The following is a 72,089-nucleotide window of genomic DNA, read 5'->3' on the forward strand; positions in this document are numbered from 1 at the left end:
TCATAACCCAATTCAAACTTAATTATCCACCAAAGGTACCATCTCCAAATATCATAGTATTGGGAATTTGGGCTTTAACATATGAATATGGGGACATACAAACATTTAATCCAAGCAAATACATGTCTGAAGGCGAGTTGCAGGATAAAAACTTCTGCTGCATTGTCTCTTCAAGGACTATACCAATTTACATGCCACTCAAGTGACTGAAACTACCCACTGTCCTACACGATTACTATCACTGAATTTGTGATTTCTTTTCTTTTCTCTTTTTTTACTGTTCCTAAATTTTTGTGGAAACCTTGCTATCTCATTGATTAATTTGTATCTTTCTGTTATTACTGAGGTTTAAAATGAAGCTTAATAGTTATTGGCCATTTTTACTTTTTCTTTCTAGAATTACCTGCTCATCTCCTTTCCTTATTTTCCAATCTGGATTGTTGTTGTTGTTGTTGAACTTGGAGTTCTCCACTGTAAACTCTGCGAAGGCAGAGATTTTTATGTTTTGTTCACTTCCAGGTCTCCAAGGCCTAAAATGTATGTGGCCCATACTATGTATCCAGTTAATGCTTACTGAAGAATGAATAAGCTGAAGAATGAATAAAGCAGTTGAAACACTTCCTAGCATACTTCATGCCTTAACTTATAGTGTTCAATTTAAACGAAAGTTTTAATTTTTGATATGATGACATTTATCAATATTCTCTACTAACTATTCTCAAAATGGGTTATAAACAGTCTCCTTTTTTATTTTATTTATTCATTTTCCCACATTTTTATTGGTGAATTATAGTTGTACATAACATGCACACAATATAATAATACAATTTTACCAATATCACTCCCCAGCATTTCACCCCTCCCTTCCACCCTCCCACCACTTTACTCTTTTCCTCTACTGATTTCCCATTCATTTTTTAGGAGATCCACTCCAGCTTTCTTTTCCTTTTTCCTCTCTAGTTTCCATGTATGGGAGAAAGCATATGAGTCTCAACCTTCTGGGTTTGACTTATTTCACTTAACATGATGGTCTCTAGTTCCAACCATTTTCCTGTAAATACCATAGTTTCATTTCTCTTTATAGCTGAATAAAATTCCATTATATATATATATATATATATATATATATATATATATATATATATATCACATTTTCTTTACCCATTCAGAGAGTCACCTTTATTCTCCTCTAACTGTATGCTCTTTTTTCTGTTTTATTCATTTTTACTCAATTTAATCCATTATCTTTGCTTCTGATGCTTACAGTCTGAACAAACAGTAATTTTATCAATATACCAATTAAAAATTTGGCCCATCTGCAACATCATAGGATAAATTTTATAAAATATCACATCCCAGGCACACTGACAAATTTTTTTAATTGTGGAAGGACTTAAACTGCAACGTAGCTGCCTTCTATCTTGAGTCACTGCTCTTCAGAAGCACATTTGAACATGGTGGTAATACACAAGGTTATTTTCCTGTAACTGTGTCCTCTCAGGATCTCAAAGAAATGGCTCTAGGAAGTACGATTTGGAAAGCCGCACCCTATTTACATTTGCATTCAATTTATCATTTCAGGCTAGCTTACAGAGTACACTGGGCCCTGGATAAAATAATCTAAGTAAGATATAGAATATCAACACCACTATTTCTTTGCAAAACTCACAGAAGCAAAACCCTAAGATATGATGTCAAGTAAAGCCTTCAGAAGCTTAGCAACAGTATATGTTTGGAAACAAAGTGTAAGATGTACTCACCAATGTAACCTTGGGAGCTAAAGCAGAAATGGTCTCTGAATGTTTCTTATTACAGCAATATTCTCTGGAAAGGATAAATGGTCATATCTGTCTTTCTGACCACATTCTACTCCTGAGTAGTGGTACTGTCAACATACAATATGAAAGCCATCAATACCTGCCAGCAGTGTTTGCACTCCAGGTGGTGAGAAACCCTACAGCTAAAAAAGAAAAAAAAAGTCAGGGGGCAATATCTTGGACTGAGATGAGAAGTATCACAAACCATGCAGGGAGGAGTTGAAAAAAAAAGTGGTCTAAATAAAGTAGAAGAGAATTGACAATTTAAAGATCGGAGACAATAAGCCTATATTCATTTAAATCAAAGCAAAAGCACCTATTTTTTTTATTATTGAACTTCTTATACAAAAACAATTGTTGCAGATTATGTTACCCATGCAGCCACCGAAAGGACCAGCCCTAAAAACTTTCCCCATGGCTGAATTATTTATATGTGCTTTTCTTCCATGAGCACATATTGTTAATCAAATATCGTGTGCTTAATTCTGAGCTGTTACTGTGGAGCAGTTAGCAGATGAAGTCCCTTCATAGAGAAGTAATTCTCTATGAATTTTATATCCCTGTGGGGATATAAAATAAATTTTCCAAGATGTTCTACCTGTACATTGTACATAGATCTACTTATTTAATGCAGTTTACGCTTTGTTAGACATCTAAATATGGCTCTAGCAAGCCTATGTTGCAGATTCAAAAATTAAAATTTAGCCCTTGAGAGATTTTACACTTGTTAATGACCCATAATTCACTCATAGAGGCAGACACATACACCAAGTCCAACAAAGTCAGTGTGCACCTAATAGAGTAATTTAAGTAGAAAAGCATTATTTCTACCAGTTTAAAAATCAAGTCTGCTTCTGCTTTAGCTTTATAAATGGAGAGCATGTGAATTGGAATAAGCTCAAATTATTACAAAAATTTACATGCACATAATATTATTTAGGAAAAAGAAGAAATTAGATTCAGCAAATATTTATTGAACACTGCAGTGTGCTAGGAGCAAGAAATATAAAAGTAAGTCGAAAATGGTCCCCATTGTTAAGGACTTCTCAGTCTAATGATGTCTACTTGGGAGGGATTTATAGAATTCAAGACACAGTGGTCACAGAAGAGAGTCATTAAATTCTATTGGATCTACAGAGTTATCTGAAGGAAGAACTTTTTAACAGGAGGGGCATTATGCCCAAAAACACAACCTTTAAGTAATAGTTTTTAAATGGCAATGTCACCTATAGTAGGAACAGGAGATTAAAACTGAGCAATTAGTCAAGAGCGGTATGTGTCATATATAAAAATTCAGAGTATATTTAATAGTCCCTCCTTTCTCTGTAAATCAAGTGAAAGGAGCTCCTTCAAAATTTCACCCTACCCCCAAACACAGTCATGTCACCCTCCTCTCCTACCTTCGTTGTACTGGATAATTAATCCCTTTGAGCTCCTGATCATATTGGCTATTATTTACCTCACAAGCCCTCACTCACCTCTCCTTTTCTGGCCTTACCTCTATTGGCATCTTCCTCAAAAACTATATATATTTTTTCCCAGTTCTTAAGATACCCACACATACAACACATCCATGGAGCTATCTCTCTTCTCTCCTTCTCATAACCAATCACATAAGTCTCCTCACACCATCTTTTTTCAAGACTCTCACACAGCTTCTGTTCTTCTTTCTCCACTAACATCCTTCTGACAATGGTCCACATCCTACTGGATTTCTCTTATGCATGCAGCATTCCAAATCACTCTCCTGGCCGTGACATCTGTGCCCATTCAACAGTTTCCTCTTGCTTTTTCCTCTTCTTCGGCTGTTCCTTTTTATTCTCCTCTGCTAACTGTGGTCGCTGAAACTGATAATATATCCCCCTTTTTATACTAAGAGAAACCCCTCATTAATGATTCTTCCTCCTTAGTTATAATGTTTCCTCTTAAATTTTTTCCCTGTTATCTCTGAACGTTATTTTGTCAGACTAATCTATTACTTGTTCCTATTTATTTTTCTCCAATCTCCCTTTACTTCACCCACCATTTTGAAACTCCACAATGGACTGAATTTGTGTGCTCAGTTGTCACAGATGATCACCTAGACCAGGAAGTGTGACAAGTTCTTCTCAGCTTTTGTCTTGCTAACCACTCTAGAGCAGTCAACAGGTTGCTCTTCCTGAAATCTTTCCATTATTTGGTTTCATGACACAGAGTATCTTTTGGTTTCCCCCTCACCTCTCATCTTATTCTTTTTCCCCATCCTCTATCTAAAAGTTAAATATGAAATTTTTCCCATGTTCAAATCTCTTGCCTATTTCTCATAATAGTTAAGCCTAATACATGGAGAACATTTTCCTCGACCAAGATAAGAACCTATAGAGAAAATGCTGTAGACGTTTAATATTTGAAGACTATTTACTTGACTTAGCTCTCAATCATGTCTATTAATTGACCTGTGCCGGTCACAACTATGTTTCATTCTTTGCAAAGGGAGACAAGTAGTATGCATGAGAAACCATACATAATGTATCATTGTATAACAAAGTTTAAATGCTTGGCAAAGCATGGAAGTCTTATACTCTAGGCCCCTCCTATTTCTAAGTCCTGCTATAGCTCCTTGCCATCTTCTCACCACACAGACTGATTATAATCAATCTAATTACATAAGAAATGAACAGTGAAGAAGAAAATGAATAAAGTTGGCCTAAGTAAAAATGTAGTCTCTATCATCTTTAGCAAGTTCATTAACTTACCTAAGTCTATATTTGCTTATTTGTAAGATTGTAAGAATAGCTAATTCCTCATCTCCTAATAAAATTAGAATTATCCTTTTAGAATGATTGGCATAAAATATAAATGTATGTATCTAACATTCATTCCCATAATAACAGTAATAGTTATTATTGTGGTCAGGTTCCTAGTGTAGGAACCCAGTGACTCACCTCTCCAGCCATACCCCACCTGCCTATGGTTACCACTGAGTCCATTCAAACTAGAGTGTACTGATTGGGTCACAGCTCTCATAATCCCATCATTTCATCTCCAAACATTCCTGTATTAATACAGGAGCTTTGGGGGAACACCAAACATCCAAACCATAACATAGTTCATTTAATGGCCTCTGAAGCCCTTTGAATGGATGGATGGACTCCCATTTACAGATGAGGAAACAAAAGCACAGAGAGATTAAATAGCATGCCCCAGAACACAGAATTAGAAAGTGGTATACACTTAGATTTCAGAGTACTTACCAGAGAGCTTAGATTTTATTAATGCTTGAATAAATCATTAAATCCTAACACAACGCCATTCTGTACACACACTCTGCTCATACACTTCCCTTGTTGGGAATTCTATCTTGTCTCTTCCCACTGTTCACATTCAACTGAATATCCCCTTCTTTCACAGCTCATCTTTGTTATGGTTTGGATGTGACGCGTTCCCCCAAAACTCCTGTATTAATACAGGAATGTTTGGAGATGAAATGATGGGATTATGAGAGCTGTGACCCAATCAGTACACTCTAGTTTGAATGGACTCAGTGGTAACCATAGGCAGGTGGGGTGTGGCTGGAGAGATGAGTCACTGGGTTCCTACACTGGAAGGGTACATCTGCCCTGTGGCCCTTCCCCCTTTCTCTGCTTCCTGGCTGCCAGGAATCCAGCAGCACTCTTCTACCATATCATACCACCATAATGTTCTGCCTCATCTTGGGCCCAGAGCAATGCATTCAGCCAACCATGGACTAAACCTCGGGAACTGTGAGACAAAATAAACTGTCCCTCCTCTAAGTTGTTCTCATCAGGTATTTGGGTCACAGTGATGCAAAGCTAACACAATCTCAAACCTTTTTGACACCCTTTCCTTATTCCAATAATATTATTCTGGTAGTTTTTATAACACTTACCAAACTAACTTATATCTCACATATTTATATATGTATTTTTTTTTGCAATTAGTTTGAGAGACCCGAAGAAATGGAGATCATGTGTAAGTTTTCTATTTTTAATCTTTGAACCCTCCATAGCAATTTGGCACAATGCATTGTCTTACATAAGTGTTCAATATATTTTTATTGAATTCATTTTTAAATTACCAGAATAGGAGCTGGGGCTGTAGCTCAGTGGCAGAGCACTTGCCTAGCATGTGTGAGGCACTAGGTTTGATCATCAGCACAACATGAAAATAAAACAAATAAAATAAAGGCATTCTGTCCCTCTACAACTACAAAAAAAAATCTTTTAAAAAATTACCAGAACCCAGGCTTTTATCAGAATAAAATATTTTTCTTTAAAAAAATCACAATATCTCCCTCCCAAAGTCCTGTGATATTTATGTATTCTCAGACCATTCTGTATTTTTCAAGCACATGCAACTTGAAGAATGGTCCTGGAGCTTTCCTTTTTAAATGTGATTTTGGTAGTTAGCCTCTTCCCTAGTCAAAAAGAGTACTCCATCAGATTTTATTGTCCATGTGAATGCATTAATTGAAAAGCAGACCTCCAAAAGGACTGGCTGAACCTGCTGGGGTTCAATCATGCACAGATAAGTGAGTACTTACTGCAAGGCATCTACTTAGTTTCCTAGTACATATGAGCCTTTCCAGTGTGCACAATGAACTAAAAGCTGCCGAGGACAGACATGTTACTTATCTGAGTAACACCAGTGCCATCTGCAGGAAAAGCTCAAGCAGCAGTTGTATCTTTATTCATGTATCTCTCTTCAGTCCCATCAAAAGACTTTGCCATGCTGAAAAATACTATACAGTTCCCCTCCTATCCAAGGTTTCCAACCTTAGTGGATAAAGCAGGTATTGTTAAATATGAGAAACCATAACACAGCTGAACTAGAGAAATCTAAAGTCCAAAAAGTCACTGGAGTATAGTTTCACAAATAAAAGTTCAAAGTAGATAGAAGCCCTCCATATGTTGCATGAAGAATAAACATGAGGTTGGCCATACGAACTGAAACTTCCTCAAAAGCTTTATTGTAGCTTTATTAGACTGAAATACACAAAAGCCAGGATTTGAGAAAATGCCATTTGTTTCATAATATTTTTTAGAAAAACCTTTTTTATTGTATAAACTGCTTCCTCCTCCTCCTCCTCCTCCTTTTTCTTCTTCTTTTTAGGTATACATAACAGTAGAATGTGTTTTGACAAATTATACCTTCATGGAGAATAACTTCTTCTATAGGATCCCATTCTTGCAGTTGGAGTTTCACTAGTTGTGTATTCATATCTGGTATGTAAAGCAGTCTTTTTACCTTCTTTTTGCCTCTATTTTTTCTTCACCTTTCCAAACTTTAGCTCCACAAAATCAGATACACAAACTTTGTGTTTTATCCACATTTACCAAAAAATTCCATTTACACTTACTTCTGGGCAGGACTATTTTTAACCCTAAGCAGTTTTCATAACAGATCACCTCTTGATCTGCCTATAAGCCACAATAAATTTCACATCTAGTACAACCAGGCTTCAGTTTCTCTCTAGGAATATAACATTCTTCTCCCTCCAAAACAAAGAGTTAGTATCTCAAGTCTATAACCACAATTAATAAGTAAAACCCCTTTTGTTCATTTAATTCTCCAAAGAGCTCCTGGAATAAACAAATATTTTCAAACAGAGTTTTAAAACAAAATACCAATAAATTGAAATGAAGAGAGTTAACATCCTATGCTTTTGAACATTAACATTAGAATTATCCCAACAAGGTAGAAAACAGATTCACAGAGAAGAAAAAATCTTTTGAGATAACACCTACTCCTAAAGATAAACTAAGTCATGATCTTCAAAAGCATGAATTCGAACACTGAACCAATGATTTGTCATGTTAACTAAAATTATTTCACTTGTTCAAATAAATTGGGTTTTTATACTCCCTTTATATTAATTGTCATCTGTACTCAGGGGCCATTCTAGTAGAATGATTAAACAAAAGCAATTGTGTATTACCATCCAGAAATTATCAAATAATACATTTCATTTCTTTTATTCTTCAGTTCTCTTCAAATATATTCAGTATGGTTTCCGTTTGGAGATCATGTTTGGTTTTCTTGTTCGTTTTTTAATTTTTAATCTTCAAACACTCCATAACAAGCTGACAAAATGCATTGTCTCATTGTCTGAATCGGTGTTCAATATATCTTTATTGAAGTCACTTTAAAATTACCAGAATAAGCCAGCCTCAGCAACTTATTGAGGTTCTAAGAAACTTAGCAAGACCCTGTCTCAAAATAAAATATAGCAAGGGCTGGGAATGTGGCTCAGTGGTTGAGTGCTCCTGAGTTCAATTTCCAATACCAAGGAAAAAAATTACTAGAATAAATATCTGCTACAATTTTTTTAGAATTTTCTTTTATTGTTGGTCGTTCAAAACATTACAAAGTTCTTAATATATCAAATTTCACAATTTGATTCAAGTGGGTTATGAACTCCCATTTTTACCCCGTATACAGATTGCTGTATCACATCAGTTACACTTCCATTGATTTACATATTGCCATTCTAGTGACTGATGTATTCTGCTGTTTATCCTATTCTTTACTATCCCCCTTCCCCTCCCCTCCCCTCCCCTCCCCTTTTCTCTCTCTACGCCCTCTACTGTAAATCATTTCTTCACTTGTATTATTTTTCTCTTACCCCTCCTTTCCTCTTATATGTAATTGTGTATGACCCTGAGGATCACCTTCCAATTCCATGCGATTTCCCTTCTCTCTCCCTTTCCCTCCCACCTATCATCCCTGTTTAATGTTAATCTTCTTCTCAAGCTCTCCGTCCCTACCCGGTCCTTGGTTACTCCCCTTATATCAAAGAAGTCATTTGGCATTTGTTTTTTAAGGATTGGCTAGCTTCGCTTAGCATAATCTGCTCTAATGTCATCCATTTCCCTCCAAATTCTATGATTTTGTCGTTTCTTAATGCAGAGTAATACTCCATTGTGTATAAATGCCACATTTTTTTTATCCATTCATCTATTGAAGGGCATCTAGGTTGGTTCCACAATCTTGCTATCGTGAATTGTGCTGCTATGAACATCGATGTAGCAGTGTCCCTGTAGCATGCTCTTATTAGGTCTTTAGGGAATAGACCCAGAAGGGGAATAGCTGGGTCAAATGGTGGTTCCATTCCAAGCTTTCCAAGAAATCTCCATACTGCTTTCCAAATTGGCTGCACCAATTTGCAGTCCCACCAACAATGAACAAGTGTACCCTTTTCCCTGCATCCTCGCCAGCACTTATTGTTGTTGGACTTCATAATGGCTGCCAATCTTACTGGAGTGAGATGGTATCTTAGGGTGGTTTTGATTTGCATTTCTCTGACTGCTAGCGATGGTGAGCATTTTTTCATGTACTTGTTAATTGATTGTATGACCTCCTCTGAGAAGTGTCTGTTCAGGTCCTTGGCCCATTTGTTGATTGGGTTATTTGTTATCTTATTGTCTAATTTTTTGAGTTCTTTGTATACTCTGGATATTAGGACTCTATCTGAAGTGTGTGGGGTAAAGATTTGTTCCCAGGAGGTAGGCTCCCTGTTTACCTCTCTTATTGTTTCTTTTGCTGAGAAAAAACTTTTTAGTTTGAGCAAGTCCCATTTGTTGATTCTAGATATTAATTCTTGTGCTATGGGTGTCCTATTGAGGAATTTGGAGCCCGACCCCACAGTATGTAGGTCATAGCCAACTTTTTCTTCTATCAGATGCCTTGTCTCTGGTTTGATATCAAGCTCCTTAATCCATTTTGAGTTAACTTTTGTGCATGGCGAGAGAAAGGGATTCAGTTTCATTTTGATGCAAATGGATTTCCAGTTTTCCCAGCACCATTTGTTGAAGAAGCTATCCTTCCTCCATTACATGCTTTTAGCCCCTTTATCAAATATAAGATAGTTGTAGTTTTGTGGATTGGTTACTGTGTCCTCTATTCTGTACCATTGGTCCACCCGCCTGTTTTGGTACCAGTACCATGCTGTTTTTGTTACTATTGCTCTGTAGTATAGTTTGAAGTCTGGTATCGCTATACCGCCTGATTCACATTTCCTGCTTAGCATTGTTTTTGCTATTCTGGGTCTTTTATTATTCCATATGAATTTCATGATTGTTTTATCTATTTCTACAAGAAATGCTGTTGGGATTTTGACTGGGATAGCATTGAACTTATAGAGAACTTTTGGTAATATCGCCATTTTGATGATGTTGGTTCTGCCTATCCATGAACAGGGAATATTTTTCCATCTTCTGAGGTCTTCTTCTATATCTCTCTTTAGGGTTCTTTAGTTTTCATTGTATAGGTCTTTCACCTCTTTTGTTAGGTTAATTCCCAAGTATTTTATTTTTTGGGGGGGGGGATATTGTGAATGGAGTAGTTGTCCTCATTTCCGTTTCAGAGGATTTGTCGCTGATATACAAGAATGCATTTGATTTATGCGTGTTGATTTTATATCCTGCCACTTTGCTGAATTCATTTATTAGCTCTAATAGTTTCTTTGTAGACCCTTTTGTGTCTGTTAGGTATAGAATCATATCATCTGCAAATAGTGATAATTTAAGTTCTTCTTTTCCTATTTTTATGCCTTTAATTTCTTTCGTCTGTCTAATTGCTCTGGCCAGTGTTTCGAGGACTATGTTGAACAGAAGTGGTGAGAGAGGGCATCCCTGTCTTATACCAGATCTTAGAGGGAATGCCTTCAATTTTTCTCCATTCAGAATGATGCTGGCCTGTGGCTTATCATAGATTGCTTTTACAATGTTGAGGTATGATCCTGTTATCCCTAATTTTTCTAGAGTTTTGAACATAAAGGGATGCTGTACTTTGTCGAATGCTTTTTCTGCATCTATCGAGATGATCATATGGTTCTTATTTTTAAGTCTATTGATGTGGTGAATAACATTTATTGATTTCCGTATATTGAACCAGCCTTGCATCCCAGGGATGAATCCTACTTGATCATGGTGTATAATTTTTTTGATATGATTTTGAATCCGATTCGCCAGAATTTTATTGAAGATTTTTGCATCTAGGTTCATTACAGATATTGGTCTGTAGCTTTCTTTCTTTGAAGTGTCTCTGTCTGGTTTAGGCATTAGGGTGATGTTGGCCTCGTAGAATGTATTTGGAAGTTCTCCCTCTTTTTCTATTTCCTGAAATAGCTTGAAAAGTATTGGTGTTAGTTCCTCTTTAAAGGTTTTGTAAAACTCTGCTGTGTACCCATCCGGTCCTGGGCTTTTCTTAGTTGGTAGTCTTTTGATGGTTTCTTCTATTTCCTCTATTGTTATTGGTCTGTTTAGGTCATCTATATCTTCCTGACTCAATCTGGGCAGATCATGACTTAAGAAATTTATCGATGCCTTCACTATCTTCTATTTTATTGGAGTATAAGGATTCAAAATAATTTCTGATTATCTTCTGTATTTCTGAAGTGTCTGTTGTGATATTGCCTTTTTCATCCCGTATGCTAGTAATTTGGGTTCTCTCTCTTCTTCTCTTCGTTAGCATGGCTAAGGGTCTGTCGATTTTATTTATTTTTTCAAAGAACCAACTTTTGGTTTTGTCAATTTTTTCAATTGTTTCTTTTGTTTCGATTTCATTAATTTCAGCTCTGATTTTAATTATTTCTTGCCTTCTACTTCTTTTGCTGTTGTTTTGCTCTTCTTTTTCTAGGATTTTGAGATGAAATATGAGATCATTTATTTGTTGGTTTTTTCTTTTTTTAAGGAATGAGCTCCAAGCAATGAATTTTCCTCTAAGAACTGCTTTCAATGTGTCCCATAGATTCCGATATGTTGTGTCTGTGTTTTCATTTATCTCTAAGAATTTTTTAATTTCCTCCTTAATGTCTTCTATAACCCATTGATCATTCAGTAACCTATTGTTCATTCTCCAAGTGATGCATGATTTTTCCTTCCTTCTTTTATCGTTGATTTTCAGTTTCATTCCATTATGATCAGATAAGATGCATGGTATTATCTCTACTCCTTTATATTGTCTAAGACTTGCCCTGTGACATAATATAAGATCTATTTTTGAGAAGGATCCATGTGCTGCTGAGAAAAAAAGTGTAACTACTTGATGTTGGGTGGTATATTCTATATATGTCAATTAAGTCTAGGTTGTTAATTATGTTATTGAGTTCTATAGTTTCCTTATTTAACTTTTGTTTGGAAGATCTGTCCAGTGGTGAGAGAGCTGTGTTGAAGTCTCCCATGATTATTGTATGGTGGTGTATTAGACTCTTGAACTTGAGAAGAGTTTGCTTGACGAACATAGCTGCACCATTGTTTGGGGCATATATATTTATGATTGTTATGTCTTGTTGGTGTATGGTTCCCTTGAGCAGTATGTAGTGTCTCTCTTTATCCCTTTTGATTAACTTTGGCTTGAAATCTATTTTGTTTGATATGAGTATGGACACTCCTGCTTGTTTCCGCAGTCCATATGAGTGGAATGATTTTTCCCAGCCTTTCACCTTCAGTCTATGTATATCTTTTCCTATCAAATGCGTCTCCTGTAGACAACATATTGTTGGGTCTTGTTTTGTGATCCATTCAACTAGCCTGTGTCTCTTAATTGGTGAGTTTAAGCCATTAACATTTAGGGTTATTATTGAGATATGGTTTGTTCTTCCAGCCATATTTGTTTATTAATGTTACTAAACCTGATTTGTTTTCCTCTTTGATTACTTTCCCCCCTTTACTGTCCTACCTCCCACTGATGGTTTTCAATGTTGTTTTCGATTTCCTCTTCCTGTAATGTTTTGCCAAGGATTTTTTGAAGAGATGGTTTTCTAGCTGCGAATTCTTTTAACTTTTGTTTATCGTGGAAGGTTTTAATTTCATCTTCCATCCTGAAGCTTAATTTCGCCGGATACACGATTCTTGGTTGGAACCCATTTTCTTTCAGTGTTTGAAATATGTTATTCCAGGATCTTCTAGCTTTCAGAGTCTATGTTGAGAGATCAGCTGTTATCCTGATTGGTTTACCCCTAAATATAATCTGCTTTCTTTCTCTTGTAGCTTTTAAAATTCTCTCCTTATTCTGTATGTCGGGCATCTTCATTATAATGTGTCTAGGTGTGGATCTCTTATGATTTTGCACTTTCGGCGTCCTGTAGGCTTCTAGGATTTGGGATTCTGTTTCATTCTTCAACTCTGGGAAGTTTTCTCGTATTATTTCATTGAATAGATTGTTTATTCCTTTGGTTTGTAGCTCTGTGCCTTCCTGTATCCCAATGACTCTTAAGTTTGGTCTTTTAATATTATCCCATATTTCTTGGATGTTCTGTTCATGGTTTCTTAGCAGACTTGCTGAGCTGTCTATGTTCTTTTCAAGTTGAAATACTTTGTCTTCATTGTCTGATGTTCTATCTTCTAAGTGATCTACTCTGCTGGTAGTATTGTCAATTGAGGTTTTAAGTTGGTTTATTGCTTCCTGCATTTCTAGGATTTCTATTTGTTTGTTTTTTATTACCTCTATCTCCCTGTGAAATTGGTCTTTTACTTCCTGGATTTGTTTATGTAGTTCCTTGTCAAAGTGATCTTTCATTGTCTGGTTTTGCTGTCTCATGTCTTCCTTGAGACTCCAGATCATCTGAAGCATGTATATCCTGAACTCTTTATCAGACATTCCATCTGTTGCAGCTATTACCTCTTCTAGAGTTGAGTTGACCTGCATTGCTTGTGGTCCTTTCTTTCCTTGTCGTTTCATACTGCTCTCGTTTCTTTCTGCTTGGTGAAACTGTTGTTTTTTTGAAATTTTCCCCCTATTTATTTATATTGCTCTTGTATAGTTGGGAGATCTCTCTTGCAGGGCGGGTAGTGGCTGTGCTCCTCCTCTAATTAGGGTGATCTATCTACCACGCTGGTTGGTCGCAGGTCTGCCCACCCTGCGGGCGCGGGTGGCGGCTCTACTCTGCCCCCACTCCAATTGTGGTGACGTAACTACCACGCCCTCGGGTCATTGGACCTGATCCGGATGTGGGCAGCAGCTCTGCTCCGCCCCTACTCCAATTGGTGTGACGTGTCTACAACGCTGGTCGGCCTCTAAGCCTGTTCCACCGGTGGGTCGCAGATCTGCCTACCTTGCGGGCTCAGGCGGCAGTTCTGCTCAACCCCCACTCCCAGTGGGGATACCTAACTGCCTCTCCAAGGGGTCACTGGGCCTTTTCCGGACACGGGCGGCGGCTCTGCTCAACTCCCACTCCAACCAGTGTGACGTGACTGCCTCGATGCTACTTGTCCACCACACTGGCAGGCTGCCGGGCCTGTCCTGCCAGTGGGTCGCAGGTCTGCTTACCTTGCAGGCTCAGACAGAGGCTCTTCACAGCCCCCACTCCAAATGGGGTGACTTGGCTACTGCGCAGTCCGGTCGCTGGTCCTGTTCCAGGCGTGGGCGGCTACTCTCGTCGGCCCCAGCTGCAGTTGGGGTGTCGTGATACCACGCCGGTGGGTCACTTGGCCTGCTCTGGGCGCAGGTGGCAGTTCCACTCTGCCCCCCAGGCCCCCACAGCACCCAGGAGGACCCAGACCGAGAAACAGTCCCTTTTGGTTCCCCTGCCCTGGGCCAAAGCAGCTTCGGGAGCCAGAACCCGGCCTCTCCGATCCCAGCCACGCTCTGCTAGGAGCAGGCTCCACAGAGCGACCCCCGTGGGTTCCCCAGCCCCAGGCCAAAGCAGCCCCGGGAGCCCGAGCCCGGCCGCTCCAAACTCTCCCAGCTCGGTGCATGCTCCGCTAGGAGCAGGGTCAAAGACGCAGTCCCCGCGGGCTCCCCAGCCCCGGGCCAAAACTGTTCCGGGAGTCAGAGCCCCGCCGCCCCTCAGCGCACGTTCCACTTGGAGCTGGCGTCGGCACGCAGTCCCCACAGGTTCCCCCGCCCTGGGCCAAAGCAGCCCGGGGAACCAGAATCCGGCCGCTCAAAGTCCGGCGCACGCCTTGCCAGGAGCGAGCCCCGAAGAGTATTCTCCTCAGGTTCTCCTGTCCCGAGCCTGAGCGATCTGTCTGCGAGACGCAGGCAAATACCAGCCTGGAATCACCTGTTCCGTAGTTGAGTGAGCTGAGATCAGTAGAAAACAGGGATCATTACATCATCTCTCCAAGATGGCGACTGCTGTCCTCCTCCGTGGTCCGACCGGTGTCGAAAATCGAACTGGACCGCTTCTCTCCTCTGTCTCAAAGCCGGAACTCAACACTAAGCACGGCCAGTGCACCGCTGGCAGGAGCCCCCAGAATCCGCATCGCTGTACTCCCGCTCTGGTACCTCGGTACCTCGCCGCTACTCAGCGTGCGCCCCAGACTCCATCCGCGGGGCGGTCCGCCGAGCAGGTTCTGCTACCCTCCGTGCGGAGAAATCGCCCGCGACCGAGCCCCCGCAGTCGAATCCTGCACACTGGAAATCCATCCTTTAGATTCTGGAGCACCTCGATTTCACTGGAAATTCCCAACAAGGTAGCCTTCAGCCGTTTCACCTCGTCTTTCTCCCACACAGTGACGCGGCGCACTGGGGTGATGCACTCCCATCGCCGCCATCTTCTCGCCTAGAATTTTTTTTAATTATGTAGTTATGTAGAACCTTTCTTGGTAATTACGAAAATAAAGTCAATCTACTAAATGTTGAACTAACAATTGTTCTAAATTTTCTATGCTACTGGGCATACCCTGTATTAGCAATAAAGAAAACTATGCCAAAAATGTATTAATACTATTTTGCATGAGATGAATTCCAGAGATAAATAATAGGTGGGAAAAATGCATAAAAGTTAAGAAAAGCAATGAAAGATTGCTAAAGCATAAAAAGTATTCATCTTTGCTTTATTATAACTAAGTCATAGATCATAAAGTAACTAAGAATATATAAGGAAGATACAATATTGCTAACTGAGTAAACATCTAACCATCCAGCACAGTCAAATTAAGAGAGAAAAGAATGGGAGGAGTAAAATGATTAACTAAATAGAGAGGAAAACGATAAAGGCTGAAAAGTCTGTAAATATAATGTAGTAATGAGTTGATTAAATAAACTTAGTACATTATTTAGATAAATGTATTAATCAAGAAAATAATTTCAGTAGGCATAAATTGATTTTCTCTAAACATATGTGACCAGCTATGCAGTACACAGTGACTAAGCTGGGGCATGGAAGCACAAATGAGTGAAAGAGCGTGATCCAGTCCTATCACCAGCCTCCCTGACTCCAACATGCACACTGCCCCTCACTCTTCATCCACAAGATATTTGTTTTCCTTTAATGAAAAAAATAAGGGGGTAGAGATCAGTGTCTGTCAGGGTAGAGTCAGAACTGGGAGGAATCTTCAACTACTCAGAGCATCCCCACTTTCTGCTGAATACATTTTACAAATATCTCTGTCTTAGAAATATGGAAATATTATTTTGTGTGTGGTTAATTATAAAACAAAAAAATAGAGAGAGTCTATAAATTCAACTCAATAAGTTTTCTAAGATAACAGTAATAAAAACAGATACACTGAAAATCATAAGCTAGACAATAAAAATATTCTAAAATTCCCAGACTGAATCAGAATAGTGTGGCCAGTCATCCCTGCTTCCAAATTCCAGGTAGAGAAATCAGAAGGTATAAGCCAAATTGCTGTTGCTTTTCATCGCCTCAGAGTAAAGACAGACAGACATCTCAGGCCTAGTCAAAAAGAAGCTGTCAACAGCTCCAGAAACAGTCTTTCAGGGCTAGATGCTACTGAAATCCCATAAATCCCCACACATTAGCATCACGGTCGCAACATTTGGGTTCACAGGAACTCTAATTAGCCCTTCAAAAAGCTTATCAGCGTGTTAGGGGCAATGATTTTCAAAGTATGGTTCCTGAACCAATAACAGCAGAATCATCCAGAAACTATTTGAAAATGAAAACCCTCAGATATCACCCTAAATATGCTGAATCGGAACTCTGCATGTAGAGTCCCAAATATCTGTTTACCAATCCCCACAGGGGATTCTGATGCATGCCCAAGTTTGAGAACCACTCTGCTAGAGTTACTAGTCTTAATAACACACACACACACATCATAATCATCATCATATCATCATCATCATCATCATCATGATGTAAAAATTAGTCCTTTTTCACAAACCTTTAGTCCTTTGTGTTGGGTCTGCCTGATCAGGATTCTGTCTTTCCTCAAGGTAATTTTATTGCTTGATTTCTTATTTCCTGGCTGCTACAGTTTGAATCTGGAATATTCCCTGAAGATTCATGTGCCCCCATCTGGTTATGTTATTAGGAGGGGATGAAGCCTAATGGGAGGTCTTCAGATCATTGGGAGCATACCCTGAAGGGGACTGTGAGGCCCTGATCTCTTCTCTTTTGCTTGTGGGACAAGAGAGGAGCAGTTTTACACTGTCTCACATTCCCGCATGATGTGTGGCTTCATCATAGGACCAAAACCAACAAAAGCCAACATATCATGAACTGAAACCTCCAAAGTAGACCAAAATAAAACTCTTCTCTTTGTAAATTGAAGGTATTATTACAATGATGGAAAGCTGATCAACACCATGGACTGTGACTGAGGCTATCAGTACAGCCTGTAGTTTCAAATCCTAAAAGCAATGATAAAAGCTCTTTATACAAAATTGATCCATTTTCTCTTCTGGAAACATTGTCCCCAAAACTGGTATTTCAGGGGAGAGCAATCTAAGTCTCCCCATCCCAAAATCTGTTGTTATCTAATTCTAGAAAAGAGGCTACAAATAAATATACTATATATTTGCATTATAATGAAAGCAGTCTTTCTTAAAATAGATTGATATGGATATGCATAGGGAGATATATATATATATGTGTGTGTGTGTGTGTGTGTGTGTGTGTGTGTGTATCTGAGGGTGTATGTGTCTATATATGTGTGTGTGTGTGTGCATGTATATGTGTGCATGTATATGTGTGTGTGTGTGTATCCAAGCAAAATTAAACTCTCAAGCAAACTTTTCTATTGGAAGTGTGTGATTATTGCTTACTCCTCAACTTTCAGAAATCTCTGGTGCTGGGTGAAAATGGGCAAGCCCAAGAATCTGAGATTATAGATAAATTCATATATTCTCCTACATGTTTAACAACGAATTCCACCAACATCAAGTTATTGATAACAGGATTATTTAATTTTTGTCAAAGACTTTGTAAATAATTAGATACTTTATCTTTTCTTTATATCTTTCCAAAGAAACAAACATTCCATACACATTGGGTAATTAACTAATTGTTTATAATTTCCTAAGTCAGTAACTTTTAGTCAATATGCAACCCACAATGAAAACTGAAAAATACTCTATTTGAATATGAAGAGAATAACTCCATGCTATGGTCTGACTGTGTCCCTCAAAAGTACATGTGTTGAAAGCCTAATCCCAATATTCATGTGTTAATGGTATTTGGAGGTGAAACTTTTAGAAGGTAATTCAGATCAGGTAAGGTCATGAAGGTCAGGCCCCCATGATGGTATTAATGGCTTCCTAAGAAGAGGAAGAGAGCTCCAAGCTAGCACACTTTCTCTGTCTCATCATGTGATGGCGTGTGATATAGCAGCAAGAAGCCCCTGACCAGAAGCAGAGCAGATGCTGATATCACACTCTTGGACTTCCCAGACTTCAAAAGAGTGAACCAAATAAATTACCTAGTCTGTGGTATTTTGTTATAGCAACAGAAAATGGACTAAGACACTCAAGAATTTGATTACTACTTTCTCTAGACTTCATTAGCTAGAAAGACATACTAAATAGAAATCAAATACCAGAGTTATTGTGTGATTCAAAATTTCCAGGGGACAATCAATGATACATTTCATAGCTATCAGAATAGTCCATGTTGCTTTGACTTCCTGTAAAATTTATCAAATGACAATTTCTTTCAAGAAGAATGCTTAGAGTACAAAGCATTACGTAGGTTACTGCTCATGGTGACAGAACTTCATGGCTACTGCTAAGGATTCTAAACATCAACTGTATTCACAACTGAGTTCATCTATCAAATATATCAAATGAACTTCTATTGGGATTCTATGACACTGAACTCTCCCAGAACCAACAATGCTGTTTTGTAGCAGTTGGCCCTCTTCCTAGTAACAAATGAAGTCCATTGTTGTAAAGATTTACTTTATTTCTTTGTGTGACCATTAAGGAAATTATAAGCCATTGTGAACAACTATAATTTATTTTTTTTTGTAAAAACAATACTGTATTCACTTGCTACAAGAAAGCAATTTAGAGTTTGTTTTGTTTTGTTTTTATTTTAACTAAAGTCAATTCAAGAAATCATGGCAATGAAGAATGGTAATGTGCCATTAAATGAAATTGAAAAATAATAAGTAGTTCATTTTAATAACCAATTCTCATTTCCTCCTCACTGAAATTTTTGTCAAAGCAGTTAACAATGGATAAAATCAATTAACTATATGCTTTATTCTAGCATCCATGAAATGGTCAAAGGGTGGCAGCAGGAAAGAGAAGGATATGATGTTTGAATATTCCAAACTAGACCATAATTGGTGATCAGAGTTGTTTTTATGAGGCACTTGAATTTTCAATATCCTTAAAGTTCTATAAAGCAGACCTCCGTTTAAATACCCCAAAGCACTGGACACGTTTTGTCACAGAATTATAAAACTGAAATAGCAGATACTTTGGAGACTGTGTGACCTTTGGCAATTTACTCAATATCTTGAGTATTGTCATATTTACCAATCATGCTCTATCTACCTCACATGGGCTTGTGCATGGATTGAATTACATGAGAAACAAAAAGTATTTTCAGTGGCCTCTGGCACTTAGTAGGCATTCAGTAAATGGTAAATATGCATGTAATTTTGAATAGAATACTTAAACAACCCTTTCCATTCATATTTACCCTCACATTTTTCACTCCAATCAGATCAATAAAAGACTTGATGTTCTTTCATCTTTGTTATCTGGGTTAATTGTAAAACAAAAACATCTATATGAACTAATGGACAAAATGGTTTCTTTAGTAGGGACATTTGGATAATCCCTTTACTAGTCCTATATTCTTATTTTCTTCAAAAATTTTGCTGATGGACTCTGAATAGTTATTAGACATTTCAAAAGATAGATTTTTAAAATGAGGCTGTCTCTGCGGAAATGGACCTAACTACCCAGAATAATTAATTCTTTATAACAGTCTAATAACAGCAAGAAGGTTCTGCCAAGCTACTTGAAAACTAGCCAGAAAGTTAGCAGGTAAGAGAGTTCCTTTTAGGTTACCAGTTAATACAGGTGTTTTGAGTCTCTGGAACCTTTGTTCTCAGAGGAAAAACATTTCAGTGAATCTGAGAAAGCATCAGGCCAACCATAATGAGTCTGAGACCAGATGCCAGTCATAATTTTAGGCCAGCTGCTACTTCCTTTCGATTCTGAACAAAGACCTACCCTCTGAGAGCATAGCTCTACCCCTGCAGAGGGACTGCTATCATAGAGAAATGTATGAAGCAGGTTCTGGCAGATTTAAATGTCATGCTGGTCTGCAGCTGAACCACAAAGAAATGAGGTCTTAGGTGGGATTGGGATTTGTCAAAACTGTGAGAGAGAAGACAGGCCTGAGAAGCACACCTGGTCAATGATAAAGTATTAGGTTTAGGAAAACAATAGTTTCAAATAAGCCTCTCAAAACCTCAATTAAATTTCATCCCCACCTAACAACATACTAGAATAAATAATACCCAAGCTCTAAAATCAGACAAGAATAAATAATACCCAAGCTCTAAATAAATAAATAATTAATTAATAAATAAATAAATAATAAATAATAAATAATACCCTGCCGCAGTCTTGGCTGGGCACAGAATCACGAGCCACTCAAGCAGGAACAAAACTTTATTTTGAAAAAGCCGCCAATACTTCGTAGGCGCCGGCAAGCCAAACCCGGTCCTCCCACGCGGGCGTCTGCCGGAACCGCGCGTTCTGGGGGGGCCCCCCGGACCTCCCCCGGAATTTCCTCCTATTATCCTTCCCCAACCAATGGGAACTCTCCAGGAGTCCCGTAACTTGAGTCCGGTAGCAGGCCAAGGTGAACAGCAGGAGCCCAATTTGCATATGAATGTAAATCTTAACATAATCATATCATCTCAGTGGCTAGCTGGTGTCACTTTACAAGCAAAGGTGCCATGCATCATTTATTTGCTTGTGGCTCCTAGCAATACCCAAGCTCTAAAATCATCTCTGCTACACAACTAGTTATGTGAGGTTCAGGTTTCATTTTCACCCTCCTTAATTTAAAATAATAATAGCAACTATGTCATAGAAATAGCTGCAATGACTAATTGAGCTAATAATATAAATTCTCAGCATGGGTCTGAAATATAATATGATTCAAGGAAATAGTAGCTGCAATTACCACATAGTAGTCATGTTAGCATAGACAGAAAAACTAAATTCTTTGCTGTGACAAAGAAAATACAAATGTATGTTTCTTTCATATCTATTTTTTCATTCCCTCATTCTAGCAATTATAGTCCATTCACAAGGGCATATAATGGCCCAAAATAACTACACAAATCTCCGGCCATCATAGTATATCCATGTTCCTGGGGGAAGGGAAAGAAAAAAAAAAGTACTCATTCTAACTCTGTGATCACTTTTCAGACCCTTTCCCATTCTCCAACAACTTCCAACATTTTCTACCTACACCTCCTTAGCCAGGACTGAGTCAAGTCTTGCTGCAAAGGAGGATAGAAAATAGAGGATTGTAGCTGTCTGATAAAAATTAGATTTCTGTAAATATGAAGTTGCCACAATGTACCACATTGATTCTCATCTATGATTCATTCTCACATTGCCTTTACTAAATTGATTGTCTCTTCCTTCCATCTGGAATAATTCCTAAAGTATGGACTTTTTCTCTGTTTCCCTCGATTATTCATCATCTCCATGAGGGGTGGTTAAATTAAGTCAGAAGTCAGCTGGAGATTTCAAGACTCTTCCAGTCTAGATAGAGTTTGTTCAAATCCCAGCTTCAATTTTCAAAGCCTTCTCTGAGACTTGCGCCAATTTCCATGGCTTCTACTTAATTGTGTTTCATTTCAAGCTTCTATTATGTGAGTACCCTTTTTTCTGTACTATGCCAAACTCTTTCTTGATTAAAAAAAAAAAAAAAAGATGAGATAGATTGATGAATGGGTAGATTAATCTTTAATAATATCAATCTATGTACCTGGCCATAACTCCCATAATACAATTGTGAGTAAAATAGGCTTAAATTAAAATAGAAACAGGACAATATTTGACTACCTTCTGGAAATGCCTGTTATCTAGCCCACAAGAGGAAACCTTCAATAACCATGTCTCCATCACAGCCCCTTTCCTTAGATCTTCTCTTTTCCTTAGACCTACTCTTCCACCTCTTGTATCTTCCCTTTTCATCTTAAAGAAAAAGTAATTCCTCACATATTTTCACCTAGATTATTGTAATAGCCTCCTAAGTGGTCTCTGTTCTTCCCCTTTGCCCTCCTGTTGTTCATTTTGTACACAGAAATCAGGGGGATTCTTTGAAGACATGTCCATTTATGCCACCCCTCTGCTCAGAATCTTTGAATAGCTTCTCATCACACTCTGAGTAAAAGCCAAAGTCCTTACAGTATGTCCCATTTACCAGGTACCCCCAGTAACTCTCAGACCTTTCTCTTACCACCTCTCACCTTGTTACAGCTCCAATAACAGAGGCCTCTTTACTATTCTGGAACATTTCCCCTCAGCCATTTTCCCCTCTGCTTGGAATGCTCTACCCCAGTTATGGCTAATATGGCTAATTCTCCCACCGCTTTCAGGTTTCTTTCTGCTCAAGTACCAGCTCAGTAAAACCTCCCCCGACTTCCTGCCCTCTGACTTCCCCATTCACCTTCCCTGCTTTTCTTTTTCCCTCCAAAGCATTTTTCTTTTGATAGTCTATCTAACTTGTTCCCTTATTTGTTTTCCTTTCTCTACATACTAACTTATAAAGCTCATGATGAAAGGGACTGTAATCTGTTTTGATTATGGCTCTATCTTCCTAATATCTGGAATACCACAAATGCTCATTAAATATTTGTTAAGAAAAATCATAAAGAGGATTTTTCCTCATGCACAGCATGTTAGCTATCATTTATAGTTTGCAGGCCTCTTCAGACATCTTTTTTATGTCAGTTGGCTTACTTTATATCAAAACATTTCCTTCCTAAAAGCAATGTGCTGCCAGTTATTAGGAAATCAGCTCTTCCACATCATTAAGTCAAGTCCACAAGACCATTGAGGAACTCTACTCAGACCCCATTGTCCAGGTCAAAATTTGCTCAAAACTGTATTATAGTCTGAGGCTGTTCCTACCCAATCCTCCCCCCCTTCCTCTTCTCTTTACATAGAAGTCAGTCCTGCATTTACAGCATTTCCCCCTAGACTCCTGCTTTCTGCTTATCTTTCATAGCCATATACCTAAATAAATCTCCTGTACTTAAAATTTCATCTTGGTGACTGCTATACTGAGGAAGCAATTTAATACAGTCTTTTAGGGATTTTAACTTAGATATACTATAGTCAGCTCAAATTTTAGTTTAGAACAAACTCAAGAGGATCTCATAAAACGTAGTCCAGAACAATGTAAATCAGATTGGAGCCATATGGGGTCCAGGACTTTGTATGGGGAGGAGAAATGCCACAGAAGTTTATTCAAAGTACTGGAAACTATCTTCTGGGACTGAGTACTGCTAGGCCAGGGCACCTTTTGTAGGATCAAATTCTTCATGTGATTGGATTTATCCAGACACAAAAGACAACTTCTAGGTTTTGTATAAAAACCCTAGACATTTGAAGTGATCATTTTGGAATATAAAGTCTTTGAATAACTCTTTTATCCTAAAGTTTACTAAAAAACAATAATATAAATCAGGTTTTAAAAGACTCATTTGGAATAATTTTTGACCCTAAATTTCCTTAAAGTAAATTAATGGAGAAAGTTAATTTTTTTAAAGGCCTAGGCATTGCTTTCATATTTTGGCTCAAAATAAATTATCTAGTTGGGCATAGTGGCACATTGTAATTCCAGCAACTGGGGAGGCCGAGGCAGTAGGATCAAGGGTTCAAGACTAGCCTTTGTAATTTAGTGAAGACCTCTCAGAAAATAAAAAGTGCTAGGATATAGCTCAGTGGTCAAGTGTCCACAGAACATCACCCCCAACAAACAAACAATTTAAAAAAGGCTATAAAAAGTCATACCAAGTAGTAAAGTTGTATGCCCTGTTCATATTCTTCAGTTGGAGCTGTAAGACGTTTGATATGTATAATAAATGGTTTATACAGTGTCAAGTCACTGTTTAAATATTGCTAAACTTTCATGACAGACATCTTTACCTTTATTTAAATACATTTATAGAGAATTTATGATGTTAACTTGTTCCATGTCACAATAGAACGCTTTTTCCAAGTGAAGACTGTGTACATTTGGTTAAGATATGGGTATTTCACAGAATTATGGTAATAATGAGATAGCTACATGTTTCTGTCCTTCAGATGTGAAATTTTATTTTGACTTTTGATTTTTGTCTTCTGAGACAGTTTTTCCATCTAGAGAGAATGTCAGCTCTGTAAGTACAAGAAATAATATAGAAAACACATTTCAAAAGACTCTATAATCTCTAAATCCAAGAACTTGGCTAATTTATTGTTGGATAAAAATTTTAACACAAATGTGAGTAGATGACTTGAAATAACTCTATGTCTATGTCAAATAACCACATGCTAAGTATCTTTTAAAAATGCAAATACTATTTCAAAGGAAACAAGAAAAACTTTAAAACTAGAAAACATAAAAATAACAGACAAAATAAATCAAACACCTTTCTGTATAGTCCTGTTGAATTTTGGAGTTGGTGTGAGGTGTTGAAGCCTGTTTTCACTAAATCGAAGAGATTGTTCCCGAAATATCACAGCATAACTTCCCTTCAGCTTGGGTTAAGTTTTCTTCTCTACCATCAAAACACCATCATTGAATTTCAAGAAGCATTTACGGAAACTTTCATAGATATAAAAGTGTTATGAAATGAATTATGGATGATGAAATTCTTCAGATAGCTTTTACTCTGGTATTAGGTATTATAATGGAGGTAACGTTGAAAGATAAGAAAACCTGGGTGGTATATGCAAGAAATAAGTGGTATTGAAAACATAAATCATCCAAAGAGATATAGGGTGGTATTTCCCATTCCTGTTACAGTACTTTCCATTCTGCAAGAAAACAAAAGACTTCATAGAAATAATATGTCTGATGAAAAATAGGACAGGGACCATGGCAAGGTACAGGTAGGGGAGTATCAGTAAACAACAGAAAATGAAAACTGTGTGAATCTGAGGATTTTGCATCTGTAACTCCTGGATATGATAACTAAATCAGAATCAATCTGTAAATGCAGGTACATAAAGCCTACATGTTATATACAAGAATCCAGCCACAAGCATCTCCCAATCTTATTTCTTAGAATAACCTCTAAAGCATATATCTACAGTATTAAAAATGTTGATAATTCAGAAAGATAATACAAAATAATTACAGATATATGGATATTACAGATATATGGCACATGCCTATAACCCCAATGGCTCATGAGGCTGAGGCAGGAAATCACAGTAAAAGCCAGCCTCAACAACTTAGCAAGTCCCTATGCAACGTAAGACTATCTCAAAATAAAATATAAAAAGGGCTGGAGATTTGGCTCAATGGTTAAGTGCCCCTGGGTTCAATCTCCCTTACCAAAAAAAGAGAGAGAGAAAGAAAGAATGTGACTGGCCCAAGTGTATAAAGGCTTATAAAACCTGATGCTCCTCCAACTAATGCTTACCATGGAAAAGTCATTAAAGAAACTAAAGTTGGGACTTCTTTCACTCATAAGTTCACTTACAGTATTCCAGTTTTACTATTTGTAAATCAACTGTCAAGGATGTTAGCACAAAAAAAATTCAGTAAAGTGATCATTCAAAGTCCTTTGCTGACAAAATTAATTAACAGTCTCATCTATCCAAACTATTCAAATATAAATGGATTAAAAAAAATGTGAATACTTGGAAACACTAAAAATGGGATAGAGAAAATAATGTAAAGGTAAAAGTCAGGTAGACCTTGACTTTGCATATAGCAATAGTATTCTCCAGAAATGGATGTCAACCAAACTTAGAGGAAAATTACATTTTTCAAGACAATGATAATAATTTCCACAATTTCCCAACAATTCACTCAGTTTTCAAACTTTCTACAAGCTGGTGTGAAAACCTAGAAGGCATTTGGAACCATGCTTGTTACACAACAATCTTTGATAATGTTATATGTTATTGTGATGCCACAGGAAATATAGCTTATGTCAGCTCTGTTATTACAATAAACATAGACTGTACTTTGTATCAGTCATAGATCAATATTTGGGTGTGTATGGCTAGTTACTCATAGGAAGGCAAATACTGAGTTCTGGAACTTGTAATCCAGTGATGAGGTAATACATGAGATAATATACAAAATTATAATACACATACTCAACAATAAAAAATTAAATTATAAAGTACAAATCAATTGATTTTGAGAGGGGAGGAATTCAAAGAAGCCTGGGATTCAGAACTTCTTGAAAAATATGGAACTGGCTTAAAGGATAAATCCTTTTAATGAAGATACATTGTGGATGGACATTGGCATTTAATTTGGAAAAAAAATACTCAGATTTTCTTGGAGACTAGTCTTATTTCTCAACTAAATACTGTTAACTTTTTAACCCACTTTGAGCAGTTAAATCAGACTAATATAGGGCAAGTGTATGGGGACATAGGAATGTAAGCTATTTTTTTAAATCAAGAATTGGTTTAAAAAACCAAATATCTTCCTATATATTTGAATTTCTACAAGAGACTTATAAATCAGATTTTTTTTTAGTTTTGTTGGATCATATAGAATATGTCAAATCTTGGGAAAACATGGGAAGTTTTATTCAGGCAAATTATTGCCATGTGTTATACCTTGCAGCAAATTTACTCACATGTTACCTTGTTCTCTCTGCTGTCTGGTCTTGACAGGAAGTCTTCAAAATAGATTTTTCTCTTAAAAAAAAAAAACACCCAAAATCAAAAAAACCCATCATGGTCTTACTCATCTGTAATGATTAGTTACACATAGTACCAGGACAAGGGAGCGCAGACACAGCCAGCGTGCCTTCCCAGAACTTCTCCAAGAGTACTCATCACTGGCTACAGAGAACAGAGAACTGGACATGGGAAGAGAGGGAGCAGACTGAGAACAATCCAAGCAGAAGATAAGAATTATGAATCGAAAAAGAGCTGAAAAGGATGATGGAAAAACTGCATTCTCAACAGGAATTCTTCATGGTGAAGAAATTAAACATGATGCTAATAAAATATACAACTTTATCCTTATTGGCAGCTGAAGTGGGAGTTCCAAACTCATCTACCAACTTGTTTTGTTTTTTTATTAGTTGCTCATGATGATACAATACAGTTTTTTAGGTACTAGAGATCCAACCTGGGCCTCACACACACTGGGCAAGTACTACATCCCCAACCCTATATTTTTGTCCAATGAATACAATGTTATATTTTTTCTTCTTAAAAGATGAAATGATTATGTAAACAAAAATAGTGTATGAAAAGAAGCTGCAATATAGAAAAAGAGCATCGATCTTAGAATGAGGTTTTCCTTGGTATTTTGTTTTCCCTTCTATTAGATATATGATTCCAGCCTCTGCTTTTTCAGGTGTGAAATGGGAATGATAATATCATCACCCATATCACAAGACTGAAGGACTAAAGTAGATAGAATACCAGTCTCAAAAAGATATGTCCAAGTCCTAACCCCCAATATCTGAATTTTACCTTATTTATAAATATAATTAAGAGTGGTGAAATAGTATCACCCTGGATTTGGGGCCCACATTTAATTTCCTGTTGCTATAATGAAACAACGGAAGCTGAGACATTTATACAGAAAAGGAGTTTATTGAGCTCACAGTGTTGTAGGCTAACAGTCCAAGATTGTGTAGTCCATTGGGTCAGCCTCTGGTGAGGGCTCTGTTGGCCGAGTCACAACAGGGAAATGGTATCATAACAGGAGCTCATGTGAAAAGGAAAAATCACAGGGCAAGACAAAAATCCAGAGAGGGATTCAGACCTGCTCTTTCACAATTCATTATGACAAGAACTGAGGAGCCACAAAAACTACATTAATCACATCCAAGGATGCACCCTCAATAACCTAGTTACCTTCCCTGAGACCCTACTTCTTAAATGTTCTACTACCTCTTAATACTGCCATATTAGGTGCCAAGATTCCAGCACATTTAGCCCTTATGGGACACAATTAAACATATCCAAACCTGCATTCACCACACCTGGTGGGAGGCACCTTTCATTGCCTCACATCACAAAGAAATAGTGCAACCACTTTGAATACCTTGTTAAGATCTTTTAGTTGCGAGCAACAAAATCAACTCAGACTATTACAAATAAAAGAAAAAACAACATAGGCATAGAGGAGAAAGCCTCGTGAAGATGGAAGCAAAACAAGTGTCTACCAGACAATGTAGACATCAGAAGCTAGAAGAGAGGCATGGAACAGATTCTCCCTTAGAGACTTTGAAAGGAACCCATCCTGAAAATGCCTTGATTTGGGGCTTCTTGCTTCCAGAACTATATAACTGTATGTGAGATAATAAATTATGATTGTTTTAACCTACATAGTTTGTGATAATTTTTTAGGGCAACTTTAGGAAACTAAATTATACTCAAAGGAAATTATACATTTGAAAGTAGGTATAACGGCTGATAGTGGTCACTAAGTTTTTTACTAAATTTTATTTCAATGCTTTTGTTGTTGTTATTGTTGTTGTTGTTGTTGGTGGTGGTGGTGGTGGTGGTAGTGGTGGTGGTACCAGGCATTGAACCCAAGTGCACTCAACCACTGAACCACATACCCAACCCCTTTCTATTCTTATTTTGAGACAGAGTCTCACTGACTTACCTAGGGCCTTGCTAAATTGCTGAGGCTGGCTTTTAACTGGAGGCCCTCAGCCCCCCAAGCTGAGATACAATTACAGGCATACACCTCCATGCCTGGTGGGAGGCATCTTTCATTGCCTCGTATCACAAAGAAATAGTGCAACCACTTAATACCTTGTTAAGATCTTTTAGTTGCAAGCAACAAATCAACTCAGACTACTACAAACAAAAGTAAAAAAAAAAAAAAATTCTGAAGAAGTGAGCAAGAGTTTTACAAGAAGATAAAAGGCAGTACAAGAGTTGAACACTCAATAAATATGAGATTCAGATTTTTAAAAGGCATTTCTAGATTTTAATCATCAAATCAGAAAGAATGTGCTTCTTCATTTTAGACATATAGGAAAAAGAATCTCAATTGTCAGTGTTACTTTTTTAAAAATTCAAAAGCTTTCCTGAAAAATAAATTGACACAGATCTAGGTTTGTAACTCTTTTATTAGCTTCTAAATAGATCAAAAAGAAAGCCCTTCATCTTTAGTCCTTAAAAACGAACATATTGCTTTGTTTTCCTTCCCATCTCCTTTGGGAAGAGAAGCATGGTTTGAATATTTAGACTCATTTGAATAAAAATGCAACCATGACTTTTGAATTCTAAGACCCAGCATATTTTAACTGGTTTAGGACATACTTCTCTTAGATAAACTACTTACTTTCAAATCCTGTTTCAGGAAATTATCACTTTGAATTATTTTGAGATGCGTCCAAGAATAAGACATTTTTCAACAGTATACTTTATTTGCCTTTGGCAATTTGCTCTATGCTCTATAAAGAATTTTCAATAAGAGAAGAGTTAGTGCAACTGATAGGTTTCCTGCTCTGGAGATTTAAGTGAAAATAAAAATTTAGAACACAAATGAAATAAATTTGATGAAATCCTTCAGACTAACTCTACACCCAGCAGACTTTGCTTGAAAAATATTGGCTTGTAAAAAAAAAAATACAAATATTTTTTAGGAAGGGTAATAAGGCATTGTCTGAAAACCTAAAATACATAAGAAAAGTTTTGAGAAATTTTTACACAAATGAACTTCTTACTTAATATGAGGCAGATGAATTTCTTATCATCATCTAGAACTACAATCATGAGTGCTAGTTTTTGACAGCCACAAGTTAATTAGTATATAGAAATGTACAGAAACAAAACATACTCTATTGTTTTTGTCATAAGTTTGCACAACACATCCCTCAAAGTACTCATCTTTCCTCACCCAACTCCATGGGAGGATGATAATGATACCATGTATTAACAGGGCTTCTTTCAGTTAGAAGTGACAGAGACAACTTTTTTTATTTCTTTAATAAGTTATACGTGATTGATAATTTCAAGTTTTCCAAGAGCAGAATGCTCTTTGATTCATTGTACACAAATGGAGCACAATTTTTTACTTTTCTGGTTGTACCCAAAGTGGGTTCACATCATTTATGCAATCATACAGTACCTAGAGTGATGTCTGTCTCATTCCACCATCTTTTGTACCTCCTCCCCTTTGCCCCATCCAAAGTACCTCCACTCATCCCATGCCCTCCTACATATGGATTAGCATCCACTTATCAGAGAAAACATTTGGCCTTTGGTATTTTGGGGATTGGCTTAATTTGCTCAGCATATTATCCAAATCCATCCATTTACCTGCAAATGCCATAATTTTATTCTCTTTTAATGCTGAGTGATATCTCATGTGTACATATACCACTGTTTCTTTATCCATTCATTTATTGAAAGGCATCTAGGTTGGTTCCACAGTTTGGCTATTGTGAATTGTGATGCTATGAACATTGATGTGACTGCATCACTGTAGTATGCTGTTTTTAAGCCCTTTGGGTACAGACCAAGGAGTGGGATGACTGGGTTAAATGGTGGTTCCATTCCAAGTTTTCTAAAGAATCTGCATACTGCTTTCCATAGAGGTTGCACCAGTTTGCAGTCCAACCAGCAATGTATGAATGTGCCTTTTCTCACACATCCTCACCAGCACTTACTATTGTTTGTATTCTTGATAACTGCCATTCTGACTGGTGTGAGATGAAATCTCAGAGTAGTTTTAATTTGCATTTCTCTAATTACTAGAGATGTTTAACATCTTTTAATATATTTGTTGATTGATTGTGTATCCTCTTCTGTTCAGTTCCTTAGTCCATTTGTTGATTGGGTTGTTTGTTTATTTGGTGTTAATTTTTTAATATTTTTATTAGTTGTTCATGAACCTTCATTGTATTTACTTATTTATATGTGGTGCTGAGAATTGAACCCAGTGCCTTGCACATGCTAGACAAGCACTTTACCACTGAGCCATAATCCCAGCCCGGTGTTAAATTTTTTGATTTCTTTATATATCCTGGAGACTAGTGCTCTATCTGATGTGCATGTGGTAAAAATTTGCTCCCAAAATGTAGGCTCTCTCTTCACCTCACTGATTGTTTCTTTTGCTGAGAAGAAGCTTTTCAGTGTGAATTCATCCAATTTATTGATTCTTGATTTTATTTCTAGCACTGCAGGAGTCTTGTTAAGGAAGTTAGGGCCTAATCCAATATGATGAAGATTTGGGCCTACTTTTTCCTCTACTAGGCACAGAATCTCTAGCCTAATTCCTAGGTCCTTGATCCACTTCAAGTTGAGTTTTGTGCATGGTGAGAGATAAGGGTTTAGTTTCATTTTGATGCATATGGATTTCCAGTTTTCCCAGCACCATTTGTTGAAGAGGCTATTTTTTTCTCCAATGTGTGTTTTGGGTGCCTTCATCTAGTATGTGATCACTGTATTTATATGAGTTTGTCTCTGTGTCCTCTATTCTGTACCATTGATCTACATGTCTATTTGGTGCCAATACCAAATCATTTTGTAACTATAACTTTGTAATATAGTTTAACTTCTGGTATTGTGATACTGCCTGCTTCATTCTTCTTGGTAAGGATTGCTTTGTCTATTCTGGGTCTCTTATTTTTCCAAATGAATTTCATAATTGGTTTTTCTGTATCGATAAGGAATAATGTTGGATTTTAATTGGATTTGTATTAAATCTGTATAGCACTTTAGGTAGTATGGCCATTTTGACAATATTAATTCTGCCCATCCAGGAGCATGGAAGATCTTTCTATCTTCTAAGGTCTTCAATTTATTTCTTTAGTGTTTTATAGTTTTCATTATAGAGGTCTTTTACCTCTTTTATTAAATTGATTCCCAATTTGTTGTGGTTTTTGGTTTTTGGCTTTTGGTTTTGTGAATGGGGTAGTTTTCCTAATTTCCCTTTCAGAGGATTCATCACTGAAGTATAGAAATACATTTGATTTATGAGCATTGATTTTATATCCTGCTACATTGCTGAATTCATTTATTAATTCTAGAAGTTTTCTGTTAGACTTTTTGAATCCTCTAAATATAGAATCATGTTGCTGGCAAATAATGATAGCTTGAGTTCTTCTTTTCTTATTTGTATCTCTCTAATTTCTTATTACTCTGGCTAATTTGAAGAACTACATTAAATAGAAGTGGTGAAAGAGAGCATTCCTGGCTTGTTCCAATTTTTAGAGGGAATGCTTCCAATTGTTTTCTATTTAGAATGATGTTGGCCTTGGGTTTAGCATAGATAGCTTTTACAATGTTGAGGTCTGTTCCTATCATCCCTAGTTTTTCTACTATCTTGAACATGAAAGGGTGCTGTATTTGTAAAATACTTTCTCATATAAACTGATATAATCATATAATTCTTATCTTTAAGTCCATTGATGTAATGAATGAATTACATTTATTAATTTTCATATGTTGAACCAACCTTGTATCCTTGGAATGAATTCCACTTGATCATGGTGCACTATTTTTTTAATATGTTTTTATATGCAATTTGTCAGAATCTTGCTGAGAATTTTTGCATCTGTGTTCATCAGAAATATTGTTCTGAAATTTTCTTTCTTTGATATGTCTCTGTCTGGTTTTGGTATCAGGGTGATACTAGCCTCATAGAATGAGTTTGGAAGGGTTCCCTCATTTTCTATTTCATGGAATAATTTGAGGAGTACTAGTATTAATTACTAGTATTACTAGTATTACTAGTATTACTAGTATTAATTCTTCTTTGTAGGTCTTTTAGAACTCATCTGAGAATCTGTCTTGTCCTGGGCTTTTCTTGGTTGATAGGCTTTTGATGGCATCTTCTACTTCCTTGCTTGAAATTGATCTGTTTAAATTGTGTATGTTCTCCTGGTTCCATTTGGGCAGATCATATATATGCCTTCATAAATTTGTCAGTGTCTTCAAGGTTTTCTAATTTAGTGGATTATAAATTTTCAAACTAGTTTCTAAATATCTTCTGTATTTCAATAGTTTCCATCATGATATTTCCTTTTTCATCATGAATTTTAGTAATTTGCGTTTTCTCTCTCATTCTTTTTATTAGGGTGACTAAGGTTTTGTCAATTTTATTTATTTTTTCAAAGAACCATCTTTTTGTTTTGTCAGTTTTTTGAATTGATTCATTTTGTTCAATTTCATTGATTTCAGCCCTGATTTTAATTATCCTGTCTTCTACTACTTTTGGTGTTGGTTTATTCTTTTTTCTAGGGATTTGAGATGTAAAATCAGGTCGCTTATTAATTGACTTTTTCTTCTTTTAATGAATGAGCTTAATGCAATGAATTTTCATATTTGCACTGCCTTCATAGTATCCCAAAGATTTTGATAGGTTGTATTGGAGTCCTAATTTACCTTTAAGAATTTTTATCTCCTCCCTGATGTCTTCTGTTATCCATATGTCATTCAATAGTATATTAATTTAGCCTGCAAGTGTCAGAGTAGTTTCTATTTCTTATTTTATCATTTATATCTGATTTCATTCTGTTATATTCAGATAGAATGCAAAGTAGTATCTCTATTTTTCTGTATTTGTTAAGAGTTGCTTTGTGGCAAAACATATAGTCTATTTTGGAAAAGGATCTGTGTGCTGCTGAGAAAAAAGTGTATTCACTTGTTGATGGATGGAATATTCTATATGTGTTAAGTCTAAGTTATTGATGTTTTATTGAGTTCTACTGTTTGTTGAGTTTTTGTTTGAAAGATCTGTCCAATGGTGAGAGAGGTATGTTAAAGTCACTCAGAATTATTGTGTTGTGGTCTGTTTGATTCTTGAAGTTGAGAAGGGTTTGTTTGATATACATAGATGCCCCATTGTTTGGGGCATATATATTGATGATTATTATGTCTTGTTGATGTATGAACACCTTAAGAAGTATGATATGTCTGTCCATCTTTATCCCTTTTCACTAGCTTTGGTTTGAAGTCCACTTTATCTGATATGAGGATGGAAACCCTTGCTTGTTTCCACAGTCCATTTGAGTGGTATGTTTTTTCCCCATCCTTTCACCTTCAGTGTGTGAATGTCTTTCCCTATGAAATGAGTCTCCTGAAGGCAACATATTGCTGGGTCTTTTTTTTTTAATCCAGTCTGCCAGTCTATGTCTTTTAATTGATGAGTTTAGGCCATTCACACTTAGGGGTTATTACTAATATATGTTTTGTATTCCCAGTCATTTTGGTTTATTTTCGGTTTTACCTTGACTTGGTTACTCCTTTGATTGCCCTTTCCCTTAGTGTAGTTCCTCCCTTTGCAGATTTTCATTGTTGTTTTTCATTTCCTCCTCATGGGATATTTTGCCAAAAAACCAATAATGAAAGTCCTAGAAAAATCAATATGAGGACATCAAAAATCCTCAATGAAGAACTCTCAAAGTGGCCTCACCAAAAAAAAAAAAAACTAGAAAAAAAATCCTCCTTCCCTTCAATCTCCTTTCAGTATTTCTTAGTAACTAAACTACCCAGGAGCTAGAGGACAGAGAAGCTTGATGATATAACCCTTAAAAATAAGGCATCCAGGGCAATAGAAGAGTGGATAAGAGTGAAAAATGAATCTGGAGGAACAAATGGAAAATATGTGGCACACAGAGTAAGCAAAACAACAAATGTACACTATATATCTCAACCCCTGGAGGTTCATGCATTCATTCAGCAAATATATACTAAGTTAGCCACAGAGCCACAACACTCTAGGGAAATTTCCTCTCAGCCACATGAGAACATGTTGCTACCCACACACACCATGGAAGTACTGGTGCCACCTCTGTTCCCACCAGAATTGGGTGAGTGAGGTATGTGTAGATAACAGACACAGCCTAAGGAATATTGCTCTTTTTAATGTTTCTTTTATTTTATTTTAAAATTTTGGGGTGCTGGGAATTGAACTCAGAGGCCGTTGACCACTGAGCCACATCCCCAGCCCTATTTTGTATTTTTATTTAGAGACAGGGTCTCACCGAGTTGCTTAGTGCCTCATTATTATTGTTGTTGTTGTTGTTGTTATTATTGTCATTTTAATATTTTTGGTTGTAGATGGACACAATACCTTTATTTTTATGTGGTGCTGAGGATTGAATCCAGTGCTTCACACATGTGAGGCAAGTACCCTACCACTGAGCCACAATCCCAGCCCTAGTGCCTCATTTTTGCTGAGGCTGGCTTTGAAGGCACAATCCTCCTGTCTCAACCTCCCAAGACACTGGGATTACAGGTATGCTCCATGCCCAGCTTAATGTTTATCTTTAATTTCACTGGTATTACTTTTGGTGTTGTTTGGTTTGTCCTCCTATTATTTAATATTTCATACATTAATTCATACTTATGTCTTTAAAGTGTTAAATGTATTTATTCTTATTGGTTTCTTTTTATATTCTCTCCCCTTTTTCTCTTTCTCTTCTCACTTTTTCTTCTTATGTATTCTCCCCCCCCCTTTTTTTTGCTTTGTCTATTTTCTCTAGTCATTGCATGCCCCATATATATTAATATTAATTTTTATTTTTAATACCTAAATTTTCAGTATATTCTAGATTATTACTCCCCTTTTCCACTTTTGGATCAATGGAGTTGCAGATAATATATTTAATAAGCTTTTGTTGCCCTGTTGGATATAGTTTGCTCTCAAGTGGTACAGTTACTGTTGATTATTATCTCCTCTAAAATGGTTCTTGAGATTAATCATAGCTTTGAACACATTTAAGAATGTGCTTTGATGGCGAGATACATACCAGTTTGGGTACTTAGCAAAGAGAAATCAAATCACTAAAACAACCCACATATAACAATGAAAGAGAGATCCATCCAAGCCAAAGTATAATTCTCAACATAGAATCTCAGAACATATCAGAAAGCAAGGTAATAAGTCATGTCCAAAAATTCATAACACTTCAATAACTGAACACAGATATTGTAGTAGAGGAAATATGGGACAAATAATTCAAAAAGCATACTATTAAAATAATTGATGAATTAAGGAACTAAGGAAGAAAATACAAGATATGAAAAGCAATTCATTAAAGATATAGTACTCGGAAATCTTAGAAATGAAAAATTCAGTAAGTCAAATAACTAAATCCAGAGTGTCGCCAATAGACTAGATCAAGTAGAAGAAAGGATATCAGGGCTTGAAGACAAGATGAATGAACTAAAACATCCAGAGAGTAATAAAGAAAAAACTTGTAAACTATGAACAGAATATATAAGAGCTCTGAAACAATATTTAAAAACCAAACTTAAGACTCATAGGCAGTGAGGAAGGAAAAGGAATACAGGCCAATGGCATAGAAAATGTATTCACCAAAATTATAACAGAAAATTTTCCCTAATATTGGGAAAGAAATAGACATATAGGTACTAAAGGCATTTAGATCTCCAAATAGACAGGATTGGGTAGAAAAAAAATAGAAGAAAACTCATCCATGACACATTATATTAAAAATGACAAAAATTCAGAATTAAAAATTTTAAAAACAGCAAAAGAAAAGTGCCAAGTCACTTATAAAGGCAAACATATAAAAATAACAGCAGATTTCTCATCAGAACATGGAATGCTATATTTCAAATCCTAAAAGAAAATAACTGCCAATCTAGATTACTATATACCTAGCATAGTTATTCTTCAGAATCAAAAGAGAAATGGAGACCCTCTGTTATTGTTTAGATGTGTGTCCCCCAAAAGCTCATGTGTAAGGCAATGCAAGAATGTGAAATGATAGGTTATGAAAGCCTTAACACAATCAGAGAACTTTAGGTAGGTAGGGTGTGGCTAGAGAAGGTGGATCCCTGGGTGCGTGCCTTTGAGGTAATATTTTGTCTTTGTTGAGTAGAACTTTCTCCACTTCCTGATTGTCATGTCTTGAGTCACTTCTCTCCACCACACGTTTCTGCCATGATGTTCATTCTTACCTCGAACCCCAAAGAATGGAGTCAGCTGTCTGTGAACTGAGACCTCTGAAACTGAAATCCTCCAAATAAACTTTTTCTCCTAAAATTGTTCTTGTCAGGTCTTTTAGTTACAGCAAAAAGCTCAATAAAACATCAAGATGAGCATAATCAAGGAAATTCATGACCACTGAACCAGCATTACAGAATCTTTTTAAAAGAATCCTACACCCAGCAAAGGAAAAAAATAAACACTGTTCTAATAACTGTTTTTAGTGAATACTCAAGCTCTTGCTGGTCCACCATGGATAACTGATTAGCTTCACATATCACCTTATCACAGACTGTGCACAGGGATTCTGACTCTGCTACACTTTGCCTGGCTTCTCTGGCCTTCCTTTGAAATTTCACTGGAAGACTTCATGACCCTTAACTCCAGCATCTTGAATTCCTGCAAAAGTAGCAGCATCTTAACAATGCCAAAGTCTGTCACTAACTTGAGCAGTAGCCAGGGCCCCCTTGTGCTATGGCTGTAGTTTTCCCTGAATGATTTGATAGCTGAGCACAGTGCAATGAATCCAGGTGGAACAACTCACTAGGCATCACAGTATGCACAGGGTTCCCCCATGATGTCTCTCAAACTCATTTGAGTTTTCACTTCTACACCCTTGAGCCTATAGTAGTATGGTCTTGCTTATTCTTAAGCTTCCCTCTAGGCTTCTTTCCTACTATCTCTGTGTAAAGTACTTAGTTTCTCTTTAGTGGTGGTAATCTCTTCAGCAACCACAACTTCTTTGACCACAATATTACATGTGTTTCTTCTTTGGTCAAACTGCAAGTTTTTCAAATCTTTCCTTTCTGCTTTCTGCTCCCAGTTCTCACTATAAACCTGGATAAAAGCTTCCAGCTATATCCATGCCACTGCCTGAAAGTTGTGCTGCCTTGAAATTTCTGTTATCAGATTATTTAGTCCATCACCATTAAATTCAGCCTCACAGAAAGTCTCAGAACATGGGCAAAATATAGAGAATTTTTTTTCCAGGATGATTGCATAAATGGTGTCTAGTCTAATCTCCAGTGGACTCCTTGCTCCCCTCTGAAACTTCACGAGCATAGTATTTACTGTTTGCATTTCTTTAAGCATTCAAGGCTTTGAGATTTCAGCAGAAGCCTATTGAAATTTTCTAAGTCTTCTTCAGTCAGTGTCTTCAAATTTTACCAACTTCTCCTGCAAACCAGTTTCAAAGGCTTCTAAACCACATGGTGAGATTAGTCACAGCAATGATACTACTTCTTGGTATAAATTCCAGTGTTAGCCAGTTTTTCAATGCTGTGACCAAAACACCTAATAAGAACAACTTAGAGGAGGAAAAGTTTATCTTGGGCTCACTGTTTCAGAGACTCAGTTCATGGTCTGCCGCAGTCTGGTTGGGCACAATTCAGGAGCCACTTGTCAAAAGAAACTAACTTTATTTTTAGAACCACACACGCCAAACAAAACAGCTCCTCAAGAAAAACCCTCAGAGCCCAACTGCCACCACCGGCTTCCCACAAGCCTCTCTCCCCAACACCAGCCTCTCCACCTCCCACAATCCTCCTGCTCTTGAGGCCGATTGGCTGGTTCATGTGGGCGGAGCCAAAGCAGACCCCCAGTGAGCAGCTCCGTGGTCTGAAAGGGCAGGGGAAACAGCCCAATGAGCATCACCGCAGAGGAGCCAATCAGCTAGATGTTGCTGGGGCCGTTGTGAGCCAATCATCAGCCGGCAGCTGGAAGTTTGCTGGCAGCTGGAAGTTTGCTGGGGCCCCTTTGGCTGTGGCTCTCAACAATGGTCAACTGACTCCATTGATCTGAGTCCCAGATGACAATGATACATCATGGTAGAAAAGGCATGTGGGAGAAAATTTGCTCAGCTCCTAAAAGCCAGGAAACAGAAAGAGGTGCCAGGGACAAAATATAAATTCCACAGGCATATTCCAGTGACCAACTTCCTCCAGTCACACTATACCTGCCTACAGTTATCTCCCCATATAGTAGTGCTTTCAAACCATTAATTCATCAAATGGATCACTCCACTGATTGGGTTATAGCTCTAATAATCTAATCATGAGCTTTTCACATATCATAACCAAATCATAACAGTCACTATTGGTATTGATTAGTAAATAAATTGAAATGTGGCAAGATTAGCATTAAGATATTAATCAGGGGGCTGTTGCACTATTCCAGTCAACAAATGGTGGTAGCATGAACAAAAACACAGAGTGAAAATGGAAAACACTTTCATCTAGGACATTTGAATGTGAGATGCAAAGAAGCCAGTGTAGTGCAGATGCCCTATGGATGACTGGCTATGTGGATCTGAGTACAGTAGCAAAATGTGGGCTTGAGTTGTATATATATGAAGGAAAAGTACATAGTGATGGAAATCATAGAAGAGACATTTGAACAGGTGTCAGGAACAATACTGACACAAGACACATGAAGAAAGACTGAAGGAACCATTAAAAAAATGAAGATAATAAGACATTTTGAGAAGTTTAGCCGTGAAGGAAAAAAAGAATGGTTTATCATAGTAGTTAAACAACACAGGGGCTAAAAATCATATTATTAATATCTATGTTTAAATTTGGGTTCTGCCACTTACTATTTTACAAAGCTGATCAAATAACTTAATCTCAAGATCAGCATTCAGATTTCCTCAACTCTAAAATAGGGCAATTACCTACTGAATAGGGTGGTTCATGAACTAAATGAAATTTATCATACTTTCAATTATTATGTACACATTTTGCATAAAGTAGGATATTCAAAGTGAGTGTAACACAATTCACAATAGCTAGACTGTGGAACCAACCCAGATGCCCTTCAATAGATGAATGGATAAAAAAAATGTGGCATCTATACACAATGGAGTACTGTGCAGCAATAAAAAATGACAAAATCATAGAATTTTCAGGGAAATGGATGGCACTAGAGCAGATTATGCTTAGTGAAGCTAGCCAATCCCTAAAAAACAAATACCAAATGTCTTCTTTGATATAATGAGAGCAACTATGAAAAGAGCAGGGAGGAAGAGTAGGAAGAAAAGATTAACATTAAACAGAGACATGAGATGGGAGGGAAAGGGAGAGAAAAGGGAAATTGCATGGAAATGAAGGGAGACCCTCATTGCTAAACAAAATTACATATAAGAGGTTGTGAGGGGAATGGGAAAATAAACAAGGAGAGAAATGAATTACAGTAGATGGGGTAGAGAGAGAAGTTGGGAGGGGAGGGGAGGGGGGATAGTAGGGGTTAGGAAAGATAGCAGAATACAACAATTACTAATAGGGCATTATGTAAAATTGTGGATGTGTAACCGACGTGATTCTGCAATCTGCATTTGGGGTAAAATTGGGGGTTCATAACCCACTTCAATCTAATGTATGAAATATGATATGTCAAGAGCTTTGTAATGTTGTGAACAACCAACAAAAAAATTAAAAAAAAAAAAACAAAGTGAGTGTAACAGCTTGTCAAGATTGGTTAGGTGGAAACCCAGATCTTGGTTCACATTCTTTTTTTTTTTCTTTTCAAATAAAATATATGTAATGGTTTGAATTGTCAACTTGATCAAATTAAGAGATGTAAAAGATTAAGAGGCTATGGGTATGTCAGTGACAGTGTGTCTAGGAATGATTGGCATGTGGGATAGCCAACTGAAATGGAGATCCTTCTAAGTGTGGGCAGCACTGTCCAATAGGATGGTGGCTTGGATGGAAAAAGTTGGAAGAACAAGGAAGCAGCAGCAGATGCAAGTTCTATTCTTGAATGGGCTTACTTGCTTTATTATTTGATTGCTGCTGTGATCTTCTGAGGATATTGGACTCTCGCTTCTTCAGTCTTCCAAAGTGGACTCTGCCAGTGATTCTCCAAAAGCCTTTGATCTTAGACTAGTGTAAAACCATTGATCCCTCTTTTTCTGGGGCTTCAGCCTCTTGGACTGTACAGCTACTGATTCTTCCAGCTCTCCAGCCTGTAGACAGCCATTGTGGACTATCCAGCTTCTGGTTGCATAAGCCAACCTAATAAGTCCCCTTTTCATAATTGTACTTCCAGTTGATTTTGTTTCACTAGAGAACCCTAATACATTTTCTAAAAAATAAAAAATAAATAAATAAATAAATAAATAATTTCCCTAAAACACTCAGACAATTGCAGTTAAGTGGCACTATAGTCTGCCTAATTTTCTTAATCATTTTACATTTTTTATTGGTTCATATGGTTGTATATGATGATGGGATTTTGGTTCTGGTTCTTTCTCCTCTGGCTCGCTCACTCTTAGGTAAGTGTGTATATTACCTGACCAAGTCAAACAAGGACCTATCTCATTGAACAGTTGTAAGGATTAAATATGTAATCTTCCAAAGGTACTTAAGATAGTGTGGTGTTTTTTTCATGGTTTAGTACATGTAAAAGGCTTTGTAAAGTGTTTTACAGATTATAAATATTAATAATTATCATAACTATCAGTACTGACTAAACATCAGCATCAATATTGGCATTAAAAATTCAGATTCACGTCAAAGAGGTGTTAAAATGAAACTACATAACAGGAACTGGGCCTTAAGGAGTAACACAGAGGATGTGAATTATCAGAAAATCTAACTGAATCTGATTGAGTGAATTCCTCAATGTCAAAGATTCTTTTGATACAGTTTCAAGTAAAAGAAAAAATTTAATTAAAGTATTATTTGATTCTCCTCTTTAAGAGAAAGCACCTTTGAAGCTCAGGCAAATTCCAGCTAGGCCTGAGCTGGAATTAAAGGAGGCTAACTGTTGAAGTCAAAAGTTTAGGAGAAGCCAGAGGAGCTCCTAAGATTTATACTGGACAGACCAAATAGTAGCTGGCAGAAAAACAAAGCAAATAAAACAAGAAAGTGACCAATGGGATATGGAAAATTCAAAACCCTGAGAAAACCATTTAGAAAAAATAAGTAGGGGAGAGTAAGAGAAAAAAAAATTTGAGATATTTGATGATAGTTGACATAAAGGTTATAGAATATCAAATGCTGAAATTTGCAGAACCTTACTATGTGCCAGGCATAATCATAAGGATATATATATATATATATATATATATATATATATATACACACACATACATGCATATACAGATATAACATCATATATCACATGTAAGACAATGCAAGAATTTTCAGAGGTGAAATGATTAGATATGAGAGGTGTAACCTGGGCAATAACTGTTGACAGTAATTGTTGGCAGGTAGGTTGGGGCTGCAGGAAGTATGTCACTGGGGGTATGACTTTGGCATTATATTTTGTCTCAAGTGAGCAGAGTACTCTCTGATTCCTGATTGTCATGTCCTGCGCTGCTTTCCTCCACCAGGCTCTTGTGCCATGATATTCTGCCTCACCTCTAACCCAGGGCTATGAAGTCAGATGGTCATGGATTGAACCTCTGAGGCTGAAATTCCAAATAAACTTCTCCTCCTCTAATTGTTCTTCTCAAGTATTTTGGTCACAGAGATGCAAGGCTGACTAAAACACATTCCCACAATTTCTCCCCACATATTAGTTCAAGTTCTTCGAAGAAACAGAACTAATAGGATATATGATATATGTAAGAGGGGGCTTAATTTGAGAATTGGCTCATGAATGCTGAGAAGTTCCATACTATGCTGTCTACAAACTAAAAACTCCTGGAAGAAGATGGTGTAATTCAGTTAGAGTCCAAGGCCTTTGAGAACCAGAGAGCCAAAGTTGTAACTCTCAGTCAAAGACTAACACAAACTGGCAAGATACTGATTTAAGCCAAGGAAACAGAGGCCTAATAAGGAGCAGTGATGTTCCAAAATAAAACAAAACAAAACAAAAAGATAGATGTCCCATCTCTAGAAGGCCTCCTACAAGGTCCCACCTCTTGAAGGTCCTCCAACCTCAAAACTACCCCACTGAGGATGAGGCTTCCATCCACTGGGGAACAAACCACATCTGAACCACAGAGTGTTCTTTTTCAGTCTACTGATTAAAATGCTAATCTATTCTAGAATCATCCTCAAGACACACTCAGAAATAATGTTTTACCAGTTATCTGGGCATCCATAAACCTAGTCAAATTGACACATAAAATATCCTAGCATAAGTTGCTCCTAAAGTAACTGGTTTCTTTAATTTTCTTTCCTCTTTCTTCTAAACTTTTTTTTTTATTGTTGTATTCTTTTGACATCCCACCTGCTCTGGGAACCAAAAACACTTTTCGTATCTGCCCTGGCACTGATCATATTTCATTATGTATTATTATCTAGCTTACATATGTACCCCCTAGCCTTATCCCACACATTCAACATGCTAAATAAGGATTGTACTTTATTTACCTCTGTAACTCTAATGTTTTATTACAACTGGTATTAACTAAATGGCCACTGGATGAAAGAAATAAGTATTATTAATGCTCTCCTAAATTCTAATTCAGTTTTGAAAAGAAAACAAAGGTCAATTTTTTCCAAAGAATGTTATTTATAATTTTGAAAATGTTGAAAACTATCCATATACCAAAGACTACGGGTATGTTTAAAACACATGTGTGCATCTGCACATACATACAAATGTACTTAAAACATTTCAAAATATACAAAATGTACCTTAAACATCTCAATAGTACAGCTAAGAGGATTTTTAGGGTGGTAAAATTATTCTATATTTCAGTATAATGGTGAATACATTTCATTTTACAAAAAATCTCCAAAATCCATAGGATATACAATGCCAAGAGTGAATCTTAATGTAAACTATGAACTTTGGGTGATAACTCATCAATTATAGCAAATATACCTTTCTATAGTGGAATGATAATGGTGGAAGACATTGTATACAGGTCAAGACATGGGTATATAAAAACTTCCTGTACTTTCTGCTTAATTTTTGTGTGAACTTAAAGTTATTCTAAAAACTACCATATTTTTAAAATAAATAAACATTACAATGTACCAATATGATGAAAGCATGTGTTCAAATGATACCATATTTTATGGAATGGAAATCATACTCTAAACTGTAATTTATATACTGTATATAGTTGCTTAGATATTAAACTATCATAAATTAAGGAAAGTTGAATTAATTTTACTTCTTATATTTTCCTTTAAAGTCACTGCATTTCACAGAAGGAAGGGAAAGATAGGAAGAATATAGGACAGAAAGAAGGGAGAAAGATAGGAAAACAAGTATGCCGCATTTCTATATGAGAAATTCAGATCAAAACTCTTAAGAATTATTTATTTAGGGACCCATTCTTAACCTCCATCCCATTATTATTATGATGATAGACTTGAAATGTACTTTCAGAGAGTGTTCTATTATTTTTGCTTATAAAAATTGCTGTGGTTTGGATCAAACTAAAAAAATAAAGTCATCTTTCTCATGCAAAGAGATACAAACTTCAATATTCATTTCAATCTGGGTGCATCATAGAAAGGACCCATTATCTATTACATGAATACAAGCCAATAAAAATAGTTATAGGCTTGACTGAGTTGACTCACATGCAACTGCAAAACTCACAATCTGTTCTGCATGCCTTCAGTCCTACTAATATAATGAGTCTACATATACACAGCAGTTTTTCAGTATGTTCAGAAGCAATTAACAGGAATGTTAGTAACTTATGGGTTTGATAAATCTGTTTTAAAGATACAAAAAGTAAATGACTGAATGGATTTAACATTGCAAGGGAAACTCATCCAAAATCAACTATAGCCAAGATTAATATTAAAAATTGGGTAAACAGACTTTTCAAATCACAATATTTGTTAACATGCCATGTTGGTATAAATCATTTTTTATTTCTGGTTTAACATTTTCTCAAAATAATACGTACAGATCTTATTGGTAGTATTCTTTAATCAACCATATGTCTCGTATATTTTTATAATATGTGATAGAAAAAAAATCCATAGATCTGTTTATTCCTGCTTTCTCTTTTTACTTGGAAGGAACAGGAGAAACTATATTTTTTAAAGAACAGCATATAGGGGATCCAACATGGCCGCCGGCGAGGAAGCAGCGATTCCAATGTCTCCACATTAACGGGATCAGAAAGACCCATTGGAACAGCGGCAGTCTACCTACTGAGGAACTTCTAGCAAAATTCCGTTAAGAGGGGACCTGCCGGGAATTGGTAGGTTTATTAGAAGTGTCAGTATGTCCCATACAAGTGGATCTTGGCCGGCCACACAGGCGCGGAGGTCCAGTCCCGCAGCCAACAGCTGCTTCTGCAAGCGGCCAGCGGCCCAGAGCGACGTGGCCCGCCCGAACCCGCAGACGGCACCCGCCATCCCACCGTCCCGGGGAGGCCCTGCTCTCGCTCTGCGAACGGCCACCACGCCTGCCAGGATCGTAGCCACGCGGCCGCAGCTGCCCGGCTCTACAGGCAGCACCCAGCGGCCCGGCGCAGTGAGAAGTGTCCCCGCCTGGACCAGCAGACAACCCGTGACCTCCCGGCTCTACTAACAGCCCCGCCCACCCGGCGAACGGCTCCCCCCCGAGACAGCGTGAAGGGAATCTAACCAACCCTTTACGAAATAGCGAACTGGGAACTAAAACCAGAGATTGTGTCAGACCAGAGACAAGCCAGTTCCACCCCTCCCTTCAGACACTCCGGCAAGGAGCCAGGGGCCCGCCATAGCAGAGAGGGGAAGTCACCAAAGTTCGGCCAAAGAGATTCCTTCCCAGCGGAACCTACTTTAGCAGGAGTGTGACTCCCACCCACACCAGATACAAACAACCAGGAAACTTCAAAATCTCTCCGTGGGCGTGACCGTAAGGGCCAAAGGACTCTCGACCCCCAACTCCCCTACTGCCAGTGACGAGGGTGTGACTGTAGGGGCAGAGGGAAGCAGAGAAGACTCCCCACCCCCAAATCCCCCAACCGCGAACTGAGAGGGTGTGACGGTAGGGGCGGAGGGAAACAGAGGACACTCCAGACCCCCAACTCCTCCTACCGCCAGCAGTGTGGTTGTGACTGTAGGGGCTGAGGGAAGTAGAGGGGATCCTCGACCCCCAACTCCTATTACCACCAGCAGTGACACCAATGGTCTTAGCTGCCAGATTCCGAAGGTGTGCCCACCAAAGGGGTCCGGAAAAATTAAACAATTGACTCCCAGACCACAGCTCCACAGCACTGGGGCTTAGATGAATGACAGAGAGAGTGCTCAGTAGTTAGGGAAATAGAGCACTCGGTGGGGCTGAAAGTGTAACCAAATCCTTGGGGAACTGCCTCCGGTGAGCAGGACCTGGCTGGCTGGCAGGAGGAAGGGGAGGAGGAGCCATAGAAGTGAAACGGCTCTGGACCAACAGGATTGAGAGACTCCCAGGAACCGCCTTACAGGGATTGCTGTTGACACATTGAGGGCAAAACTCAGCCAGGAGGGCACAGCTTTGCCTACGGGAAGAGAAGAAAATGGATCTCTAAGACCTAATTTTATTTCCTATTTCATTTTAATTTTTTCTCTCCCTTTTCCCTCTCTCTCTCCCCTTCCAAGTTTTACTGCTCTTTCCATTCTCCTCTATGCTATCTATCTCCCTCTCCTTCTTTCTTTTAAAGAGCACCTACCTTCCCCTTCCCCCCAACTTTCATCCCAAGCATTACGTCCTCCATTTTGCATAACTGTCTAAATACAAATAGGTGTGCGCCCTCCCCCCGCGCCTGCAAGGTAGCCGGACCTGCAACCCACCAGCAGGTCAGGCCCAGCAACCTGGGAGTGGCAGAGCCGCCCCACGCGCCTGTAAGGTAGGCGCACCTGCTACCAACCAGCAGAACAGGCCCAGCGGCCTGCCGATGTGGTAGGCACAGTGCCCCAATTGGAGGAGGAGCAGAGCCCCTGCCCGCGAGACTTTGCAACTATACAAGAGTAATACAAATATATAGGGGGAAAATTCAACAACACAACAGTCTCAGTAAGCAGAAAGAAACGCAAACAGTATGAAGAGACAAGGAAAGAAAGGACCACAAGCAATGCAGGTCAACTCAACATTAGAAGAGGTAATATCTGCAGCAGATGGAATGTCAGATAAAGAATTCAGGAGATACATGCTTCAGATGATCTGGAGTCTCAAGGAAGACATTAGACAGCAAAATCATACAATGAAAGATCTCCTCAACAATGAAATACATAAACAAATCCAGGAAGCAAAAGATCAACTATACAGGGAGATAGAGGTTATAAAAAACAAACAAACAGAAATCCTAGAAAGGCAGGAAGCAATAAACCAACTTAAAAACTCAATTGAGAATACTACCAGCAGAGTAGAACACTTAGAAGATAGAACATCAGACAATGAAGACAAAGAATTTCAACTTGAAAAGAACATAGACAGCTCAGCAAGTCTGCTAAGAAACCATGAGCAGAACATCCAAGAAATATGGGATAACATTAAAAGACCAAACTTAAGAGTCATTGGGATACAGGAAGGCACAGAGCTCCAAACCAAAGGAATGAGCAATCTATTCAATGAAATAATTTGAGAAAACTTCCCAGACTTGAAGAACGAGACAGAATCCCAAATCCTAGAAGCCCACAGGACGCCGAATGTGCATAATCATAAGAGATCCACACCTAGACACATTATAATGAAGATGCCCAACATACAGAATAAGGAGAGAATTTTAAAAGCTACAAGAGAAAGAAAGCAGATTACATTTAGGGGTAAACCAATCAGGATAACAGCTGATCTCTCAACACAGACTCTGAAAGCTAGAAGATCCTGGAATAACATATTTCAAACACTGAAAGAAAATGGGTTCCAACCAAGAATTGTGTATCCAGCAAAATTAAGCTTCAAGATGGAAGATGAAATTAAAACCTTCCACGATAAAAAAAAGTTAAAAAAATTTGCAGCTAGAAAACCATCTCTCCAAAAAATCCTTGGCAAAACATTACAGGAAGAGGAAATGGAAAATAACAATGAAAACCAACAGTGGGAGGTAGGACAGTAAAGGGGGGAAAAAATAATCAAAGAGGAAAACAAACCATATTCAGTAACATAAATAAACAAATATGGCTGGAAGGATAACCCATATCTCAATAATAACCGTAAATGTTAATGGCTTAAACTCACCAATTAAGAGACACAGGCTAGTAGAATGGATCACAAAACATGACCCAACAATATGCTGCCTACAGGAGACGCATTTGATAGGAAAAGACATACATAGACGAAGGTGAAAGGTTGGGAAAAATCATATCACTCATATGGACTTTGGAAACAAGCAGGAGTGTCCATACTCATATCAAATAAAATAGATTTCAGGCCAAAGTTAATCAAAAGGGATAAAGAGGGACACTACATACTGCTCAAGGGAACCATACACCAACAAGACATAACAATCATAAATATATATGCCCCAAACAATGGTGCAGCTATGTTCATCAAGCAAACTCTTCTCAAGTTCAAGAGTCTAATAGACCACCATACAATAATCATGGGAGACTTCAACACACCTCTCTCACCACTGGACAGATCTTCCAAACAAAAGTTAAATAAGGAAACTATAGAACTCAACAACACAATTAACAACCTAGACTTAATTGACATATATAGAATATACCACCCAACATCAAGCAGTTACACTTTTTTCTCAGCAGCACATGGATCCTTCTCAAAAATAGATCATATATTATGTCACAGGGCAACTCTTAGACAATATAAAGGAGTAGAGATAGAATGCATCTAATCTGACCATAATGGGATGAAAATGAAAATCAACGATAAAAGAAGGAAGGAAAAATCATGCATCACTTGGAGAATGAACAATAGGTTACTGAATGATCAATGGGTTATAGAAGACATTAAGGAGGAAATTAAAAAATTCTTAGATATAAATGAAAACACAGACACAACATATCGGAATCTATGGGACACATTGAAAGCAGTTCTAAGAGGAAAATTCATTGCATGGAGTTCATTCCTTAAAAAAAGAAAAAAAACCAACAAATAAATGATCTCATACTTCATCTCAAAATCCTAGAAAAAGAAGAGCAAAATAACAGCAAAAGAAGTAGAAGGCAAGAAATAATTAAAATCAGAGCTGAAATTAATGAAACTGAAACAAAAGAAACAATTGAAAAAATTGATAAAACTAAAAGTTGGTTCTTTGAAAAAATAAATAAGATCGACAGACCCTTACCCATGCTAACGAAGAGAAGAAGAGAGAGAACTCAAATTACTAGCATACAGGATGAAAAAGGCAATATCACAACAGACACTTCAGAAATACAGAAGATAATCAGAAATTATTTTGAATCCTTATACTCCAATAAAATAGAAGATAGTGAAGGCATCGATAAATTTCTTAAGTCATATGATCTGCCCAGATTGAGACAGGAGGATATAGACAACCTAAACAGACCAATATCAATTGAGGAAATAGAAGAAACCATCAAAAGATTACCAACTAAGAAAATCCCAGGACCGGATGGGTATACAGCAGAGTTTTACAAAACCTTTAAAGAAGAACTAATACCAATACTTTTCAAGCTATTTCAGGAAATAGAAAAAGAGGGAGAACTTCCAAATTCATTCTACGAGGCCAACATCACCCTGATTCCTAAACTAGACAAAGACACTTCAAAGAAAGAAAACTACAGACCTATATCTCTAATGAACCTAGACGCAAAAATCCTCAATAAAATTCTGGCGAATCGGATACAAAATCATATCAAAAAAATTGTACACCATGATCAAGTAGGATTCATCCCTGGGATGCAAGGCTGGTTCAATATATGGAAATCAATAAATGTTATCCACCACATCAATAGACTTAAAAATAAGAACCATATGATCATCTCAATAGATGCGGAAAAAGCATTCGACAAAGTACAGCATCCCTTTTTGTTCAAAACTCTCGAAAAAATAGGGATAACAGGAACATACCTCAACACTGTAAAAGCAATCTACACTAAGCCCCAGGCTAGCATCATTCTGAATGGAGAAAAATTGAAGGCATTCCCTCTAAAATCTGGAACAAGACAGGGATGCCCTCTCTCACCACTTCTGTTCAACATAGTTCTCAAAACACTGGCCAGAGAAATTAGACAGACGAAAGAAATTAAAGGCATAAAAATAGGAAAAGAAGAACTTAAATTATCACTATTTGCAGATGACATGATTCTACACCTAGCAGACCCAAAAGGGTCTACAAAGAAAATATTAGAGCTAATAAATGAATTCAGCAAAGTGGCAGGATATAAAATCAACATGCATAAATCAAAGGCATTCCTGTATATCAGCGACAAACCCTCTGAAATGGAAATGAGGACAACCACTCCATTCACAATATCCTCAAAAATAATAAAATACTTGGGAATCAACCTAACAAAAGAGGTAAAAGACTTATACAATGAAAACTACAGAACCCTAAAGAGAGAAATTGAAGAAGATCTTAGAAGATGGAAAAATATACCCTGTTCATGGATAGGCAAAACTAACATCATCAAAATGGCGATATTATCAAAAGTTCTCTACAGGTTTAATGCAATGCCAATCAAAATCCCAATGGCATTTCTTGTAGAAATAGATAAAGCAATCATGAAATTCATATGGAATAATAAAAGACCCAGAATAGCAAAAACAATGCTAAGCAGGAAGTGTGAATCAGGTGGTATAGCGATACCAGACTTCAAACTATACTACAGAGCAATAGTAACAAAAACAGCATGGTATTGGTACCAAAACAGGCGGGTGGACCAATGGTACAGAATAGAGGACACAGAAACCAACCCACAAAACTACAACTTTCTTATATTTGATAAAGGGGCTAAAAGCATGCAATGGAGGAAGGATAGCATCTTCAACAAATGGTGCTGGGAAAACTGGAAATCCATATGCAACAAAATGAAACTGAATCCCTTTCTCTCGCCATGCACAAAAGTTAACTCAAAATGGATCAAGGAGCTTGATATCAAACCAGAGACAAGGCATCTGATAGAAGAAAAAGTTGGCTACGACCTACATACTGTGGGGTCAGGCTCCAAATTCCTCAATAGGACACCCATAGCACAAGAATTAATATCTAGAATCAACAAATGGGACTTGCTCAAACTAAAAAGTTTTTTCTCAGCAAAAGAAACAATAAGAGAGGTAAATAGGGAGCCTACATCTGGGAACAAATCTTTACTCCTCACACTTCAGATAGAGCCCTAATATCCAGAGTATATAAAGAACTCAAAAAATTAGACAATAAGATAACAAATAACCCAATCAACAAATGGGCCAAGGACCTGAACAGACACTTCTCAGAGGAGGACATACAATCAATTAACAAGTACATGAAAAAATGCTCACCATCGCTAGCAGTCAGAGAAATGCAAATCAAAACCACCCTAAGATATCATCTCACTCCAGTAAGATTGGCAGCCATTATGAAGTCAAACAACAACAAGTGCTGGCGAGGATGTGGGGAAAAGGGTACACTTGTACATTGTTGGTGGGACTTCAAATTGGTGCAACCAATTTGGAAAGCAGTATGGAGATTTCTTGGAAAGCTGGGAATGGAACCACCATTTGATCCAGCTATTCCCCTTCTGGGTCTATTCCCTAAAGACCTAAAAACAGCATGCTACAGGGACACTGCTACATCGATGTTCATAGCAGTACAATTCACAATAGCAAGACTGTGGAAGCAACCCAGATGCCCTTCAATAGACGAATGGATAAAAAAAATGTGGCATTTATACACAATGGAGTATTACTCTGCATTAAAAAATGACAAAATTATAGAATTTGGAGGGAAATGGATGGCATTAGAGCAGATTATGCTAAGTGAAGCTAGCCAATCCCTAAAAAACAAATGCCAAATGTCTTCTTTGATATAAGGAGAGTAACTAAGAACAGAGTAGGGAAGAAGAGCATGAGAAGATGACTAACATTAAACAGGGATGAGAGGTGGGAGGGACAGGGAGAGAGAAGGGAAATTGCTTGAAAATGGAAGGAGACCCTTAGGGTTATACAAAATTACATACAAGAGGAAGTGAGGGGAAAGGGAAAAATAACACAAGGGGGAGAAATGAATTACAGTAGAGGGGGTAGAGAGAGAAGAGGGGAGGGGAGGGGAGGGGAGGGGGGATAGCAGAGGATAGGAAAGGCAGCAGAATACAACAGACATGAGTATGTCAATATGTAAATCAATGGAAGTGTAACTGATGTGATTCTGCAATCTGTATACGGGGTAAAAATGGGAGTTCATAGCCCACTTGAATCAAAGTGTGAAATATGATATATCAAGAACTATGTAATGTTTTGAACAACCAATAAAAAAAAGACAATCTGCTCCACTTTTGAATAAAATGCTGACTTTTCTTAAAAAAAAAGAACAGCATATAAATGTGTGAACATTTTAGAATGTACTTTTTAAGTATATTTCAAAATATACATATAATATTTCTTCCTTACACCAATTTAAAGTCACCAGGGTTTCAAATCATTTCCTTGCAGTACCACTCTAAGTAACAAGGAGTTAGTAATTACTCATTTACTATCAGGATTTCTAAACCCGACATTTTCTTTTTCAAAGCACAGACTGACAGATTGTCAAGCTTTCATTGCAGACCTCTGCAAGATTCTAGCCAACTGTCTTGCTAACACAGCTATCCCACCTGGGGCAAGGGGACAGAGAAATGACCTCTCTTCATGGACCTTCTTTAAGTACGACTCTGCAACAAACTAAAATAATGAGAGAAAATTATGGAAAATTGAGATCAAAATTTAAGAGGCTATATTAGCTCACAAAAATGGAAGCCCAAACTGCCTAACTCAAATATTTTAGAAAAGAAATTTTTTAAATTAGAAATCTAAGCTTGAAAATGCCTATTCACAGAAAATCAATCACAACACTTCTTAAAGTACACATATTTTAAAAAGATGCAATCATTCAGATTATCTATTCGGGGACAAATAGAAAATAATGCCTTCAAAGAACAATTATCTGTTCTTAGTAATAGACCTTGGAACCAACTGCCTTAAGTGATTCCATATGGGATACTACTGAATAAATAGTCTATAGATCATTCTTGGCCTACACTCAGAACCCATATCACCTGGGTCAGATTTCCTGCTTTTAGCCTTCCCACTGTAGAAAACATATCCATGTAATATGTTGATATTGTGCTGATTACTTACAAAAATGCCAAGCAATGTGCAAAATGATGGTAATTCAAAACAAAGAGTTATGGACCTCCCATGAAGGAGCTTAATGTATGCTGAGACCAAGTGAATAAACAGTTCACTGTACACAAAATCAGATCCAAATATGCAAAGCTTTTTGATAGAGGAATATACATGTTTCTCTTCATCAGAAATCACATCCTACCAGCACAGTATCAGGAAAGATCAAGAAGTTGCATACTGACAATTAGACCAGGAAAAGAAAAATGTTTCTGGTAGATAAAGCAGAAAAGGAAAACAAGCAACGATAAGGAGAAAGCTGGTGCTCATAGAGAGCCACCTGGGTCACCAGATCATACAGGCTAGAACTGGAAACTTTTCATGAACAGACCTTCTCCTGAGAAGGGGAACTGCTTGAGGAACACTGCTTGAGCAACAAGCTGTGAAAGGGAACAACACAGCAACATACATAGGTCGTGGACTTGTGGGACGTATTTTTTGTGTTTTGATTTTTTGCAGGGTTCAGGAGGGGTCTTGCAAGAAGAGGTTCATTGAAGAGATCTGGGAAGCTGAAGTTCAGGAGGGTGGCAGGTATTGAGTCACAGAGACGTGAGAGGAAGCCTCACTGCCAGGTTAAGATGGGCATCAGAGTGTGGCATCAGTGGGCATTGACAATCAGACAGTAACAGCTCAGTAAGATCACTGCCAACAGGAAGAACAGGTCAGCATGAAAGGTATATGGCTCTGCAATGGAGCATAGCTAGACTGTGGGAGCACAGTCAGAAAAATAAAGATAAATATGAAGTTATGAAAGAAAGAGCCATATACCAGTGATTTTATCTCCATTTTATTTCACACTGCCTCTTTCCCTTCTGACTCAAACCCCTTACCAAAAATAGAGAGAGAAAACTCAGAATATACACCCTATTAGACATTATTGAATAAGTAGAAGTTAATTATTGTTAAACTTGAAAAATCCCCTACAATGACTGGATTTGAAGACTAAAAGAATGAAGTTTCCTCACACCTCAGATAGAGCCCTAATATCCAGAGTATACAAAGAACTCAAAAAATTAGACAATAAGATAACAAATAACCCAATCAACAAATGGGCCAAGGACCTGAACAGACACTTCTCAGAGGAGGATATACAATCAATCAACAAGTACATGAAAAAATGCTCACCATCTCTAGCAGTCAGAGAAATGCAAATCAAAACCACCCTAAGATACCATCTCACCCCAGTAAGATTGGCAGCCACTATGAAGTCAAACAACAACAAGTGCTGGCGAGGATGTGGAGAAAAGGGTACACTTGTACATTGCTGGTGGGACTGCAAATTGGTGCGGCCAATTTGGAAAGCAGTTTGGAGATTCCTGGGAAAGCTGGGAATGGAACCACCATTTGACCCAGCTATTGCCCTTCTCGGACTATTCCCTGAAGACCTTAAAAAAGCATGCTACAGGGATACTGCCACATCGATGTTCATAGCAGCACAATTCACAATAGCTAGACTGTGGAACCAACCCAGATGCCCTTCAATAGATGAATGGATAAAAAAAATGTGGCATCTATACACAATGGAGTACTATGCAGCAATAAAAAATGACAAAATCATAGAATTTTCAGGGAAATGGATGGCACTAGAGCAGATTATGCTTAGTGAAGCTAGCCAATCCCTAAAAAACAAATACCAAATGTCTTCTTTGATATAATGAGAGCAACTATGAACAGAGTAGGGAGGAAGAGCAGGAAGAAAAGAATAACTTTAAACAGAGACATGAGGTGGGAGGGAAAGGGAGAGAAAAGGGAAATTGCATGGAAATGGAGGGAGACCCTCATTGCTATACAAAATTTCATATAAGAGGTTGTGAGGGGAATGGGAAAATAAACAAGGAGAGAAATGAACTACAGTAGATGGGGCAGAGAGAGAAGTTGGGAGGGGAGGGGAGGGGGAATAGTAGGGGATAGGAAAGGTAGCAGAATACAACAATTACTAATAGGGCATTATGTAAAATTGTGGATGTGTAACCGATGTGATTCTGCAATCTGCATTTGGGGTAAAATTGGGGGTTCATAACCCACTTCAATCTAATGTATGAAATATGATATGTCAAGAGCTTTGTAATGTTGTGAATAACCAATAAAAAATTAAAAAAAAAAGAATGAAGTTTATTCATTCTGTCTTTTAGCACCATCTGTACCTTCCCCCGCCCCCCACTACATTTTCCTCTTTCTCTCTCCCTACTTCTGGCCCAAGGCAACCATTCACATTTCTCTCCTTAATAAAAATAAAATATGAGCAAATTGCAGAGATTGGAATACATTGATTTAGGTGGAAACAAAGTATACAGAAATAAGAAGGAAGTCAAAGAACACAGGCATGGAGGAAAGTATGAAATAGAAACAAAAGGAGGACCAGTAAAGAGGGAAGAGATGGGGAATGGCAAATCACAGTTTGTTTTATTTTTAAGAAGACTTTTTAAAATGAGAAAGTGAGGGATTCATTAGTTACATGATACAGTAGTCGACAAATCTCAATTCTTCTCATTTTTTCTAAGCGAAAGTTCAAAGAAATGACAAACTCTTATGGAATCAGCACATATCCCAAAGACTAAAAATGAAGAAGAGATAGGTCTACATATCAAACCTACACAAAGATGCACATTCTCTGATTCAATGGACATAAGCCTATGACGTTAACAAAGCATGATAAGAAATACTTTAATTTCTTCAAACATTCAAGGAGGAAGGGTGCTTAACCACAGTCTCCACAGGAAAGAAAGCTTTAGCAGTACTACCAACCTCCCATCCAACCACAGTTAAGGTTCTGCCATCTCTTCAAGAGGGATCATTTTCCTCTGTGGCTCACCCAACAGACTCATATTTGGCAAAAGCAGCATGCACCTGAACAGGTACAGGGATGCCTAAGGTTTTCTTTGCAGGGAGTCATCTCGCCAACCCACCCTCAGTGCAAGTCAGGGCTTAAGACGCAACTTGATCTGACAGCTAATGTTTACTTTGAGCTCACTACATGCAAAGCACTCATTGATGTGCATTGTATTTATGACCTCATTTAATCCTATTACTGCCCAATGAGATAGGTACAATATTATCCTTCTTAAATAAAGAGGATTCAAGTAATTTGCCCAAAGCTACACAGCCAGTGACTGGAGAAGCCAAGATAGGATCCCAGCAATCTATCTCCAGAGACTGTTCTTAGCCTTTAAGCTATTGCCTATCTCTGCCTAGCCTGTGAGAAGCAGTTTGTAGGTATATGTCCAGTGGGAAGCATAATGGAGATTAAATATACTCAATTCATCTGACAATAAATTAAACTTGATACAGTATGAAATTTTCTTTAAAGTTTTAAGAAAATAATGTAATCTATTTTTTTTGAGATAACTTTAAAATAGTCTGGCCTAAAAGTAGAGTAGACTGACTACAGTGTGGCAAACATAGCCTGGGGCAAAAACTATTTAGCATGCCCATTTTTTTAATTAAATTAAATCTGTGAGCTAATTGGAATCTATGCCAACAAGTGCAAACTTAGAATTAGTTCTAGTGTTACAAAATAACTAAAAGAGTCTGAAGGTCCCCAATGCATGGAAATGATAAGTGTTTGAGGAGAGAGAAATCTTAATTACCCTGATTTGATCATTACACATTATGGACATGGATAGAATTATCATGCTGTACCACATAAATGTGCAAAATATTACATATCAATTAAGAAACAATGTTTTAAAATCCTGATTAATCTATTTGTGATGACTTCACATTTATTTTTAAAAAAGTAAAAATAAAAGTTTATCCCTACTGTGTTTTATGTGATTACTTCTATCTACAGTTTTCCTTGAAAAGTTTATACATTTCGTTCTCGTACAACAACCCAATTTAAATTTCAGCTTTTCATTATTCCTTGTAAGCAAGCAAAGTCTCGTGTTCCTAAGTTCTCGGCAAAAGAGAAGAAAAGGCATTGAAAACAACAATTTCTTAGTTTTTTTTCTCAGTCTGAAAGTAGGCAAGGCCCATGGAAAACCTAATCAACAAATCAACAAATCCAGCAAAAAGAATCTTTCCTGGTAGAATGATAGAACAGTGTTTTGGTCAGCTTTTTTTTTTTTTCTTTGTGACCAAAACATCTGACCATTTAAAGAATGAAAGGCTTATTTTGGCTCCTGGTTTTAGAGGTTTCAGTCCACCATTGACCAACTCCATTGCTCTGGGCCTGAGTAAGGTGAACATCAGGTCATGGTAGAGGAAAGCTTGCTTAGCCAATGGCAGCAGGGAAGCAAAAAGAGAGAAAAAAATAGAGAGAGAGAAATATTACCTGGGGGAAAGATTAATACTTCTAGATCATGCCCCCAGTAACCTCCAAAGAGGGCATGCATCCTACCAGTCCATTCATCCATCGATGGATGAATCTACAAATGAGGTCAGAGCTCTCATGATCCAATCGCTTCCTAAAAGCCTCCACCTCTAAAACTTGCTGCATTGAAGACCATGCTTTCAAACATGAGATTCTGGGGGACATTTCAGATCCAAAACATATAACAAGCAGGTAATTACTTTTGGTGGTTCTCTCATTGGCCTCTGCCTAGAGTTTTTAGTTTCTTGAGTAATCCCAGCCCTTCCACCTTAAAGCCTTTTTCCTTGAGGGCTCCCCCCTGTCACTCATCCCAGTCTTCATTTATAATAACCTTCAACTTGCTGCTTCAGTGCCATTAACTCTGAGGTTTTCCTGGGTGACTTCATCCCAACAAAACCACTCAAAACAATGCCACCTCCCTTACTCTTTGTGCTCTGATAAGCTTGTCATGATTATATGTTAGATAACTAGTTTAAAATATCTGTCTCCCCACCTAGACTAAAAGGCTCATGAACTAAGATACCATGGCCTTCTTGGTAAGCTCCTGACTGTGCCCTAGAACCCAGAACAGCACCTGGACTATGATTAATGCTCACAGCAAAGTTTACCTGTATCTGTGCATTTGTTTGAGGTGTGATGTCATTATGGAAACATGTATATTGTTATGGTTTAGATGTGCAGTGCCCCCCAAAAAACTCATGTGCAAGAACATTCAGAGGTGAAATGATCAGGTTGTGAGAATCTTAAAACAATAAGTGAATTGATCCCCTGATGGATTAACAGGCAGTTAACTGAAGATGGATAGGGTTTGGCTGGAGGAGGTGGGTCATTACGGGTGTGACTTTGGGGTATATATTTTATATCTGGCAAGTGGAGTCTCTCTCTTTCTCTCTGCTTCATGATCATCATGTGAGCCACTTCCCTCCTCCACACTCTTCTGCCATGATGTTCAACCTCATCTCAAACTCCAAGGAATGAAGCTGGCTGTCCATGGATAGAGACCTCTGATATTGTGAGCCCCCACATAAACTTTTCCTTCTCTACAACTGTTCTGGTAAGGTCTTTCAGTCACAGTAGCATATATGCTGACTAAAAAAAAATATTGGTACCAAGAAGTGGGGTCATTGCTGTAACTAACCTGATTGTGTGATTCAGAAGCTTTTAGATAGAGCCTTTTGGAATTTGTGGGAGTGTAACCAAAAGCTGGGTCCTTGTCCCCAGTGACAATTCAATAATGAGAACATGGTTCTAAGAAAAAGGAAAAAGAAGTTTATTGCTTTGCTAGTAAAGGAGAAACAAAGGGTACACCTGTCCCAGAGGCTGACCATCAAGAAAACAGAGGGCTTTTAAGGAAACTCTTCAAAGGATACATTCCAAGATGTGCCCTGACTGGGGGTCCAGAAGGCACCCTGATGGTATGTTAGAATTCACTTGTTAATTTGGGAGATATTCACTTCCTAGATCTTTTGGCAGATATCTCCTTCCCAGGAAGCACAGATAACTCAAAGTAATCTTGTTACCCAGCCCCAGGTTAGGAAGGGGAAGAGGGAGAAGAGGAAAGGAAAACATGTCCCTTTATAAAATAAGCCTCAGAGCTATATTCAAAAGGTGAAGTGGACCACTGTTTACAGCAGAAATTTTGAGATGCTTAGCAGTGCAAGCTGGAAATGCTTTCAATTGTTGTAACCAGAGCTTAATGGACAATTCTGGTGGGACCTTAAAAGACCAGAATGCCAATAGGAGTGTGCACAGTAAAGATTAGGATCATAAGGTTTTAGAGGAAAAGGAAGATGCTATTGGTAATTGGACCAGAGACCATTCATGTTAAATCTGGCGGAAAAGTTGGCCACATTTTGCTCATGTCCTGAGACTTTCTGTGAGGCTGATTTTAAAAGCAGTGGACTTCTTAATCTGGCAGAAGAAATTTCTAGGCAGCATAGCATTCAGGAAGTGGCATTGGTATTGCTGGTAGCTTTTAGCCAAGTTTATTTTGATATTCAGGAGCAGAAAGAAGAGCAGAAAGATTTTAAAAACTTGGACTTAAAAGGTGGGAGTAAAACGGGGGCTAAGAAAGCTATGGTTGTTAAAGACATTACTGCCACTAAAGAAATTCTTAAGACTTTGCCCAGAGACAAGAAGAAAGATGGTTGCGGGCATCTCAAGAGCTGGCAAGATCACACCCATCTCAGACTCAAAATTCTCTTGAGAAGAGACTAGTGGGGCATCCTTCTTGCAAAAGAGGACCTAGGAAGTTTTTTACAATGTTCTCAGCCACACAGACACTCACAGGTTGCTGCAGACATAATCCCTGAAGGCTTTACTACTGCTCAAGATGGCAGCAGACCTTGGCATCAACCACATGGTGCTGGTTCTGCAGGCATGCAGGATGCTGGAGTTAGGGGATCATGGAGGATTCCACCAAGATTCCAAAGGAAGGTCTGGGAGGTCACACAAAGTGTAACAGGATCAGAATTCCTGCAGGCAGCCCCTGAGAGGGCAATGGGTAGAGATTGAGGAGGAAGCCGAAACTGTAGTAGAGACCCCCAAGATTAAGAAATGCCAGTACAGAAGAATGACTGCTAAGGAAAGTTACAGGAATCAAGCATAGACAAGCCAACAGAAAGGCCACTTGGGCTACTATCTAGAAGGCCACAGGGGCAGAGTTACTACAAGCCCTTTGGAGAATATCATAATGCTACATGCTCCAGATGCCAGACACAGAACTACAAGACATTTTTTGTCCAGCTGGATTCCATTCTTTGGTCCCATCCCTTCTTCTATGCCCCTATTTTTCTGAATGAAAATGTTTGCTTTGTAACTTTATATATAGGATACTTGTAAATTTCTTTTGATTTTTACAGGAGCTCATGATACAAGCTTCCCTGAGTCTCAGAGGAGACATTAGACTGAACTTTTAGGTAATCTTGGAATTGCTGAGACTATGGGAACTCAGTATTGGCATCAGACCAGTATTGGCATCAGATCCACATTTTAGGTCAGGAGCCATTTTTATCTAGGGACTCCTAAGTTTCAATTTAGGAGCCATTTTATCTAGAGATCCTGAAGCAATACTGCTTAGCCTCCCATAAGGACATGTGCCTACTAAAGGGTCAACCCCATCCTAGTCCATGAGGTAACCCCTAAGCATGCTGGTGAAATTCCTCTTGGGGGCTATAAAGCTGCCCTGTGAGTGCCAATAGGCTGCTGCTCTCCTTGGAGGGACAGCCTTATCAGTTTGTCCTATGCTCTGATAATAAATCTCTCAAGTGGGATCCCAGTGTGTGGTGTGGTCTTTGGATTTTTCAATTGTCCTTTCACTTAGAAATGGACAAAACGTATTTTACAATGTCAGATGCGTGTGAGCTTTTGGGGTCTGGGCAGAATGTTATGGTTTAGATGTGATGTTTCCCCAAAAAGCTCACGTGTGAGGAAGTGCAAGAACATTCAGAGATAAAATGATCAAGTTATGGGAGCATTAATCCAATCCATGAGTTAATATCTTGATGGGATTAATTGAGTGTTAACTGAAGATGGGTAGTGTGTAACTGAAGATGTGAGTCATTGGGGGTGTGCCTTTGGGGTATATATTTTATATCTGGCAAGTTGATTCCCTTCTGCCCCCCCTCCCACTTTTCTGATCACACATGAGCCATTTCCCTCTACCACAGTTTTCTACCATAATGTTTGTTCTGCCTCACCTTGAATCCTGAGGAATGGGGCAGGCAGTCTATGGACTGAGGCCTCTGAAACCATAAGCCCCCAAATAAAATTTTCCTCTACTACAATTGTTCTAGTCAGGTCTTTCAATGACACTATTAAAAAAGCTGACTAAAACATGTATCAAAATTATAAATTACAGTCTGAGATTGTGGCTCAGTAGTAGAGCACTTGCCTAGCATGAGGCACAGGGTTTGATTCTCAGCACTGCATATAAATAAATAAATAAAATAAAAGATCCATCGACAACTAAAAATATTATTTAAATAATAATAATAATAATAAATTATTACAAGAAGTATAAAAAATGGCAAATATTCAATTTGATTTCCAAACTGTTACATGAGACATCTTATCCTATCACTATCAGCATAAGAAAAGATACCCAACTGTATTCAGTTAAACAATCATTGTCACTGGTGAAGGCTGGATAGTACAAAAATTTTTATTCATTATTAAGTTTGCAAATAAAACATTACAAATATAGCCAAACTGGATACCATTCTGTGATGCAATTGGTTTGAAACCTTTAGTCACAGGTTTTAATTTTATGGTTGCTTGATCATCTCCTATCATTACCCCATACCCACAGTTAGTGTATTTGCCCCAGAACAATGAATATTAAACTATCTTAAGCATCAAGGAATGAATCATCCAATTAAGAGTTAAATAACTTTCTAATTATTTTCAAACTCAAAAAAAATTCAATCTTTCAGAATATAATCAACTAAGGGGAAGGAATGTGCTGAATGAAAAAGCAAAGCTATTGGGGCTGGGGATGTGGCTCAAGCGGTAGAGCGCTCGCCTGGCATGCGTGCGGCCCGGGTTCGATCCTCAGCACCACATACCAACAAAGATGTTGTGTCCGCCGAGAACTAAAAAATAAATATTAAAAATTCTCTCTCTCTCTCTCTCTCTCTCTCTCTCCCTCTATCACTCTCTCTTTAAAAAAAAAAAAAAGCAAAGCTACTTCAATCACAATGAATGTTTAGAAAAGAAAACAAGTATCTTCAGGAAAAATAATGGCAATAACTAAAATCAATCTATTTCATTATTTAACATATTCCATTATAAGTTGGATACATGTTACACTTAAGAAGGCAGGTACTCATCTTATTGAGCCTGTTATTAACTTCACACATTAAAAGTATTCTCCCTTAAAATTCTAGTGAAAGTGAAATCTCTCTAGTGAAACATTCAGAAGTGTACAATTTTTCATCTAAAATGTCATTTCATTTTATTCTTTAAAAATCAGACTATCAACTATATATACATATATACTTTATTGAATATTACATTGTTAAGCATAATCTAATCATCACCCTCATGAACCATTTTTTTCCTGGCCATTTTCATTCTTGTTACTCCAGGTATAATCACTTTTTCTGTTTCTTAAATAGGCCATATTCCTTTCTACCTTGGTATTAGTGCTCCTTGCTAGAATTTTTTCCTCAATTCTATCCCCATTTTTGTCTACTACTTTTTCAGTTTGAGATTAGCTTACGAATCACTTTGTTAAGGAAATTACCTGGGTTTCTCAGCCATGTCATTGCCCTAGATTTATCTTCTCAGGGCCCTCTAACCAAGTATACATAACCATAACTTTTAAAATAATTGTTAATGATTGTTCATCATCTGTCTCTAAAAATTCACGAACTAAAATCCCTAGTAAAGAATCACTAGAGATTCTAGAATTAAGATGTTATACCTTTTCCTAGAATTGTTTATAAACAACAAGGGGTGTGAGCAATGAAGCCTATGTTAGAGCCCTGAGATTTTCAAAATGAAATACTTCACTTACATGTATGACACTTGTTATGATTTGGACGTGGTGTCTTCCAAAAGCTCATGTATAAGATGATGCAAGAAGGTTTAGAGGACAAAGGATTGGGTTATAAGAGCCTTAACTCAATTCGTGAATTAATCTCCTGATAGGATTGATTAAGTGGTAACTGAAGATGGGTATGGTTTGGCTAGAGGAAGTGGGTCATTGAGTTGTGGCTTTAGGGTCTATATTTTGTATCTAGCTAATGAAGTCTGTCTCCCTCTGCTTCCTGATCATCATGTGAGTCACTTCCCTCTGCCACTCTTCTGTCATAATGTTCAGTCTCACCTAGGGCCCTAAGGAATGGAACTGGCTGTCTATGGACCAAGACCTCTGAAACCGTGAGCCTCTAAATAAACTTTTTCCCCTGTACATTTGTCCTGGTCAGGTCTTTTAGTCACAGCAGCACAAAAGCTGACTATAATAATACCCTACAAAATAAAATATAGCATTACATATCCTAAGCCTTTCAATGCAAAGTTGATCCAGGACTATCAAGCAGGCCATTCTCAAGTTCCCAAAGTGAGTCAAGTGCCGGCCACTGCTGATTTTCCCAGTGCACTGCCTCCAGCTTCCCTGGTCTCCATCCTGCAAAGGGGAGAAAATGTGCCACCAGATACTCTCTGATTACCCTTTGGGAGGAGGATATTCCATCCTACTTCAAAGACCATTTCCTTCTTTATTCGAAAAAAAAATCTTCTTACTTAAATCAGAATAATGTTCCACTGCACATTCAGGTAACTTTCACCACTGAAACCTCAAACTAATGAACACTTCAGCTCAGCTAAAGAATAGCCATATGTAGTGATCAAGATCTCATAATGAGACAGGGAAACAAAAATGTATTTTAGAATAAGTATATTCTCCTAGAGTTACCTTGCTACTGACTAGGAACTATTCAGTGAAAGAAATTCTAGACAGAAGTCAGTCCTTAAATTCTAGTTCTGGTTATGGCATTAGCTATGAAACCCAAAATAAGTCATTTAAACTTCCTGTGCCTCTTCTCTACTCAAAAGTGAAAGGGATGGAATAAATGATTATTTAAGTCCTTCTGAGGTTTGTGGTTCTACCTTAATTTTTAAAATAAAAGAAAAACAACTTGTTTCCTTGGTCCCTATACATTTAGCTGAGAAGGAAAGGGCTGTCTTCAACACAAGTTCCCCGGCCGCTTGTTACATCTGCATTATTATATTTAGTTTGTTTTTGGTAGCTTCATTTAACAACATAGTTTCTCAGAATCACTTGCAAATTTACATTGTAATGGCCCTTCAGAGCAATTATGATATCAATAGAACCATTATGATTTCAGTGCCACCATAACATCTTATAGGCACTAAAGATAAAATTTTTACGAGACATACTCAAGCTACTGCACAAAGCAGCATTTTTTTACATAAACATAAACAGTTGAGCCTTTCAAAAATATTCTTAGTTTAAAAAACTAAAGGACACTGACATACACCAGACTCTCGTGCCAGTGTGGAAAGAATATGTCTACTGAAATTTTTTATATATGTTTATTATACATATTGGTCTGTATGGCTACTCCAGAACTGCAAAAATGTTTTAGCCTTTTTTTATTCACTGCTTTGAACCAGAATTATAAGGATGTAAACCCAAAAAAATAGATAATCTTCATGTTCAACTCATTAAGTGACTGGAACAATAAACAAATGGATGTTTTAGATTTGACAATATATTTTTCTGAGATTTTTCTGATTCCTAATTGATATCTAACTGAAATATCCTCTCCTAAGTTTAATGTCACAGAAAAGTGTGTGTGTGTGTGTGTGTGTGTGTGGTGTATGTTACCAATAAAGAAAAACTCTGGCTCTTTATGGTCTTTGTTGTAATGAGTTAAGGAGTGAATGAAGAAAGAATAGTAGATCTCTGAGTCACTGGAGAAGAAAACATGGAGATATGGAAGGTAAAAATCAATAACTAAAACTCAAAAAATTAGACAATAAGATAACAAATAACCCAATCAACAAATGGGCCAAGGTCCTGAACAGACACTTCTCAGAGGAGGATATACAATCAATCAACAAGTACATGAAAAAATGCTCTCCATCTCTAGCAGTCAGAGAAATGCAAATCAAAACCACCCTAAGATACCATCTCACTCCAGTAAGATTGGCAGCCACTATGAAGTCAAACAACAACAAGTGCTGGTGAGGATGTGGAGAAAAGGGTACACTTGTACATTGCTGGTGGGACTGCAAATTGGTGCGGCCAATTTGGAAAGCAGTTTGGAGATTCCTGGGAAAGCTGGGAATGGAACCACCATTTGACCCTGCTATTGCCCTTCTGGGACTATTCCCTGAAGACCTTAAAAGAGCATGCTACAGGGATACTGCCACATCGATGTTCATAGCAGCACAATTCACAATAGCTAGACTGTGGAACCAACCCAGATGCCCTTCAATAGATGAATGGATAAAAAAAATGTGGCATCTATACACAATGGAGTACTATGCAGCAATAAAAAATGACAAAATCATAGAATTTTCAGGGAAATGGATGGCACTAGAGCAGATTATGCTTAGTGAAGCTAGCCAATCCCTAAAAAACAAATACCAAATGTCTTCTTTGATATAATGAGAGCAACTATGAACAGAGCAGGGAGGAAGAGTAGGAAGAAAAGATTAACATTAAACAGAGACATGAGATGGGAGGGAAAGGGAGAGAAAAGGGAAATTGCATGGAAATGAAGGGAGACCCTCATTGCTAAACAAAATTACATATAAGAGGTTGTGAGGGGAATGGGAAAATAAACAAAGAGAGAAATTAATTACAGTAGATGGGGTAGAGAGAGAAGTTGGGAGGGGAGGGGAGGGGGGATAGTAGGGGATAGGAAAGGTAGCAGAATACAACAATTAATAATAGGGCATTATGTAAAATTGTGGATGTGTAACCGATGTGATTCTGCAATCTGCATTTGGGGTAAAATTGGGGGTTCATAACCCACTTCAATCTAATGTATGAAATATGATATGTCAAGAGCTTTGTAATGTTGTGAACAACCAATAAAAAAAAAGATAAAAAAAATCAATAACTAAAAAGATTTTTAGGGCATTTAGAGAAAGAAAGCTCAGAATTTAGAAAACAGAGTTCACTACCATAAGAAATGGTAGAGACTGAGAAATACAGCTGAGCTTTATTATTGTAATACCACTTTGGTATGCTTTAAGAGACTCAATGAATATTTTATTGGTTTTTAGAATATTTTTCCAGTGACCTGGTTATATTCTTGATGGATAACACCTCAAGAGTGGGCCTTAAAGCTACTTAGATTTATTTAGTTATGTTTATATTTTGCAAAGGAATAAAAACCAGTTAGTAAAAGGCTGAGTTCTATAATTCACTAGGTTTCTGGAGGGATATTGTTCATCTCCCCTGACATTCTGAGTTTCTAGCCAGAGTAGGCGGTCAATAAACACTGGTAGAAAAGATGGATGAATGGATGGTTTCCATATGTATACACAGTAGATAAGGCAACTAAACAGATATTGTAAACAAAACTAAAATGTTACTGGGCATGGTGGTGCACACCTGCAATCCCAGTGACTTGGGAGACTAAGGCAGGAGGATCGCAACTTTGAGGCCGATCTGAGCAATTTAGACAGACCTTGTCCCAAAGTAAAATAAAAGAACTGGCATGTATCTCAGAGGTACAGCCTATTGGGTTCAATTCCCAGAACTAAAAAGAAGAAAAAGAAAGAAAAAGAAAAAAAAAGCCAAAAATGTTTTTTTTCCATTTGTCTCAAATTTAGATGAAAATTATTCTATGTTTGAATTATAGCAGCTAATTCTGAATTCACTGGGTTTGATGATACATGCTTATAATTACAGCAACTCAGAAGACTGAGGCATGAGGATTACAAGTTTGAGGCCAGCCTCAGCAACTTAGTGAGACACTGTCTCAAATTTGAAAAAAAAAAAAAAAAACAGAATATAGCTCAGTGGTAAAGCATCCCTGGGCTCAATCCCCAGTGCCAAAAATAAGCAAACAAATTTTCTCAGTTACTTTGCTTTTTATGACTTAAGCAAATGCTTAATTTCATTAATACCTTGTATATAAAATTTTTATTAAATAATAATACAATTCAACACAAATAATGACTTTGTCAGGTAGGTCTAAAATTCTTCTCCTTCTTGAGTAGATTACAAAGAATGGGTTTTATACAAATCATGGAGCAGAGAAAGAATCAAAAGCTCATCTTCAATTATGTCTAATCCTGAGTTGCCCTTGAGACAAAGTAACTTTCTGCCAAAGGCAGGGGATGTTTTACATCTTTATCATAATTTCAGGAATTACCATATGGCCTGGAATTATTCACTATGACAATGATCAAACACAGGTAAGTTTGGAGGGTATTAAGTGTATAATTTTATCCAGCTTTCTACCATTTTCACCATATCTCAACCTATATTCTGACCAAATGCAACATATGCAAACTTTCCCTTTGATATCCATTGAAGACATCACCTGTTCTCTCCTCCTACTCCTTTGGAAGTTTAGTACCCTGCCTGTTTTGTTACCTTACTAACTCCATCTAGGCCCCATGCATGCTCTCCCCACCTTACATGGCAATTTAAGAGTAAACAGATACATGTCTTGACATTTATTCAAGTTATAGTCCTTAGCTAAGAATAGAGTAATACACTTGGAATTATTAGAGATCTTTTGTGTTTTAACCTAATTAGTAATATATTGTGGGGATCAACTTGTTGGTAGCTAGGATGTAGTCTGACATCTTCATGTCGCATTATCTTTCATTTACTTATGTCGAGGATATTCCTATACACACCTTAATATCTCTCTGCTACTAATACAGATTCCTAAGAAGTTATTTGTTCATTTAAAATGCCCAAAATGAGGGCTGGGGGTATAGCTCAGTTGGCAGAGTGCTTGTCTCACAAGCCCAAGGCCCTGGGTTCAATCCCCAGCACCAAAAAATAAATAAAAATAAAATAAAATGCCCAAAATGTCTTAAGAGCAATCAAATAGCTTCATACAACCTCATAATTCAAACTGACAGGAAGAACAATAGTTTGTGAACATTTTTTATAAACTACATTACATACTTGAAAGCTTATTGATTTATAATAGTAATATAAATATTACCACATCAAAATGTGTTCTAATAAAAAGTTGAAACTGATTTCCAATTCTGTAAATTATTTATATATTAATGTGTGCTAAAACATTTGGAAAAAAAATTTGATCATTTTATTGTATTCATTAATACTTTCCCTAAGAAACACACTTTAGATTCAATGACACACAGAGGCTGAAAGTGAAGGGATTAAGTTAAAAAAAAACAGTGTCTCTAGAGACAAGGTTCATTAATAAAAGAGTCAATTCAATGGATAAATATAGCAATTTTATATGTATATATTATATACAATATATATTACATGTATATATAAATATATACATTTTATATGTATGTTTATATACATATATTTATATATAATATTTATATTTTATATGCATATATAATATTATATATTTATATTTTATATGTATATATCATATATATTTAATATTATATTACATATAGGAAATATTATATTAAAATATGTAATATAATATATATTATATATATAAAATCAACATTAGACCCACTTTCAATAATAGAAAGGACTTCAAAACAGGAAATCATATAGAAAAAGCATACTTGAACAACACTATAGCCTAAATAGACCTAAGACATATACTGAAATTTACCAATAGTAGAGAAATACACAAATCTTTTCAAGCACACACAGAACATTCTCCAGAATAGATGAAAATCATACCAAGTACATTTTCAAACCATGAAGGAATGAAACTAGAAATCAGTAAAGTAAAATATTGGAAAAATTCACAAATACATAGACATTAAATAGCACACATCTGAACAACCATAGGATTGCATAGGAAATCAAAAAGGAATTTTTAAAATATTTAAAATATTTCATGATATATTAAAAAAAAACTTCCCAAACCTTATTACTGGCACAAGTAGTAATAAGAGGGAAATCTGTATAAATAAATGACTATATTAAAAAGAATAAACATCTCAAATAAATAATCTAACTTTAGATATTTAGAAACTTGAAGAAAGAGAAAACACTAAACACAAATTTAGGAGAAGGAAGAAATAGAAAACATCAGAGCAGAGGCAAAAATAAATAGAGAATAGAAAAATTTGACAAAATTGACAAATCCTTAGCTAAACTCAGAAAAAATGACAGGAAAAAATGAAAGAATAGACATTACAACAGATGTCTCCAAAATAAAGTGGATCATAGGGATTGTTATGAACAAACATATGCCAACAACATGGATAACCTAGAAGAAATGCATTAGTACCTAGAAGAAAAGAACCTACCAAAAATCAATAAGAAATAGAAAGCCTAAATAGACAAATAACAAGGAATATTAATTTAAAAAAAATCCCAAGAAAAAGCTCAGGATGAGATGATTTTATAGCTTAATTCTACCAAACATTAAGAATCAATACCAATCCTTCTTAAACTCTTCTTTAATAAAATAGAAGTTAAAGAAATACCTCCAAACTTATCTTATGACCTTAAGGCCAAGGTCAAAGAGACTACAAGACAAGAAATCTACAGGCCAATATCTCTAATAATATTGATACAAAATCCTCAGTAAAATACCAGCAAACTGTATTCAACAACACATCAAAAAAGATTACATATCATGACAGTATTTTTCCAAAAGATCTAAAATCAGTATGTTACAGAGAGAGACAGCCACCTCAGTGTTTATAGCAGCACAATTCCATAATAACTAAATTATGGAATCAACCCAGATGCCCATCAATAGACAAATGGATTAAGAAACTGTGGTATAGGGCTGGGGTTGTGGCTCAATAGTAGAGAACTTCCTAGCATGTGTGAGCACTGGGTTCAATCCTCAGCACCACATAAAAATAAATTAAATAAAGGTATATTTTTCATTAAAAAAAAAGAAACTGTGGTATACACACACACACACAAAATGGAGTTCTACTCAGCCATAAAAATTATGGCATTTGTCAGTAAACAGATGGAAATGGAGAATATCGTGATAAGTGAAATTAGCCAAGCTCAAAGACTCAAAGGTCAAACATTTCTCTCTCATATGCAGAAGCTACAGTAAAGGGGGAGGGAAGGATAAGATAACAAAGAATCAATCAAATTAATAGACGAATGAAAGAAAGTCTAGTAGAGTAGAGGAAGGAGAAGAGAAAAGGGAGGGAGAACAAGAGGGAAAAGGGAGGGGGGAGATTATGAATGGAAATTTATTTCCGTGCATATATGAGTTTGTCAGGATGAACCCAACTACTATGTATAACCATAAAGTTCTAATGAAAAAAATTAAAAGAACATATATTGTGACAAAGTGGAATTTATCCCTGGGAAGCAAGATTGTTTTATACATATTCCATATATAAACCAATGTGATACACCATATCACAAATAAAAGAAAAACAACACATGACCACCTAAATAGATGCAGAAAAAGCATTTGGTCAATTTTAACATCCTTTCATGATAAACCTCTCAACAAAGTATTGAAGGAAATTTCTTCAACACAACAAAGATCATTAATGAAAATCCCACAGCTAACATCATAATCAACGAAGAAAAACTAAAAGATTTTCCTCTAAGATCCTGTGTAGATGGCAAAGATGCTCACCTCTGTTCAACATAGGTTAGGAAGTCTAGTAACAAAACACAAGGGAAAAAAAATTAAAAGAAGCCAAATCAGAAAGGAAGAAGTTTAACTATCCTTGTTTGCAGATTACATGATTCCATATATATGGAAAACTCTAAAGGCTACAGATACACATACAACATTTTGAGATTTATAAATTAACTCAATAAAACAGCAGGATACTAAATCAACACCCAAAGTCGGTTACACTGACAAAAAGTTCTTACACCAACAAAAAACTATCTGGAAAAAAAAAAACTTGAGAAACAAAACCATTTACAGTAACATGGAAAAGAATAAAATACTTAGATATAAATTTAAACAAATAAATAGAAGATTTATACTTTGAAAACTAAAACATTAATGAAAGAAATTTTGAAAGACATAAGTAGAAAAATATTGTGTACTCATAGATTGGAAGAGTTAATATTGTTAAAATTTCCAGTTTATCTGAAATCTTCATTTTAATGCCTATTGAAATTCTAGTGACATTTTTCACAGAAATTTTTTTAAATCTAAAATTTTTATAGGATCATAAAAGACTCATGATATCCAAAACAATCTTGAGAAATAAACACAAAGTTGGAGGCACTACACTTTATATTACAAAATTATAGTCAGCACAACAGTATGGTATTAGCATAAAAATAGACCAATGAAACCAGAGAGAACTCAGAAATAAACCCAATACATATGATCAACTAATTTTGCCAAAGCCACCAAGAATACATAATGGGAAGAGGAAATTCTAAATAAATGGTGTTAGGATACTGGGTTTTCACGTTTATCTTACGTTTTATATAAATTTCATCTTTATCTTATGCCTTATATAAAAGTCAACTCAAAATTCATGAAAGAACTAAACATAAAGTTTAAAATTGCAGGGGCTGGGGTTGCGACTCAGCAGTAGAGCATTCACCTAGCATATGTGGGCGCTGGGTTCGATCCTCACACCACATAAAAATAAAATAAAGGTATTGTGTCCAACTACAACTATAACAAAATATTTTTTTGAAAAAATTAAAATTGCAAAGTAGAACTCTTTGAGAATCCAGTGTTATTTAAATGCTATTTATTTTTTCAAAAACACTACTCACTATGTAATTATATACTATTCTTTAGAATTTTTGACTTCTTGATGTTTATGTTTATCTAGATCAATTCATAAAAAAATGAATTCTATATTGAAAAGAACATTTCTAAGGTAACCTTTGTTTTAAAAAACTGGCAAACTGGCTGGA

This window comes from Spermophilus citellus (assembly GCF_964194105.1).
Source record: "Spermophilus citellus genome assembly, chromosome: 4".
NCBI lineage: Eukaryota > Metazoa > Chordata > Mammalia > Rodentia > Sciuridae > Spermophilus > Spermophilus citellus.